General features: G+C 34.1%; 1 pseudogene; it reads left to right on the top strand.

Moving 5' to 3' along the window:
- The first annotated feature begins 17,969 nt into the window (after window positions 1–17,969).
- Window positions 17,970–22,304, top strand: LOC119001534 (60S ribosomal protein L7-like; annotated as a pseudogene).
- Window positions 22,305–72,089: the final 49,785 nt, after the last annotated feature.

The following is a 72,089-nucleotide window of genomic DNA, read 5'->3' as shown; positions in this document are numbered from 1 at the left end:
ATACTCAATCCCCCCTTTTTTCCATAAGCAAATTAAAAATGTCTTTTGGCAACCCACTATGAGGAAGATGTCATTGGCAATGGAAAAAATAGTATCAGAAAAATAACAGTACACTTAAATCATGTACCTGCAGTAGAAATACATGACAGAATGTTTTTTATAAAAACATTACTGTTTAGCCCTGGCTGGTGTAGCTAAGTGGACTGAGTGCTAGCTGTGAACCAAAGGGTTACTGGTTCAATTCCCAGTCAGGGCACATACCCATGTTGCAGGCCAGGTCCCTGGGGGGGGCATGTGAGAGACAACCACAGATTGATGTTTCTCTCCCTCTCTTTCTCCTTCCCTTTCCTTCTCTCTAAAAACAAATAATAAAATATTTTTAAAAAGCATTATTGTTACAGTAAATGTGATTATCATAAAAATTAAAAAATGTATAGAGGTAACTCTCCCAGCTATGTCCAAAAAGAATAAACACACACACACACACGTGTGTGTGTGTGTGTGTGTGTCTGCAGGATGGTGCATTCAAGAATAAGAGATCACAGAGCATCTGAAAAAACAGAAGCACACATATTTCAGCCCAGTCAACTGAATTTAAAATAGCCCTGATTCTGATGTTCTGATGTTCTGCTTCTGCCTAAAACACACCAACAAAGAAAGAGCCACAATAACAGAATGTCATGGTTTTTTTTTTTCATAGTAACAAGGGAAAAAAGACAACTGAACTAACTAGCCAAAAAGAGATGATTCACAGATACAGAGCAGGATGACAGCTGAGGTGGCGGGGGACTGGGAGGTAGAAGCTTAAGCAAAAAGGAAAAAGGACTCATGGACATGGACAACAGTGTGGTGATTGCGGGGGCAGATATAAGGGCACTAAATAGTCATGGGAGAAAAAGACAATAAAAAAGAAAAGAAAAACTGATCTTTTCCCATGAAACCTGCACACTGCAACATCTGAGAGGGATCAGGGCTTTGAATATTAAATTTCTTTCACAGACTTCTGGTTATAAATTTTTACCCCAAAAGACAACTCTAATTTTATGTCAAAAATTTAGGAATGAGAGGTTGTAAAGGTACTATCTCCCCCCAACCATAGTGATTACCATGTGATTTTTAAATAGATTCTCTGAATTTTATGCTTCCATGTGGCTCCCAGAACTCAGCCAATCTAACTAGTGATTTTCAGTGGAGGTCCTGGCTTCTTTGAAATCAAAATAATGTCTGACGACTCTAGGATTTTAAGGGTGTTTTCAGGAATTTTTTTTTCATCCTCAATATTTTTAGGATTTCTTCTTTCCTTAACTGCCATCACAATTCCCGTGTCCATTACAGTGGCTCCAGGTCATAGAGACAATTCTTCCTGGAAGTACCGGGAGCAAAAAAGAATGAAATTGTGGCATAACCATCCTGACACTTAGCAGGAAAGGAGTAAGAACTGTTTTTGATTCATGATGTTTTGTGGCTGGCTAGGGCAGAAGTAGAGGGCTACTTCTGCCTCATGAAAAGTGATTATGGGATTCTGATGAAGCTCATGTTCTCATTTGAATCAAATGAGGGATGTGCTGTTTTCGCAAGCCATATATATGGGTCTTGATGGGTAAGTCATTAGTGAAATTCACATACAGTAATCCAGATATAAAATAGTGTTTTCCTGACCCTTTTAACTGAAATATAGATTGGGTTGAACCTCTTATTCCATATTCCGCTTAAAGTCCTGCATATTATTTCAGTATTACGTTTCAATGGCTACTTCATCTCTGAGTGTCTAGATCTCCCTAACTTTTTACCTCCCATAGTGCTTTCTTCCCTTTATTTTGTTCCAACTCTCTGTGGAAATTAACCAATGTTCATTTTTTCCCCCAACAAAATCAATGCAAGGCATCTGAAGACTGAAGACTTTGAGATGATTTGCTTACCGTGCAGCATAAACACACACACACACACACACACAAATAAAAAAGCATATTTTAAAAGTCTTTAGTTATCAGTTAAAGGCTATAATCAACCACACCTCTGAAGTGTCTTACACTAGCTGGAGTGCTAGATTTCCCCTTTCCTATTTAATACCCTTCCAATATCCCTTTATAGATAGTTTATCTTTCCAGAGTGCATATTTTTGTATCTGATGCTTCACTAATATCTTTATAAAATAAGTTACTAGCAAGGCTAGCTGTCAATGATGGTGGCACACCAGATCAGGCAAAGAGTTTTAAACATTATTATATCTTTAAGTCCAAAACACTTAGACAATGTTAGTGACTTTAATTGCTTTTGTATAATTTGTTCACTTTGCTATTATAAGAACTATTCATGCAAAATTTGAAGAAGGGAATGGTGTTGCTCTGAAAAAGTATAAGATTTTTTCACAGTCTGAGATTCCACATTTTCATTACTAAGTTACATGTTTCAAAAATTTTAGAACAGCAGTGGCCTCATTGTGTCCACATGAAGATGCAGAAACGAAGAGGGCTTGATCCCACTCCATTTCATCAAGGGTAAATATGCCAAAGTCTGTAAGATGCTTTAAAACATTTAGAAGACAAAGCCATGCTGATAATATCATCGAATATGTTTTCAAGGGAACTCTGAAGAGATCATTTCCTCCAGGCCTTAAAACGATGTTATTTTTCTGATGAGGTCAATTTCTGAGATGCAATAAAACCTTTCATTTTAATTCCCTTTAACCATGAGGTGAGAAAAGTTTTAACAACCTCCCATGCCACTAGGAAGGCACTAATGAATGTAATTTTTCCCCAGTGATAAGAAACAGCAGCCAACTCTGAGACAATGTGTTGCAATTTCTGCAGTTGTTAAAACACATAGGAAAGGTGGTTGTAGTTTGTAGATTACTAATGTTTTGAAATAACATTTCAAATATAGGAGAAAAAAATCCCTGTACCAAAGGCCTGGCACAAGAGAACTTTGGCTGTGGTACATATATGAAATGTGTATAAATAAAATTGACTTTGGATGGTGAGCACACGATGCAATATAAAAATGATTTATTATAGAATTGTACACTTAAAATTGTATAATCTTATTGACCAATGTAACCCCAATAAATTTAATTTAAAAAATAAATAAATCTAAGCATATTCACTGTAGGTCATGATGCAACAGTGAAAAAGGTATCAATTTACTATATTTTTTAATAAAACATCATACAGTAAAACATAAATTATCAGCATGCATCTCACACACTTATTTTCTGAAACTTTGTTTCATTTATATATGCTGTTCAATGGTTTGTCATGTCTGTTGAAAAGCCACATGAATATTTCCCTATAACAAACTACATTTCAATTAAAAAATTTTCCCTTGTGAGGTACTCCTAATTAAAAACCACTTTTCCTGTGAATCTGTAGTAAATTAAACTCATTAACATGAGTTCATATATTGTAACTGAACTCTCTGAGTATCTTAACTATTTGAGTAGCTTCTCATAAAAAAAAGTCAAAACTCACCATCACAACATATTATGTCTATCTTTGTGAGTGTGTCCATAAAGTATCAAGCCATGTAATATAAAAAATAGAGACATTTATTGAAGAAGATACAAGAACATTGTACATGGGACAATGACACCTCAGTCCCCCTCAAAGTAGGCACCTTGGGACCTCATACAGTTCTCCCAATTGCTATCAGCTGCCCCATCATATTTTCTTGAACCTCATTGACAGCCTGAAATCTCATCCCTTTCAAACCTGATTTTAGCTTTGGGAAAAACCAGAAGTCACAGGGCACCAAATCTGGGCTGTAGCAGGACTGAGTCACCTGGGTGATTTGATGTTTCACTAAAAAACTTTGCAGAAGACATGATGCATGATCAGGCATGTTGTCGTGATGAAGCTGAATCATCTGAATAGTTTCCATGGAGGAATATTCTTAACACAAAATTTCATGCAGATTCGTTGCTCTGCTCGCTGAGTCATTTTGAATGTGATCACCACACAATACACACACTCACTCAATTTTGTCTATTGCCCCCACTGACTGGTACAGTGAAGTCATCATTATTCATGCAAGTGCATTCCAGTCCACTCTCCTTGGCTGTCAGGTTACATTGATGTTATGTGAACTGTTTTCATTATGTTAACCATGCTGGATGATTCCCAGACAGACCTCATATATATATATATATATGTGTGTGTGTGTGTGTGTGTGTGTGTGTATACATATACATATATATATCACTTATTTTATATGTGTACATACCATATATGCATATTCTGCACATAGTATATATTTATAGTATATAATTATAATGTTATTTATCACATGCATATTATTATGTACATATTATACACATTAGAATGCTAAAAACAAGTAAAACAGAGATTGAAGTCATTAATAAGTGATATTCTAAAGAAACGTGGTCAGCAACGCCATGTAACTAGCCCTCTGCTGTTCAGAACTGGGACTGCAGGCCTGGAAGAGCTGGGTTACCAAATACATAAAAGAAAACTCCGTTTTAGGGTGTGTTGGGTCAAGAGATAATAGAGTAGGCTAGAAAAACATGTATAAAACAGAGCTTTTGTTGTTTGCTTACTTTTCACTTTTTTGCTTTTTGTAGCCTTATTGGGATGTATGTAACTGACATACATTAGATCGCACATTAAGGGTACCACCTGATAGACGCTGCATGTGTAAGCCATGAAACCTCAGCAGTCACGATAATGATTGCATTCATCACCTCCAAAGTTGTAATAACTGTTTAGCGTCCTCGTATACTACTTCTTTCATCTCTACACAGGTCTGTTTCTATTAGTTTATTTTTTAGTATATTATGGGTTGTGGTTTCTTCCTCTAAATATTGAGTATTATCTCATTGTATGGCAAACATAAGTTTTATCTTACTGCACCAGGGAGTGGTTTTCTATTCCCTTAAACACTCTTGAGCATCATTCTAGGAAGCAGGCACACTCCTTGGAACTAGTATGATCCTTTCGAAAAAGACTTCTTTCATTTATTAGTTGAGTCCAGAGAGGTGTTCAGTTAAGAAGAACTAATTGTCCCCAACTACTGAGATAGTACCCTTCTGAGTACTCTAACCAGTGTAGAGTTGCTGTCCACGCTGGAAATTAAAGTGTTCCCCTCCAGTGAGAAAGTTAATTTTCTTGCCCCCTGTGAGCTCTGAGGAGCATCCCTCTGGTTTTTGGTTTTGTTTGTTTATTTTTTCGGGTGCTTTACACAGTCTCAGGTTTTCTTACATTTATGTGTCAGTTACTTTTCAACCTAAAACTTGGAGAAGACTCTTAAAATCTTAGGAGCTGTTTCTTTTGGAAGCTCGTTCCTGTCAGGCACTCTGTCCTAGGAACTGGAGCAGCCTTTGCCTTCTCAGTCATCTACTTCTGTTTTCTAAACTCAGAGAGGTAGGTTGCCAGGCGTTACCTGGTTTTTCCCTGAACAGTATAGATTGGAAAAATCTCTCCAAACCACAATTCAAACCATAGCTCCCACTGAGTCTGTTTCCCCTCTCACAGAAATCACTGCCCTGATGTCCAATTAATGAAAAGTGTTGTTTTACGCATTTCACTTAATTTATGAATTATTTTATAAAAGAGTGAAAAATCAAATATCTATTATATTCTTCTAAGCTTAAAGCAGAAACCCTCACCAATGTAAATTTTTTTTCAGAGTTCTGATTTGTTTTTCTGTAGACAGTGCAATGTACAGTCTTTCATATCTTCCTATGAAATCTTCAGTGAAATTAATCAGTTACTATAAACTGTTGGTGGCAAATTTATTTTGACAATGTATAGAAACCCTTAGTCCTATGTCAATAACTAGGAAGTGGACACAAACTTCAAATGGTGAAGAAATTTTCCTTGTTTGTATATCTCTAGAATCTACAAACTTATGTACACATAGAAAGCACATATAAAATAACTGCTGCATAATGTTATGGCTAAGAACTAAATATACCAATGTAGATATATAATCTTAAGTTATCACAATGGTATAGATTTCTAAATACAACTTGTCATTAAGATCTACAACAATGATAAATTTTAAATGATAGAATTTATTATAGAAAAAATGTATTATTAAAATTAAGGGTGTGAATGTTTTGCAGCTTCATGGAAAAAAGTTACTATTTACAAAAGGTAAAAATACACAGAATATAAAAATATTTTTGATACTATGTTAAAGTACATGTGGACATGAATAACAATTAGAAAGGAATTTAGAATAATGAAAACTACTGATTTGTCAAGGTGCATAGATGGTGAACAATTCTTTATACTCAAATAGGTATTAGAGACTCAGCTGCTATTTAAAAAGGCAGTGTGCACTTCAAATTGTTATATATTATATACACTATAATTTTATAGAGCTAGGTTGAATTTGGATCTTTTTTCCAAATATAGAAAATTAGTTTTCACTCCTGAAAGTCTCTTTCAAATTCATTGCTTACATATGAAACTAAATATTAATTTTCAAGGCTATATAAAACTATTCATATTAGTAACTCAAGGGTGTTTTAATTTACATACATGCTGGTGGCATAAGCTACACTGTAATAAATTGCTACTATGTTGTATGGTTAGATTTTGAAGGCTTTGAAATCCTTCCTTTACGCTCCTATTTCATCATGTACACTGACAGTAGCTTCAGAATTGCTTAAGTGTAGAAACCAAATGAGACCAGAAAAGCCCCCCATTACTCACACGAATGGGCTGCTGAAGTGACAGAATTAGGACTCATTTAAATATAACGCGCACCTGGTTTCCAGTGAAGGAAGTGTGAGCCTTCCTGACAACAGGACATTACCATTACCTAAGGGAGGAGTGAGCTCTAGGTCACCAAGCTAGATCTTGAAAAAGAAAGCGCACTTATTTGAGGAACAAATAGCTAAACGGGCAAACAGAAACACAAACACACATATATCCACACACATTTGCACCACTATTCCAACTTACAATATACACACATACGCACATAACACATAGGTTTCCAAGAGCAAAATAAAACCCCTAATGGCTAACCTAATCTCCTAAGGATCTAAAATGCAAATCAATTTGCAAATGACTAATTTATGAGATAAATATATCATTTCTGCATATAACTTCTAAACCAGAAAATAAAGCAAACGATAACATAATGAAGAAATTCCTAAATCACACACATATACACACATGCCCACACATTTAAAACAAAGGGAAGATGGCATAGCCTAAGAGATTAAAATAAATATCTTTCCAATTAAAATCACACATGGTAATATAATAAAGTCTAGTAATAGTGAGCACAATCCAGCTAAAGAAATATTACACAATTCAGCATAGTATATTTGATTAAGAAAACTCATTTATGTGGATACTTAATGTCTATAAAACATATAAATATCTTAATGTTAAATATATATGTTCTCTCCTTTGCTTTAAATAACATCCACATGACCCCTGTTTCTTTTGTAACATTGAAACACTCTGGCCTTCTATTCCTATTAAAATTCTTTTTTTTGAACTTACTCCACAATATATACATATATTTCTGTCAGTATCCTTAAGTTGTAAAAGATTGAGTAAAGTTAGATTTCTGAGAAACCAACAAGGACATATTATTATAGTTTTACCTTTATCATGTAGTGTAGTTTCCTAGAAATACTATAGTTAATGTTGAACTCTAAGTGCATGTGGCAAGTAAATATGAACTTGAGAGGTCTTTTCATGAATATTTATTGTGTTTTAAGGAGAATCCTCATTCTTGCTTTTATAGAAGGATTTAAGTAAGAATTGGTAAAATTGCATAACACAAATAGAGGTGTACAGGGACATAGAATTGCTAAGTGCGACCTTTGGTCTATCCTCACAATGTAGGCAAAGCTGTTCTTCAGGATGCCCCTTAGTGATGACTAATTCCATCAATTAATATTTTGAACGCCTATTAAATTCTAAGAATTCTTCTTGTGTGCACATGACCAGTGTCTTCTGTGGAAAAATAAGAATGTCTCTAAGGTAATTACATTGGATCTATTTGCTTTTCATTCAGAACACAAATGCAAAACAGGCAATGTTATTTTATATCTTGACCATCTGTAGGCTGCTTTTCATTTTAGAATTTTAAAGAAATTAATTTAGTTATTAGGTGCTTACTACAGAAAACTGATAGCTGTGTGGTCTTGCATAAATTAGTGAAACTTTTCTTCTTTTTATATAACTTCATAGAGATATTAAGAAAAATAGCCCTGGCTGTTGTAGCTCAGTGGATTGAGTGCAGGCCTGAGAACCATAGGATCGTGGTTCGATTCCCAGTCAGGGCACATGCCTGGGTTGCAGGCCAGTTCCCAGCAGGGGTCACATGAGAGGCAACCATACATTGATGTTTCTCTCCCTCTCTCGTTCCCTTCCCCTCTAAATATAAATAAATACAATCTTAAAAAAATAGTAGGTGTTCTTAGGAGTCTCCTATTTACCTCTGGTTCCCATTGTTTAAAAAATAAAAAATAAATAAAAAATAAATACATTAATATATATAAGTACATACTTCTATATTTATATAGTTATAATATAAATAAGTATATAAATACAATATTATATGTAAGTAAATATATGTACATGCACATAAAAGCTCTTAATAAATTATAGTTGTTATTTTTTCTCATTGTCAGGATCCAGTGGAATTATAGATGTGTAAACTAGCTATTAATATACAAAGGGGAATCCCCCAATGAGTCTGGAATTGTCTTCTGCAGGGCAGGCCCTTTATAGTATAGGCTTCCCCCTCTAGGGGAGTGTCCCAGAAACCCACTGTATCAGTGTATCACCTGGCACTGTTGTGAATTTTTGTAGGCTGCATTCAGCTGCAGTGAATTTTTTTGAAGACTCTTTCCACATGTTTGCCCATATCATGATGGGTGACTTACAAACGCACCTGCCTATACCACACTGAGTGTTCAGCAGTTTTTGATCAAGGACAGCATGACCCCTGTGTACTACCCTCTTTATTCACCCAATCTTACCCTGGGTGACATTTTTTTGTTTCCCCAGATAAAAAAGAATTCCTCAAGAGAAAACATTTTGCCCATGTGAAAGAGGTGAAACAAAAAATGGCAGAAGCACTAACAGGCATCAAAATCAATGAGTTCTGTGTTTTGTGCAGCGGGGAAAACTGTCTCTATAGGGTATTGCATCAAATGCAGAGTACTTTGAAGGTGACTGAAGTTTAAACATGTAAGAATAAATACACAATTTCCATAAATAAATGCCATTTTGGGGTCCCCCCACTCACTAATAAGTGTTTCAGAAAAGTCGTACACAGAGCTGTGGGAGCAATGACAGTGATGTGCAATAGAAACTAAGTGGATGGGTGGATGGCAAGCAGTAGGGTTGAGAAGCTTCCTGGAGAAAAAGATTTAACAGATAAACATTAAAGACAACGAGGAGTTAGTAAAGGAGATGGAGGTAGAGAGGGAGAAAAAGGTGGATCAGAAAAACCTTTTTCTTCAAAAGGAAGTGGAAGAAAGGGTATGACCAAGTCTCTTACGTGAGCTATGGTATATAGTATATACAAGAGAAGTGAATTAAAAGTTGAGTATGGTTGGAAAACACTGTGTACAACAGAGAAAGGGGAAGGTACAGAAAACAAATAAAGCTCTATCCTGAATTCCTTTGGGATTTGCATAACTTGAAAATCAGCACACTAGGGATACTTGAATTATTTACATTGGTTATTTTGTCAGTCACAGGCTTTAGAATCCATGCTTTCTCTAGTGGCATTGTCCTTAAGTTGAAATGAGACTTACATGATAATTCTGTAGCCCAAAACTATTCTTTCCAACCCTAACTGTACCGCAGAACTCCTAAAGTATACAAAACACCTAAATGTGTTAGTCCAGTCTTTATCTTTCCAAAATTCGGATAAAAGTTTGTCAGGACTTCACTAAATCACTAATATTGATATCTGAGGAATTATAATAACAGTGCTGGAAGAATGAAAAATGGTAAGTACTTTTAGTTTCAAAGAAAAAAACCCAAATATCAGATTTAGTCTTCAAGTCAATCCCAATAGAGCTGTTTAAGGTATACTAAATGACTCTCTAGAAAAATATTCACTGAGAATTTACACAGGTAAAAATAATATGTTTCTAAAGATAGAACTTATTGATTTCTTAATTAAGGTTAAGAGATAGTAAGACAATGAAAGCACAGTGAGTTGTATGTATGTGATATTTATAATGGTGTATTTGTAATTCAGGTGTTTAATAAAGTCTTACAAAAACATAACTGCTAGGCACATGATGGCTATTAAAAAATTTAGATCAATAATTTTCAGGAGGGCACTATCTAAAAGTTTCTATATTATGTGCAATTTCAAATTACAAAGAAGTTTCTCACAGCATTTGTATTTCCTTACCCTAGTTCTTCTCAATTTTTGTTACCTATGACCTGAACTAAAGTTTGGAAAGTATAGTAATCATATATGTAATTGTATTTTGACAGAAATACTTGTCTTAAAAAACAAAGTGCATTAAAATTAAATGATGAAGTCAGGATTCAATCAAATTTGCTAGTGTGAAAAAAGAGGTTGATACCAATAAAAATACATGTGAAATAGACCAATATAATATTCCACATTCAATTGAATAAATTAAGTGCATAAAGGAATTGCAAATTAGCAATTGTGCTTGTGAGCAGAAATGGAAATTGAAGTTGGGATTATTAAATCCTCAAGTTGACTATGTATTATAACAAAAACAGGTCTTCCATGCTAAATTAGTATTTAGAAGAAGGGCCATGATAATTTTATAATGACACTAATAATGCCTCACAATTTCATAAGTGCTATAGTAAAATTAACCTATGTAATCTTCATGACAACTTTATGAGGTATTATTATCTTCATTTTACAGATGAGAAAACAGGCACAGAGAAATTAGATAACAGCCCAAAGTCACACAGTTAATACTCAACAGGCAATTTGACTCTTAAGCAGGACACAACATTTTTAAAAGGTAAAAGTAACATTTAGGAATTACCTTTTATGGTTATAATATTATATGAGGAATTAAGACTTGAAATGGAGACAAAAGATTGTAAAACAAATTATTGAAGTTCATAATGTACTTCAAACTTTGAATAGCTTTCTTGGGAAAGAGGCTGGACTTCTTTCTATGGCTCCAAGGAAAAGCAAGGACACAAAAGACAATATATTTTTAACATAAATTGAAAACAAACTTTATAATGTACCAGCTGATGAGTTTTAATTAATGATGGATAAAACTGCAGAATTGCAAAGGTCAAGGGATGAAGTATAGATAATGGTTTCTTCAATAATAGCAAAAATATTTTGTACTGTATTTAATGTTTGTGAACATCTGTAATTGCCTTCCTTTACCTCTAAATGGGCAATGATGCAGTGGCCATCCATTATGGATTTAAAAGCTTATTACCAACATGCAATGCATTTCAAAAGAGACACTTATGTGCTCAAAAAGCCAATTAGGATGCTCTAAATGTAACATTTGCATATATCTACATCTAATTTTACTAGACATACTTTCAATTCCACTAATGAAGATAAAAAAGCTATACTCTTTTTTTCCCTTTAAAAAAATTACAGGGCAGAACAATTTTTATTTTATTCCATATCTCTTGTTATTGAGTTAACATCAAATCATTTCCCCTAAACAAACAAAACAATTTTATTTATTCTCTGTACTTTCCTCCCATATTCTGTGCTTAGCAACACATTAGGATGCCTATTTGGCTCTAAATATATGAATAATTATCTATCCACCTTCCATTCATATTTAACTGATTTTGTCATAATGTAGACATTAACAAACACACAAGTTCATCTCAGTATTTTTTTATGTTCTAAATACTTACCATATTTTTTGGACTATAAGACATACCTAGGTTTTAGAAAAAATAGGAAAAAATTTTAAGCAAAATGTGTGGTAAATTATTTAATAAATAACATACTACTTCACCAATGTAAATGTAAAAAGAACTCAACAGCAGCATTAACAACCATTACTCCTCCCAAATTTGGGGGAAGGGAAAGTGCATCTTATAGTCTGAAAATATGGTATATGGATTCTCTCTTTTTGTTTCTGTTAGCTTTTATTTAAATATATCTTAACTTGTTTTTATTTTAGCAGCATTATTCTAGTAGGTAATTTATATAACTTATGGCATGCCATAAAGGTCTTGAGCTTGTTTTTCAGCCTAAGGACATAGTATATTCAAATAAATGAAAATCTACTCAAATGCTCATATAAACAAACTGAACTCTCTTCAAATATAAACTGAAACATATCTCTCTTCATATAACCCAAATTCAGTTGGGCCATCTTGAAACAAGTTTCTATCTATCGGTTTTTAATAAAATAAACAAATATTTAATATTCAAATTGGACTCTGGGGGCATTAAAGAAAATATTTTGTGTGTGTGTGTATATATATATATATATATATATATATATATATATATATATATATATCCTCACTGGGAAACATAAAGGGGATTTATATAATATACCAAACAAAAATTTCAAACACATGAAATTTAGATACATTTCTTCTTCCCTAAGCTTTTCACTTATAACAAGAAAAAAAAAATCTCCCATTCCTCACCTACTTTCTTCAGTGTATTCCCTTTATGGGCATGTTGCTCACCACTTAAAGTCCTCTTTTCCTTGCCGTACTGTTTACCCACACTATAATGAATCTATATCTCTATCCTCACTCACCTTCCCCCCATCCCATTCCTTGGCAAACTCTGATTGATAAAGTTCTTTACCTTAACCTCTCTTTAGGTATTTTCAAGTTACCACTAAAAATTTGTCTGTTTTTATATTTTGAAAATAGCTATGATATTAATATAAGTTAGTGAAACACAAGTCAGTACTCATCAAACCCATACTGGCTGATGTTAATGAGTATAAGGCTTATTTTATAACAAGTCAGGATACCAAAAGAATTGGTAATTATATGAAACAATAAAAAGGGCTCTCTTTTAAAAACCTAATCTAACTGTAAGAAACATTTCTTGTGTCAATAAATTCTTCATTTTCCCACAGGATCATAACAGATAATACTGTGACTAGCTACCAAGTTCCGTCATTTGTTTGTTTACAGACTTATTTCTTTTGTCTAGCCCTTTTGATTCATGGATGATCTTCTTACCTCATCACTGCACCCCCAAAAAAATTTAAGCAGAGGGTATGTTTCAATGAAGAGCCATAAAATCATAAACCCATAATAACCTTGGACAAAACTGTGCTCCTCATATGTTTTATACTAGAGGGACTAAAGATATGGTCCAAGCAGTATGGAGAGAACATATGTATTATATTACAGACATAATATATTCATGGATAGAAAGATACTATTTATTTTGATTAGATCAAATCACTTTGAAGGACCAGTTCTGCTATAAATTATTCAAAAATTGTATCTTCCCTCCATACATCTCTACACCTCCCTACGTAGAGTCTCCCTAAACCCTGCATAAAGATAGAGAACAAAATTGATTCAAAGTGCTCCAAAGTGCCCTGGCTGGTGTAGCTCAGTGGATTGAGCATGGGCCTGCGAACCAGAGGATCAAGGTTCAATTCCCAGTCAGGGCACATACCTGGGTTGCAGGCCAGTTCCCGGCAGGGGACACACGATACATCGTGTGTCCTCGGCAGAGGCAACCATACATTGATATTTCTCTCCCTCTCTCCTTCCCTTCCCCTCTAAAGATAAATAAATAAAATATTTAAAAAAAAGAAAGTGCTCCAAAGTAACCCACAGAGAAAGACAAATACCTTTTGATTTCACCTATATGTGGAATTTGAAGAAAAAAATAAATGAACAAAATAGGAACAGACTTACAGAAACACAGAATAAACTACCAGCTGTCAGAATGGAGGGGAGTTGGGGTTGGTGGTGAAAAGGGTGAAGAGATTAAGCAGAACAGACTGGTAGTCACAGAACTGTCACGGAAATGTAGATTACAGCATGGGGAACATAGCCAATAATACCATGAAAACTACATATGGGGCCAAGTGAGTACTTGAACCATTGGAGAGACCACTCTGCAAAGTACATGATTTTCTAATAACTCTGCTGTACATGCAATACAGAATAATTTTGAATGTAAGAAACTAATACAGGATGATTTTAAATGTAAAATGTAACTGAAAGACATTTTAAAAGACAATAGTGGGAATGCCAAATACTCACAGGTTCATGGAAAGCTAAAAGTTTAGGAAGTGGAGAAGAAGAGCCTAGAAAGTGGGATTAAAGGAGAAATATGAGAGGGATTGAAAGGGAAGCTCTTGGAACATGCCTAGAGTCTGTTGCTGTTAAGGGGCTTTTACCAATATATTACCTCAATATTAGGTTGAACCACATAAAATTGCAGGTATTAGACAATATTTTGACCTACAAAACTGATTACATATGTTTCAATTAATTGGTTGATCTTTAATATTAGATTTGTATAATTAATCTCATGCTTTTACTAAATTCTGGTACCTACATACAGCTTCTGAGACTTAATGACCTTTTAAGAAATTGAAAGGAGGGCTTCCAATAAATGGGAATGGAAGCTTAATACACAAATTCATATGTATGTGTGTGCACATGTGTGCATATATTTAATGTGTGGTAGATCTCACACGCATAATAATAGTATACTTACATTTTAAAAGCAACAAAATGAACACACTTTTACCATCTCACAAGAAACAGAAGATGTTTTTTAAATATTAATTAAAGGTTGACTCTAGATGGTGTTGAGCCTCAGGAGCATCTGATTTAAAATAACATAAAACAAAACTCCATCTGTGGTTTAAGGAAACAACCTATTTTAAATTCTCTGTGAAATTTCTTTTCATCCTCAGTGTGACAGGTGGAAAGCAGCGATTTGGAAGAATATATTTTTGTCTTATGCTCACACACAACGCTCTATGCGTTCTTTTAAAAAGAGTGGAGGCTTGGAGAAATGCTTTTGTCTAGCTCTTGTTGATGGAAGGCATGACGGGGGTGTGCCAGGGGAGGGCCTTTGCTCTCCAGGACTCTAAGGAGATGCAAGGTTGCTTTCTGCCAAGGCAGTTAAACAACAGGCAAAACTTAAGATATGTAGGTGCCACACAGGAGCAAAAATACTTCCAAAAATTCATCAAGCACCCGTTATTGAGAAAAATAATTTGAAATATGGTTTGTAAAATATAATTTTAGAAGAAAATATGAGAGGTAATATATTATTTATATCTAGTTTAATACTTCTCTTTATTGCATTTTCTCACGAGATTAAACCCTGAATATTCAAAATAAATCTGGATGGGAATTGCGTAGAAGGAGAATCAGTTTTTCTATGTCATTGTTGGGGTGATAAATTATAAATCATATTGGATAACTTTTTAAAACAATTAACCTACACAAAATAATATTTATGAGCACATAGAGTTATTTTAGTTGTTCTCTATAACACCCATGTGAAAGAGGTGCTGTGAACATGTTCACTATATAGGTAAACAAACTGGAAAACTTAGACCAAGTCATATGAATAAGAACTAGTGTAACAGAGTTTCTATCCTAAGCAGCAGCACTCTGGAGTTTTGCTTATAAACACTACTTTAGAATATCTTCTTGTAATATTTTGATGTGCCTGTATTATCTATAATGCATTTTTCTCGGACATGTATAAATATATGTTGAATTCAAAGAGTAAAACATGTTCCTCAAAACACACAGCAATAAATTATAATTTCCCTAGAAATATTGAAATATTTAATTCTCTCTCTCCTTCTCTCTCTCTCTCTCTATATATATATATATAATTAGTTGTTTACCCTATTACATCCATATGTATATATATATATGTATACATAAAATATGTATAAAATATGTATATGGATGTATATATATATATAGATGTAATAGGGTAAACAACTAATTGTAATATTTTCAAAAATTACATATATATATATATAGGCATGGATGTAATAGGGTAAACAAGTAATTAGAATATTCTCAAAAATTTACCACCCTCCCAGAAGAGCAGAATGTGTTTGAATACTAGTCATTATAGTGTTTGTTTATTCTTGCAAACAGATCAGTTTTCAGTTTTTTGAATCTGCATGAGTACAACGTGTTCCTGATTATATTATCTCTATATAGCCCATACAGTGATTCATATTTCATTATTTTTGAAAGATTGTTTTTGTTTATTGTGCTTCTTTCATTCATGCATGATTTGGAAGTTTTTAACTACATGGAAAAATTCAATGTACAGAAACATTAAAAATATTGAAAGATTTAAAGTACAGAAATACTTAAAACACAAAAGGAAGCAATTTGTGAGCATGTTGTCTACACATTTTGTGCCTTGTGCATCAGTTCCTACTTGACTTTTCCCCAGAACAAGGATTTCTGCTTAGTATCCATGTATGTTGGGACAGGCAGTTACCACATCTAGTTCCAGCATAAAATGAAAAATGATATTCATCTAGTCAGTACATGTAATTCATCACAGTGACTGTCCTCAGTGGGAATGTGACCCCACTCAGTCCAATGAGAGTGTACTTTTAGCTTTTTTTTGCTGGCAAGTTGGGGGTATGTGTAGTCTTTCTTGATGTGCTGATAATACTCCTGAAACCAACACTGATGTTATTCTACCAGCAAGAAGACAGCCTGAAGTCAATGTGAGTCCCCAGAAAAGGGATAGCCAACAAAAGTGCAAATAATTAGAGTCAGAGCCCTAATCGAGAAATTTTGGAAATATACCCAAATTCTGGATTTTTACAATTGGTAGATCAATGTATTTTGTTAATTGTTTAAACCTATTTGCTAGGCATTATATTATTTTCAACCAAAAGCATGACACACGTCAAAATAAACTTCAAGAGCATTGAAGATTTAATATTTGAAAGGTACTGAAGTGAGACTGGCCTCATCTAAAGATAAAACAATTCCAATATTCATATTCAATGCAAGAAATAACTTTACCAATACATGTTTTAAGATTTTATTGATTTATTTTTAGAGAGAGGGAAGAATAGAGAAAGAGAGAGTAAAATCAATGTGAGAGAGAAACATCGACTAGTTGCTTCTCCAACACACAACTCAGGCATGTGTGCTGACTGGGAATCGAACTGTCGGCCTTTCATTTTGTGGGATGACTCCCAACCAACTGAACCACACAGGTCAGAGCACAGCAACACATTTTTACATTTATAATCTTTTCCAGCTTTATTGTGATATAGTCAGCATATATTATCGTGTAATATTAATGTGTACAATGTGATCGTTGGATATACATATATAATTCAAAATAATTGCCACAATAAGGTCATTAATAATACATTTTAAAAGGCCAGTTTAACGTTCTTACTATCCAAGAATAGCAACCTTGAAATAATGTCCAAAATAGATGAAACATTAGTCTATTAAAAAAATGGAGTGTCCATTACACACAAAATACTATGCTAGAATGGTAAAATAGCCATAAAGATAATTGAAACACAAAACCTCTAATTACATTAATTACATCATCTCTTTAATGAAAAACACTGATATTTTTTTTAATATCAGTGTTTTTAAACACTGATATTTCTCACAGACATAAATTCTGAAGATTGGAATTTCTTCCCATCTCCTTTTCTTTCTTCCTTCCACAATTCAAAAATACTGAATATTTTCTATTCATGAAAGAATATACCATTGGCTGAGAAAGCTGTAATAAATAAATGTATTCATTTTTAGGAAAGGAACATGATGACCAAGAATTAGGGAGGTGAACACAGAAAGAAAATATGAGTATGGGTTTGGTTTTGTTTTCTTTTTGATTATGATAAATTAAAATACAACTTCTTCATGTAGAAAGTGAATTTCCCCTTTAAGTTAAAGCTGATTCAAGAAGCAATTAAATTACTGTAACTTAGAAAAGAAGGTGGACTTCAAACCATTATCATATACATATCAATTTTATTGTTATGAGATTTTGTTGCCATATTCTTTAACAAAATGTTGCAGGTATGAAGCTATTAGTATAGTTGAAGGGAAAGGTTAAACAAAACACTCAAAATATCTGACAGTTACACTCCTATATAAATAAGCTAGAATTTATTGCAGTTGGAAAAAGTAGGTTAAAAATGAGTTTTAATGAAGTCAAATTATAAAATTCAATTTAAATGATAGTCATGAGGTTTCAAAATAACACAATATTTTAAAATAGAAAATCTAACTTTTCTGAAAATAAAACTCATCCACATTTCACCTTCTCATCCACAACAAAGATATAACTCATTGCTGTCTAGATTTTCATGGGAAAACTGTATTTAAAAACTGATATACACCTGAACATATTCCTACCTTGTTAGATAATGAACAGGGAGCAACTTAACTATCAATTTGCAATAGCCTACATCATGGGTTCCCAACACTGGGGCCACAGACCGGTACTGGTCCATGGCCTATTAGGAACTTGACATTAATCATATTATCATATATGATTATATATTAATCATATATAATTGTTTCATTGTATGTTACAAGGTAATGATAATAGAAATAAAGTGCACAATAAATGTAATATGCTTGAATCACACTGAAATCGCCCCTGCCCTGGTCTGCAGAAAAATTACCTTCCACAAAACCAGTCCCTGATGCCAAAAAGGTTGGGGACCACTGGTCTTTGTCACAACAAGGCAGGTTTAATCAGAAGTGTCTCACTGACCTACAGTGGCCGAAGCATGGGAGTTTGGTAAAGGTTGGATACACACTCGCAACGGTTTGTAAGTATTCTAAGCACTACATAAATACTGTGACAAACACATAATTGAAATTCAATAATGAGCTACTCAGTGATTGATCATGTAACTCTGTTTACAGGGTCCTTATGTTTGTAAGATTTGCCAGGAGAAAGGTTGAGACATTTTGTTTTAGAGCTTTGTTTCTTCAAATGATGCCTGTGTGTGTGTTAGTGGTGGTGTTTTCTTGTTGTTATTTTTAAAGAAAAACCTCACAGTATAGTTCACACTTGTTTACATTATTTTCTTAATTGGGTAAAATATTCCCTACAATGTAGTACAACTCCCCTGAAATCCAATTCTAAGTGACTTCCAGCAGTGCACAGCTAGATACGTTTTTTCTCATAGCATATGGTACACCTTGTCTAACAATCATTTGTTTGTTTGTTTGTTTATTTTAATCCTCACCCCAGACATGTTTACTGATTTTAGAGAAAGAGGAAGGGGGAGGAGAGAGGGAGGAAGATAAACATCTATCTAAGGGAGAAATATTGATTTGTTGCATCTCATATGTACCTTGACCAGGAACTGAACTTGAACCTGTACCTAGGCATGTGCTCTGTCAGGGGATCAAACCTGCAGCCTTTTGGTTTACAGGACAATACTCCAACCAACTGAGCCACACTGGCCAGGGCTCAACATGTTCCTTTTATTGTACCATTTACATGTGTGTATGCAAGGGGAGTAGAGTTTGAATGAACTCTTCCAAGTATAGAATTTTTTCATTTACTTTTATTGTATATTTTCCATTACTGTTTATTCCCTATATAACTCCCAGTCACTGCACTGATATCCATGTCCTTGAGGGTTTTTTTTTCCTTTTTGCTCAATCCCTCCACTTGCTAATTCCTACCCCCCCAGATCTGTCAGTCTGCACTCTATCTTACCAGTCTGTCTCTATTTTGCTTGTTAGTTCATTCAGTTGGTTCCTTAGATTCCCCAGATGAGTGAAATCATATGATATTTGAGTTTTTTCTGACTGGCTTATTTCACTTAGCATAATGTTCTCCAGGTCCATCCATTCTGCTGCAAACAGTAAAATTTTCTTTTTTTGTGGCCAAGTAGTATTCCATTGTGTAAATGCCCCATAGTTGTTTTATCTACTCATCTACTGAAGGACACTTGGGTTACTTCCATATTGGCAATTGCAAATAATGCTGCAATGAACATAGAGGTGCTTATGTTCTCTCAATTTAGTGTTTTGGATTTCTTCAGATAAATTCCCAGAAGTGGAATCACTGGCTCATAGGGAGATCCATTTTTAATTTTGTGAAGTATCTTTGTACTGCCTCCATAATGGCTGCACCCATCTGCTTTCCCACCCACAGTGCAAAAGGTTCCCCCTTTTTCCACATTCTCGCCAGCACTTGTTGTTTGTTGATTTGTTGATGATGGCCATTCTGACCTGTGTGAGGTAATATCTCATTATCATTTAATTTGCATTTCTCTGATTCATGACACTGAGCACATTTTCATATGTTAATTGGTCATCTGTATGTCCTCTTTGGAGAAGTGCTATTCAGGCCCTATGTTCACTTTTTATGCATTTTTTTGTTGTTGTTGAGTTTTATAAGTTTTTTATAAATTTTGGATATTAACCCCTTATCAGATGTATCAGCAAGTATGTTCTCCCATTCTGTGAGTTGTCTTTTTACTTTGTTGATGGTTTCCTTTGCTGTGCAAACACTTCTTAGTTACCTAGAAATAAATATCACCAAGGGTGTAAATGACCTGTATGTGGAAAGTTCTAAGACTTTCCTAAGAAAGAAACTGAGGAATATATAAGTAAATGGAAGCACATACTCTTGTTCATGGATAGGAAGAAATAATAACATCATTAAGATCTCCACACTACCCAAAGCAATCTATAGATTCAGTGCAATCCTATAAGATACCAATGACATACTTCAGAGAACTAAACTGACTATTTCAAGAATTTATATGGAACCACAAAAGGCCCTAAATAGCAACAACAATCTTGAGAAAGAAAAACAAAGTCGGAGAAACCATGCTACCTAATGTCAAGCCATACTAATCAAATCAGCATTGTACTGGCATAAAAACAGACACATAGATCAGCAGAAGAGAATAGAGAGTCCAAAAATAAACCCACACTTGTATCATCAATTAATATTTGACAGAAGAAGTAAGCAAATATAATGGGCTAAAGATTGTTGATTCAGTAAATGGTTTTTGGAAAAGTTAAATAAATATATGCAAAAACAATGAAACTATGTCACCTTCATCTGTCACACACAAGAATAAATTCAAAATGGATTAAAGATTTAAATGTTAGATCCCAAACCATAAAAATTCTGGAAGAAAACATAGGCAGTAAAATATCTGATATTGCTCATAGCAGTAGTTTTTCCTGATATGTCCTCAGGCAAGGGAAAAAATAAACAAATGGGATTACACCAGGTATATACTTTTAAATCACTTGCTTGTTTTCTATCTTTTATCTTGTCCTTCTACTTTGCAATGCTTAGTAACTCCAAATTTTCTGCCTCTTAGTTTCTGTAGGTTAAGGCAGCCCTCTTAACACGTTGCACTTTAGGCTGTGACTTTCTTCATTTTAATTATTCATTTATAACTACCCTACCCTACATCTTTGAAAGTAGATTAGTTTAAAAAATTTTACTTTTAATTATTTTTCCAATTCAAAAAGAAGTTTAAGAGGCTGCTATTATTACATGTGGAAATTATTTATTTGAGAATAAATATGTGTGCACACACACTGTGTGAACAGATCCTAACCATGTATGGAGAATATAGTTATTTAAAATAACGCTGGTGCTCTTTTCCAACCGAAATCATGGGAGGAGGTTGCAAAACAAAATGATAAGAAGATTCCCGCTGTGCCAGAAACCCTTAAGAAAACACAAAGGGATTTCCCAGAGCTGAAGATCAAGTGCCTGAGAAAGAAGTTTGCAAAAAAGATGCTTGGAAAAGCAAGGAGGAAGCGTATCTATGAAAAAGCTAAGCACTATTACAAGGAATATAGATGGAAGTACAGAACAGAGTTGAATGGCTAGGATGGCAAGAAAAGCTGGCAACTTCTGTGTACTTGTGGAACCCCAAATTGGCATTTGTCTTCAGAATCAGCAGTATCAATGGCGTGAGTGGAAAGGTCCAAAAGGAGCTGCAGCTTCTTTGCCTTCACCAGATCAATGACATCTTTGTTAAGCTCAACAAGGCTTTGATTAACATGCTGGGGATTGTGGAACCATAATATTTGCAGGTGGGAACCCAAACCTGAAGTCAGTAAATGCATTGATCTACAAGAATGGTTATAGCAAAATCAACAAAAAAATGAACAGCCCTGAGAGATAACACACTGATTGCTCAATCTCTTGGTAAATATGGCATCATCTACATGAAGTGTCTGATCCATGAGATCGATACTATTGGAAAACACTTCAAAGAAGTGAACAACTTCCTGCAGCCCTTCAAATGAGCTTCTCCACCAAGTGGAGTAAAGGAAAAGACCACCCATTTTCTAGAAGGTGGAGATGCTGGGAACAGGGAAAACCAGCTCAACAGGTTTTAGAAGTATGAACTAAGGTATCTACCATGGTTATTTTTGTAATCTTTCCAGTTAATAGATATCAACTGCTTTAATATTGAAAATATATATATCTATATAATAACACTTGTATATCAGCTTGTAGTGGAGTGTGCAATCAGGATATAGCACATCAAAGGGTAGATTTGGAGAAAAATGGTGAGAAATGGATCAGGTAAGAGAATGATTAATTTTCCGGGGGGGAAGGCACGTATCGGAAGGTATCAAAAGTCCTTTGGGAAATGCAGATGTTTCAAGAGATGAGAGTAAATAAAAATCCAACCTAAAAATGCATAGCAATAAATTGATGTGGTAGAGACATCAATGTGATCAAAATTCAAGATTCCATGTTAACAGTAATTTAATATAAGCCAAGTTTTACTCTTTATTATATGAATTATACAACTGAAAACTCACTGGAATCCCAACACAGAGATATATTTATATCTCTGTTATCTTTAAAAAGAAGCAGAGTTAGACCTGGCTGATGTGGCTCAGTTTATTGGGTGCTGTTCCACCTAGTAAAAGGTCACTGGTTCAATTACTACTCAAGGCACATGCCTGGGTTTCAGGTTTGGTCTCCAGTTGGGGCATGTGCCAGAGGCAACTGAGCAATGTTTCTCTCTCACATCAGTGTTCCTCTCCATCTCTCTATCCCTCCCTTACCTTTCGCTAAAAATAAAATCTTTCAAAAAATAAAAAGATGCTGAGTTTAAAAAGTTAACTAAGTTTTCCACAAGATATAATTAAGAAGGGTGATTCGTATAATCTTCTTCAAAGATCCATATATAATTATATATGATTTCCTGACAGTCTTAATAGGATATTAATAAAAGTTTTATCAAATGCTTTTCTCTTTCATATAAACTGGCCTACAGCAATTGAAAACAACAAAAAACTTTTAGAAAGTTTTTAGGCATTTAATTTGAAATGAGAGAAAGACAAATATGTAACCTATGTACTTTTATTGGAACTTTATTAAGAAAATTGTTTTATTAACGGCTCTAATAAATGATGCAACATATATGTCTAACTTTATTTATTTTTATTTTTATTTTAAGTATATTTTATTGATTGTGGCATTAGAGTTGTCCCATCTTTTTCTCCCTTTTCTCCCTCTCCACCCTGAGCCCCTCTCCTTCCAGCATCCCCCCAACCCTTTCGATCATGTCCATGGTTGGTCATATAAGTTATTTGGCTTCTCTGTTTCCTATACTGTTCTTAACCTCCCCCTGTCTATTTTGTCCCTACTATATATACTTTATTCCCTATACCTTTTTCCTCATTCTCTCCCTCTCCCTCCCCACTGATAACCTTCCATGTGCTCTCCATTTCTGTAATTCTGTACTAGTTGTTTGCTTAGTTTTTGTTTTTGCATTTTAGATTCAGTTGTGGATAACTGTGAGTTTGTTGTCATTTTACTGCTCATAGTTTTGATCTTTTTCTTCTGAGATAAGTCCCTTTAACTTTTATAATAATAAGGGCTTGGTGATGATGAACTCCTTTAACTTGACCTTATCTGGGAAGCACTTTATCTGCCCTTCTATTCTAAGTGATAGCTTTGCTGGATACAGTACCTTGGATGTAGGCCCTTGCCTTTCATGAGCTTGAATATTTCTTTCTAGCCCCTTTTTGCTTGCAAGGTTTTGTGAAATTTCCTTCTTATAGGATTTTTCTCATAGTCTAATAGTCTTATGGGAACTTCTTTGTGAGTACCTATCTCCTTTCCACTTGCTGTTTTTAAGATTCTCTCATTATCTTTAATCTTGTGTAATTTAATTTTGGTGTGTCTTGGTGTGTTTCTTCTTGGATCAAACTTCTTTGGAACTCTCTGAGCATCCTGGACTTGCATGTGCATTTCCTTCACCAGATTGGGGAACTTTTCCTTCACTAATTTTTCAAATAATTTTTCAATTTCTTGCTATTCCTCTTCTCCTTCTGGCACCCCTATCATTCAGATGTTGGAATGTTTAAAATTGACCCAGTGGTTCCTTAACCTCTCCTCATTTTTTGGAATTCTTGTTTCTTCATTCTGTTTCAGTCGAATGTTTATTTCTTCCTTTCGTTTCACATCATTGACTTCAGTTCTGGTTTTCTTCCCTTCACTGCTGATTCCCTGTATATTTCCATTTATTTCAATTTATATAGCCTTCTTTTTTTTCTTTATTTTCAACCATACTCAACCATTTCTGTGAGCATCCTGGTTACCAGTATTTTGAACTCTGCATCTGATATGTTGGCTATTTCTTCATTGCTTAGTTTTCTTTCTGGAATTTTGATCTGTTTTCATTTTGGGCCCTATTTCTTTGTCTCAGCCGTGCACCTGTTATGTAGTAAGGGGTGACACCTTAGGTATTCTCCAGGGTGAAGAAACCCACTTCTCTGGGTTGTGGAGCTGTATGTGGGGGAGGGGTCAGAGAGGAAACACAACATGGTTTGCTCAGCTCCAGCCCCTCTTTCTGTCATTTCCCTTCTACCCACACGCTGATTGTGCCCTTTCAGGTGCTGATTCCCAAGTGGGTGGATTTGTGGACATTCTAGGATCCCACGGGCCTCTCCAGTGGACTCTCCTGTGAGACTGGGAGTGTCTCCCACCACCGCAGCCCCCATGGGTTTTTACATCCAAAGGTTTTGAGGCTTTATTCCCCTCACTGGAACCCTAGGCTGTGTGGTTTGTCTAGCTCCCCAGGGGTCCTCCTGGCTTATCCACATGCAGACGTGGGACCACTTGGTCTTCCAGCTGCCTCCTGGCCACCTGTCCTCTCTGCCCCAGCTTCTCACATCTCGAGCCCTTCTAGCAGTCTGAATGACTGTGTCTTCTTTAAATCCTTGGTTGTTGGACTTCCACACAGTTCAATTTTCTGGCAGTTCTGTTTTTTGTTTTTTAATTGGTTGTTTTCCTTCTTTTGCTTGTGCAAGGAAGTGAAGCATATCTATATAGGTAAGCATATAGGTAGATGTTTCCGTCTTGGCCAGAACTCCTGTAACTTCATTTATATCAACATTTCCTAAAATGTTTTTAGTGAGAAGTACTTTTTTTCCATGACATAAGAGATATAAAAATATACCTGAATCTAGAAAATGCCCCTAAACTATTTTACAATTTATCTGATGATTAGTAAGATGATTTGACATATGGACTCCAAAGTAGGAGTCCTACTATGTTTACCTATTAATAATTCTCAACTTGAAAATATAAAGCAAAAATAAATTAATATAATCAAAATAAGTTACTTATTTTCAGTTTTTAATTTCCACCTAGTGTTATTTGTGCAAAGATGTTTTTAAAATTAGGTGATGTATGTTAAGTATTTAGAAAAACCACCATCACTAATTAGAAATTTTGAAATGATAAAGAAGTCATTTACACTCCAGTCTGGTACTATTTTATTCAGTTGTTCAAGGTTTCTGGCAAAATACAAATCTCTCTTCAGTCTTTTACTGTTACACTGGGTTGGTCTCCAGTCAGGTGAATGACAGATGATTAAATCTGAATGTTAAGGATAAAAGGGAAAATTCCCTAGGGATAGCAGAATTGTTTCAGTTCTTTTATGGTAATTTAAGAAAGAACATTAGGTGGTTCTAGTTACCTTCTCTAAACTATTATAGCAATTCAAAGCTTCCTGAATAAAACTCAACAATAAAAGTATCCCTAGCAATAATCATTTGTGAAACAAATCTTCACACTATTCTGCTTAAGTTTCTATTTCTTGCTTTGAAGCCCTATTTTCACTTATTTTGCATTTCAAATACTACAGAACATGATTTGAAAAGACACTATGTACCAAATGCATGCTCAGCGTGGATGCTTATTTGTGAATATACTGTATAATACATTTGGTTGTCCATTCTCTTTCTAAAAGTGCTAATTCATTGCATAAAAACACATCAACAAATAGGTGTAATTTGTCTTCAACAACTTTGACTTAATGTAACAATGATAACTGGATTCACATAAATATATTATTATACTCATTGAATAGGTAGGTGTCATTATGTAAGGAAAAGTTCTTTTCTCTACCTTAGACCTAGAGATTGTTGCAAAAAGAAAAAAGGCCGATATGTTGACATATAACCAAATATTTTAGTTTAATGGGTAATACACAAGTAAACTGATATAAAAAATTGAAATTAAAGATGTTCTTGGCCTTGCAACCACTTACTTATTTCATACTTACATGGTCACAGGCCTAATAAAAGGATGGCAGATCAGAAGATGTATTTTCTGCTTTCCTGTCCTGTGTGTTTTATCACAATGGTACTAACATCTTACATGTATCAGGCTTTTTCATTTAAAAAAAGTGTATTTGTGACATATATATTGGCCTTCCTAACATAGCTATTATGGATAAATGAGGGATGTCAGTGGAGGAGGCCTGCCTAAAATCACATCGCTTATTTAGCAGTGGAGCTGAGAATAAACTGATGTTTCAAGTTGGAAGTGAATGTTCTCCCGGAAGACAGAAGTCACGGATGGCCAGTATGCCCCCTATGGGGTAGTGCTGAAGCTTCAGCCCACCCTAGCTCAGGTACGAATGAGCAAATTATGTAAGAGTAGAAGGGTTCCTGTTCGCAGAGGAACCCTGTGCCTGTTTCACAACTGGTGAATAGAGTGTCAATTCAGGGACTGAAAACTGGAAAATACCTACAAAAATTTTCCCTGGAATTTCTTCTGTGCCTTGCTGTGGCACATACAAAATGACTTCAAAAAGAATCTCCTTACAATCTAAGAGTAAGAACACTATCATGGAAAATGGCCTCCACTGTAAACAAGGTATTGTAATCACATGAACAAATAAACTAATGATGGGATGCTTATCTTCTGAAAAGTGGAAATAAAATAGTTGATCCATTATTAATAGAAACATAGCTCGAAATGCTGTGGCCCTGTGTGAATTGCTATGACATCTGTGTCTCAAGGGAACAAAAAAAAAAAGATGAGAATAATAAGAGAATACAAAAGTAAAGATAAGAGATTTTAGGAGAGAACTTTGATGGATTTCAATATTCAAGGTAGTATAAAAATTTTTTTTTATTGGTAACAGAGAAAGAAAACCAGGGATATGTGGTGTTAGAAAAACCAGTACATGACAGTGTTTAGAGAAGGAAAAGTGTGACCAATTCTGCTGAGAGTTCTGGGAAGAAGTTGGAGGAGTGTCTGTTGTATTTGAGAATATGAACACAATTGGAATAGTCGCACTGACACCAGATCTGAGTGGCTGAAGAATGAACTAGAAGTAACCAAGTATTGACAGGCAATACACACACACACATCTGAAGTGTTTTGCAGTGAAAGGGAAAGAAGAAAGGCTACAGCCTCTTAAAGTGCCAGGTACAAGACGATGCTTGAACACAGTTAGAAAAAGTCCAGTAACAGAGATAGATTAGCAATATACAAATAAAATAATCTATATTAAAATACATAAATAAAATAATTGACTAAGATAAATTTTACTTAATGTCATGAAAATATCAATCATCACTCATTCAAAAAAATTTAAAAGTCAGAACTTGTAACTTATAGCTAAGAAATGTTTTCTATAACTATTCTGAAAATAACTGTTTTTTCCAATCGTTTCCCATTTTAAATACAACTGGCCTCTTGTAAATAATTTTACTGTTATTTAAATACAAATTCACATAAGAGAAACAAAATTGCATACTGAAATGTCAAAAATATTATAGAAAATCTCTAAGAAAATCCTCAGAAGTAGTCTTTTCAAAATTTAAAATCATGTAGCTTAAAAACTGTTTTCTTTTTACTTATAAGAATATTTATTAGCTCAACCTAACTTCATCCATCCCCTTGTCATTCCTAATTAATGAGGAAGTAGGCCCAACAGATTTCATTTTCACAAAGGCAAATTCATAAAAGCAAGCATGGGTCTTTAAATTGTGATGCTGGGGCATGGACTTCACTGTCAAAAATGGCATCCTAGAGTCTACAAACATTTTCTGATACAAAGATTCCTTAAAAAGGACTGTTTTTTTTTTCATAATACAAAAATATTAGAAAAAATTACATAGAAAGCATAAAGCATAACATTTTTGTAGTTTATGAATACAGTAATATTAGTAGAGATCTCTACATGAATTCTTATAAACATTCCTTTCCCTACTTTCAAATTTGAAAAATCTAAAATATAATTTATTTGAGTACAAGTATTATTACAACTGACATTTAAAAGATTATTATCATTACCAGACAATCTTAATATAAAGTATGTATAAAATATATGCACACATATATGGTTACGTGCATGTAAAACATGTAAACATATACAACTATATATATACAAATATATACATATATTTCACACAAATCTATAAACATACATATAGCTTTCTTGAGAATAGGACCATTATCACTATAAGTAAATTTTTAATAGCCTTTTATTTGGTATGCATATTTTAAGCAGACAATAATCTAAACTACAACCAGTAAGTTTTTAGTATTTTTGGCTCTTCTATTGCCTTTTTCACCTCTATTTTGGGGATTAAATTTCCATAGATTATATATAATAACTGATATGTCAATGCATTGAAGTATAAATTACTCATTTAGAATAAAAGACTAATTTTGTAAATTATATTCAAGTTCATACCCTTTTTCATAGAACTAAAAAAAATTAAGGTTGGGTGTTTTTTTATGATATCTATCAAAAGGTGTAAGATATATAGGTAGCTATAGTTTTTATGGTATATTATATTAGGAAAGGGGATTAGACATTATTTTTATTTTGGAGAGGATAACTTCTTCATGAAGCTTTTAGAGTTTTTGATCTCACATATTGTACATTTGCCATGGCTTAGGAGGCATCATTTGGCCTATAAAAATCTTCTAATGCTCTGTTAGCTAAATTTGTATCAGTTGTAATTTTCATTATCCCTACATGTCAGGGACACAAGTGTCAAAGTTGGAGTATAGAAATAGGTCCAAGTGTTTATAACAGAACTAAAATATTCATTAGCAGTGTTCTATCAGGATAAGTGGTAAAGTTTAAATTCTTGTCCCCACCCAATGAACACATTGATGTCTCCACATTATAAAACCTTTTGGAATCATAAAAATACTGGAATATTTGATTTCATAACAGGGCAGTGGGGAAGATAGTGTTGAAACCATTTTACTTCATTCATAATAATGAATGCAGCTTCTTGGTAGAACCATATTTGTCTGACACTCCAAATTGCCCATTATTATATGAGCATCACTAACTGTGATCATATAAATATGATCCCTCCACAGGGATCATATTTATACAGACATTCTCTTCCATAGTAGATCAGCACATGTTCTTTCCAAAGTAGTGAACTATTTCAATGCAGAATAAGATAAATTTGAACTATTTTAGCAGAAGGTGAAACATCCTAGCAACTTTTTGAATCCTCACATTTGTATTTATTAAGGTATTCATTCTGAGATCCATTTAGTATCTCCTTAGATACACATTCCTCATTGATGGATCCCTGGACCCAGGTTGTTTTCTAAGGGGCTTATCTCTAATTAGTTCCTGGATTTACTTTTTCCCAGTTACGCAGTTGCTCCAACAGCATTTTAAATCTCTACTTTGACTCCCAAGTGTTTTCTCTTTTATTTATTTTCAATTCTGCTCCTTGTTTATTCATTATTAATAGCCATTGTCACTAATGTCCACTTAATTCTCCTTTCCTACTGAATAATCATAACAGCATTTTAAAGTCATATAATATGAAAACTTAGTGAGAAAATAGATTCTAATTCAATCAGAAAGAAAAATAAGATTTTTAACACAATTTGAAAATCTAGCTTGATTTGTCATGTTGTAAAGAAGAAATATTGGTAACTAGAGTAGAACTACCTGGTTCTTTTCATATTTCATTGTTCTCCTTATCTAGATTTGTTTATCAATGTGTATTTTAACCTAATACTTTATCTACTGAACTTATAGACATTAAGTGACCTCTCCAATGTCATAAAATTCTTTAGAGTAGCACCTCATTGACATCAAAATACAATGCTTTTCTGGTGAAAGATTCTGTAAAGAAATTTTGGTAAGAAAAAAAAGAGAGGATTAGAAATCTCCATGTGTACTATAGAAAATTTATTAGAGAAAAATATATGAACTTATACCTCCATAGATACAATTTCAAGCCATCCAAATCAACCACCAAAACTTTTTTAATCTAAAAAGCCAAAAGCTTTAATTAGGTAATGCTTATTATATTTGTTAGGTATGACATAATTTGGAATGTTTAGGAAAAACAAGGTGAACTCAAAAGCAAAAAGGTAGAATAAGCACATACTGGATTAAGAGGCAGAGGCAGACATTAGTACAGGGAGGGGGCATTAAACTATTTACCATCATATCTCTTATGGAGAAACCGAGTTACATTTCTTAATACAGAAGAATGCCATCCAGTGAAAGTAGAAAAAATAACAGAATTAGAAAATTGCATTTTAAAGCTCCTGAGGGAATGTTTTGATTGAGGCAAGAATAATCAGTGGATACTAAAAATCAAGTTCTGAAAGAAAGAAAATAAATGGTCNTTAGGAGGCATCATTTGGCCTATAAAAATCTTCTAATGCTCTGTTAGCTAAATTTGTATCAGTTGTAATTTTCATTATCCCTACATGTCAGGGACACAAGTGTCAAAGTTGGAGTATAGAAATAGGTCCAAGTGTTTATAACAGAACTAAAATATTCATTAGCAGTGTTCTATCAGGATAAGTGGTAAAGTTTAAATTCTTGTCCCCACCCAATGAACACATTGATGTCTCCACATTATAAAACCTTTTGGAATCATAAAAATACTGGAATATTTGATTTCATAACAGGGCAGTGGGGAAGATAGTGTTGAAACCATTTTACTTCATTCATAATAATGAATGCAGCTTCTTGGTAGAACCATATTTGTCTGACACTCCAAATTGCCCATTATTATATGAGCATCACTAACTGATCCACAGGGATCATATTTATACAGACATTCTCTTCCATAGTAGATCATCACATGTTCTTTCCAAAGTAGTGAACTATTTCAATGCAGAATAAGATACATTTGAACTATTTTAGCAGAAGGTGAAACATCCTAGCAACTTTTTGAATCCTCACATTTGTATTTATTAAGGTATTCATTCTGAGATCCATTTAGTATCTCCTTAGATACACATTCCTCATTGATGGATCCCTGGACCCAGGTTGTTTTCTAAGGGGCTTATCTCTAATTAGTTCCTGGATTTACTTTTTCCCAGTTACACAGTTGCTCCAACAGCATTTTAAATCTCTACTTTGACTCCCAAGTGTTTTCTCTTTTATTTATTTTCAATTCTGCTCCTTGTTTATTCATTATTAATAGCCATTGTCACTAATGTCCACTTAATTCTCCTTTCCTACTGAATAATCATAACAGCATTTTAAAGTCATATAATATGAAAACTTAGTGAGAAAATAGATTATAATTCAATCAGAAAAAAAATAAGATTTTTAACACAATTTGAAAATCTAGCTTGATTTGTCATGTTGTAAAGAAGAAATATTGGTAACTAGAGTAGAACTACCTGGTTCTTTTCATATTTCATTGTTCTCCTTATCTAGATTTGTTTATCAATGTGTATTTTAACCTAATACTTTATCTACTGAACTTATAGACATTAAGTGACCTCTCCAATGTCATAAAATTCTTTAGAGTAGCACCTCATTGACATCAAAATACAATGCTTTTCTGGTGAAAGATTCTGTAAAGAAATTTTGGTAAGAAAAAAAAGAGAGGATTAGAAATCTCCATGTGTACTATAGAAAATTTATTAGAGAAAAATATATGAACTTATACCTCCATAGATACAATTTCAAGCCATCCAAATCAACCACCAAACTTTTTTTAATCTAAAAAGCCAAAAGCTTTAATTAGGTAATGCTTATTATATTTGTTAGGTATGACATAATTTGGAATGTTTAGGAAAAACAAGGTGAACTCAAAAGCAAAAAGGTAGAATAAGCACATACTGGATTAAGAGGCAGAGGCAGACATTAGTACAGGGAGGGGGCATTAAACTATTTACCATCATATCTCTTATGGAGAAACCGAGTTACATTTCTTAATACAGAAGAATGCCATCCAGTGAAAGTAGAAAAAATAACAGAATTAGAAAATTGCATTTTAAAGCTCCTGAGGGAATGTTTTGATTGAGGCAAGAATAATCAGTGGATACTAAAAATCAAGTTCTGAAAGAAAGAAAATAAATGGTCCCCTAGGTGCCCATGCAAGGTACCCCCTGTGTTGTAACCTGACTATAAAGAAGAAACATAGTTTTAGAAAGGAGTAACTTGGTGGTTACTCATTTCAATCGCATTCTCAAAAATAGCATCATTGTAGAACAGTTTTGATTTGAGGTAATGTCATATATAGTGTCATTAAACTGATACACTATTCTTGTCAAAATTATTTACATGAATTTAATAGTATAAGTAGGAGTCTGCAGAGTTTTAACCTAAAGAGCAGGTAGCAGATATTTTAGGCTTCTGGGCCATAATTAATTTATATTGCATATTATATGACTTGTTTATTTATTTATTTATTTATTTTAATAACTTTTAAAATATAAAACTCATGCTTAGCTAAAATGCTATAAGAAAACAAACACAGTCCTAATTTGGCACACAAGTCATAGTTTAGTAGCCTAAAATCTAAAAGAACAAGTTGAGCAACCTAGGTGCCCATCAGTAAATGAACAGATCAAAAAACTATGGCACATTTACACAATGGAATTCTATGCAGCAGAAAAAAAGGAGCTCCTACCTTTTGCAATGGCATGGATGGAACTAGAAACCATTATGCTAAGTGAAATAAGCCAGGCGGTGAAAGACAAATACCATATGATCTCACCTTTAACAGGAACCTAAACAACAAAACAAACAAACAGGCAAAATGTAACCAAAGGCACTGAAATAGAGACCAGGCTGACAGTGTCCAAAGGGGACGAGGGTGGAATTTCAGGGGAAAAGGGGAAGGGTTTACAGGAACAAGCATAAAAGACACATGGACAAAAACTAGGGGAGGGTGAAAATGAGAGGGAGGGCTGGATGGGTGGGCTGGGATGGGAGTAAAAGACAGAAAACTGTACTTGAACAACAATTAAAATAAAATTAAAATAAAAGAACAAGTTGAAAAATTCTACACACACACACACAAATGTAAAATATGGGAGGGTCTAAATGACAATTGGACTTCCCTCTTGAAAAAAACAAATGACATAAAAATATAAATGGGGGAGAGGGCAAAGGTTGTTCAAATATAAAAGGGACTAAAGAGATAAAATTATGTATCATACATGACCTTGTTAATATACATGAGATTGAATCATGCCTCAAAAATATTTTTTAAACTATAAAAGATAGTTTAGGACACTTTGGGCTGATTCTAATGTAAGTATCTCCATTTCTAAAATTCCGTGTATTTAAAGTTATAACTACTTTTCAAGATTCCTTAATATTAGCAAAACACATTATTACCTGAAGAAATGCTCGCCATAAATTAAAAAATCTAAGTCTCGTGACTCTGAGTAATTATAAACTTCTAAAGAACTAAGTCTGCAAATCTAGACTACTTAGGTCAATATTCTACTTGAGGAACCAGACAATTTTGCATGGATATTCCACTGATACCTTTATGAATTGCCTTGCAGATAAATGTTTTAGAAACATTTGCAGCCTTCTTCTGATGTTTAAGTCCATAGCAGAAGCCAGTAACAGGCTTAGTAATAGAACTACTACAGAGGTAAGATTTGGGGACAGAATCTTCAGATCGACTGGATCATTTCCTGTGGAGTCACAAGGGTATACTGGCTCACTCTTCCCTTCAACTGTATATTATTAGTATAATACAGTTTTGGATGATTTGCACTTTTGCTCAATATACAGTGTTTCTCTGCCATTATAGCCTAAAAGCAATCTATCTTGGTCTTGGTAAGGGTAGGATTACATTATTTAGTTATTATGAATTAGCCTTGCTAGCTTCAGCAACTATAGTATGAAAGAGTAACTATTCCAGACCCAAGTCACTGCACAATGCCATCTGACATCTCACCTAGGAACAAGTAAGCCAATGGCAAGAAAGGATGAAGGCCTCCTATTAACCTCCCCCAGATACCAAACCTGAAGAAACACCTTTCATTTTCTCATTGTGCTGTGATGAGTCAAGTAGTTTCTGAAAAAGTGTAAGTAGTTAGAATTAATAAATATTGAAATGATTAAATATCATGAGTTCTCAGATTTACTGATGCCCTTTCCTTGATCTTGATTAAAAGTCTCTCATGATTCATTCTGATAGCAGAAAGGGGATCTGTGAAGGATATCAACCTTACCTCTTTCACAGTGTCTCTACCTGAAAGGAAAAGAACAATGACCTCCCAGGGCCATCTGAATCCACACAGGGCCACACGCACAGCAAAACCTCCCTTTAGTCTGAGATGGGGTTTCACGAATTTCCAGTCATCCCTGAGCACTTTTTAATATGGAATCGTCTTAAATAAAGTGTATCTCATGTTGTAAAGACAAATATTGTTAATCTTTTACTTTGTTTTAATTGCACATACAGACCTCTGTGTCTAAATGCCCTTACATATGTATATGGTGGAAATGGAAATTTATTGTCACAACAGATCTGGTGATTCTAATACTTAATAAGACTAGATCATTTCTCTACTTTTCACTATGCTAGAAGAGGGGAGAGATTTAGTAAAATCCATCTACAAATAAAAGTTGACGTTTATGAAACATTTAAATCACAACAGCTGTGAAATTCGAGAAAATTTCACAGAAGCCATATCCTCTTTCATTTATTGGGATAATAAACAAAATCAATAATAACTATTATCAAAGTTGATTTTATGGAGCATAATTTATATTTTTGTATATCTTTGTATATTTTTGTATTTATTTTATATTAACACTTAGTTTGTTATACCGTTCTTCATATTATTTTTAGAATCCTTGTTACCTATGTATCCTAGGTTTAAAGACTAAAAGAAATATCTATAGTACTATTAAATAGGGAAAAAACCTAGTTTAAGCTTGTGATTTAAAATTGAAGAGTGAAACCAATTTCTTGATTAACAACCAATGTTTCTCACTTTGCTTACAACAAAAATGATTAATTGTCTTCTAATTGGTAAATCAATACCTTGCCTAATTGCATCTGTTTCTCAGAACCATATACCTCTAGTTCATTAACTCTTTTAAATAACAGCCTGCCTTGAAAAATTGCACAACATGTGGATGTGGTGTTTCTTTTAAAGTCTTGATAAATCTTCTGTTATCTGTGTGTTGCTCAGTTCTTACTTAGTCTTCATTAACAACAATAAAAATACAAAGTTTTAAGTATCTTGACACATTTCATATAAATAATATGAGAAAAAATGAGAAGATTTTGCACTCGTTCAAAACCTTACAATAGTGATAAGGTTAAAATAGGGGTCACTCAGTGATTGTGGAAACCTATCATGAGCTATGCAATCTAAAAGACTGTATAACCTGAGGTAAAAAATCATGAAGGGTAAAAGTATAAATGAACACCCATGAAGTCTGCCAGTATGCAAAGAGATGAGAAGGCTAGTTTTCATTCACTTCAGAAACATTTATGGAAGCCTAACTGTGTGACTGGCTTACATAAGTAGGAAGGACAGGAAAAGCCCCAGGCTCATGGGAATTACTTTCTAGTGATTTAAACAATATAGAAGCACATCAATAAATTAACAAAATTTCATTTAGAGTAAGTGCTATAAAGATAACAAAGAGTCACCTAGGGTAGGAGACACAATACAAAGTTGGCTCTCAGTCACTGTCTCACTGAGGAAGCGGTCTGTTAACTGAGTCAGACTTGAATAATGAGGAATCTGCTACATCGTTCAGGTGGAGGGGATAGCAGGCACAAAGGCCGAACACAGAAACTGTCTTAGTGCAAATAAGTACAGAAGGAGGAGAACCTTGCTGGCTTATGACAAATGCAAGAAAGAGGACTAATAATTATCTTATCAATATTACATTATCAAACCTAAAATATTGTAAGTGTAGTAGTTAAAACTTCACTTTTCTTTAATTAAGTGAAATTAAATGTGACTCCTTATCCTCCATGTTATTTGGCTGGTAGAAAATTCAATCTGTCATTATTGAGGTGGGTATTGTATTCAGTGAGGTTCCTAAATAAATTGCATCCCAGTGATTCTCACTGGGTTGCACAGATAATACATCTTGTGCATAAGCCAGCTGAGGTCTAGTGAGTTGGTTCCTTCTCATATACAGGGCATGGGTCTCCTTCATGTGGGGAAACACAGTGTCTGGGTTACAAGCTCCCCTGATATTTTGCAGCCATTTTTGTTGACCCCAGCCCTAGGTACCCTAAACTCTGTGGAGCTCAGCAAAAGAATGAAGTCTATCACCATCCATGTCAAAAATATCAGACTTTCCTCTTCCTTCTAGATGTCTGAGCTCTTCTTCTGTTTCAGGATTTTCCCTACAGGGCTTGCCTTAATCTCATTTCTTCCATTGCAAACACATAGAGATACAAAACCTTAAAAAGAAACAAAAAGCAAAGAAAGAAAAGGCAATGTCTTCAGTCCTAAATAATATTCTTCTCTTTTTTATTAAATTTACTAGGGTGACATTGGTTAATAAAATTATGTAGGTTTCAGGTATACGATTCTATAATATATCATCTGTGCATTGTATTGTACACTTACCACCCCAAGTCAAGTCTCCTTCCATCACCATTTATTCCCCCTTTACTTTCTCCTACATCCCCCCAGTCCCCTTCCCTCTGGCAATCACCATATTGTTGTCATGGACACCATACTGTGTCCATGAGTCTTTTTTTTTCTTTGCTTAATCCCTTCACCCTTCTCATCCAACCCCTAATCTCCTTCCTTCTGACACTGTCAGTCTGTTCTATGTATCCATGAGTCTGTCTCCACTTTGTTTGTTAGTTTATTTTGTTCATTAGATTCCACATAGATGTGAAGTCATGTGGAACTTGTGTTTTTCTGAATGACCTATTTCACTTAGCATAATACTCTCCAGGTCCATCCACATTGTTGTAAAAAATAAGATTTCATTTTTTTCACCGCCGAGTAGTATTCCATTGTATAAATATACCACACCTTTTTTATCCACTCATCTACTGATGGGCACTTGGGCTGCTTCCAAATCTTGGCTATTATACCTGGTGCTGCGATGAACAAAGAGGGGTACATATTCTTTTGAATTCATGGTTTTGGTTTCTTATCTTGAAGCACAAAAGGCATAAAGCCTACACAATTTTTGCTTTGTAGGCACTCAACTACTGAAACACGTCAGCCAGGGCTCAAGTCTACACAATTTTTGAAAGAGAAAAAATAAAGAGAAAGAGGAGGGAAAGAAAACAGGATAGCAAACAGAAATAAATATCTCAACAGAGTTCCAAACACACACATATCACGTATCTTCCATACACACATATTTTAGGGAACTAAAATATGATTAATTTAGGAGACAGAGAAAGATGCAAGGCTAGATATACTTTAAAATGTTCAGTTTATTAGGGTATGAAAAGTAGATTATATATTACTAGAAAAAGTGGAATTAAGTTTTCAGACAAGAAGATACATTGTACAAATAATCAATACTCTTATTTCTGAAATTGAGTTAGTATATAAACTTAAAACTGCTTAAAATTCTGATATTCAATCATAGAATATTTTTAATGATGAATATGGTTAAACATAGAGATTAGTTAATAGTTGTAATAGTGAATCATTGTTCTTGACATATACAAAACTAAGTTCTAACTGTGGTGATTTCGGTGCTCTCAATTCCTGATTCAACAATTTACATATAGAGAATTTAAGTTTATTTGCTTTAAGAGTTTAAATACTCCAAATAATGAATGCATGATTTAAAATGGAAGGATTCCTTCCCTCTCAAATTTTAGATTAAAATAAAACAAACCCAATATTTGGAAAGCAACAAGAAAGAATTAGAGTCACATTAGTAGAGACAGACTATGACCTCAAGAAGTACAGATGAGTCATAATGTTTGGTCTGTTTGCAAGAAGGGGCTGGAAAGAAGTATTCCAAATCATGAAATCCAAAGACCTAGATCCAAGGTTGCTCTATCCAGCAAAGCTTTCATTTAGAATGGAAGGCCAGATAAAGTGCTTCTCAGATAAGATCAAATTCAAGGAGTTCATCATCACCAAGCCCTTATTATATGAAATGCTAAAGGGACTTATCTAAGAAAAAGAAGATAAAAAATATGAACAGTGAAAGGACAGCAAACTCACAGTTATTAACAACCACACCTAAAACAAAAGCAAACTAAGAGGACATCTAGATCGGGAGGGGAAACATAGAAATGGAGATCACATGGAGGGTTAGCAACAGGGGAGTGGGAGGAGGAGAAATGGGGGAGAAGGTACAGAGAATAAGTAGCATAGAGAGTAGGTAGAAAATAGACAGGGGAGAGAGAGGAATACTGTGGGAAATACAGAATCTAAAGAACTTGAGACACATGGACATAAACTAAAGGGGGGATTGGTGCGGGAGGGTAGGGCAGAGTGGAGGGGAGTGATGGGGAGGAATGGGACAACTAATGGCATCATCAATAAAATATATTTTTAAAAAATGAACTTTCGTAAAAAAAGGAGTACAGATGAGAAAAGACAGGATAATATAATTTGAAATACAATGAAAAGTTATAGATATCAAGATAATAATACTGAATGTGGAATGGAAAATCATATTACGGACTAACTCAGAATACGTGTCATGATTAAAGTTTTAGCCATTGTGTATGATAACCACAAAAACAGATGTGACACTCAAAACTAAGGTAAGAAATCAATGTTGGACACTTCCAGGACATCCAAACAGTACTAAATCATTACTGACAACAGAAAAAGCCTATTACAAATTGCCTCTTGAAAAACCATTTTTTTCCTTTGACACAAAGTATATTTTGGAAACTGGTTTGTTAATACCTCCTTCTTCCTTGTATAAGTCTTAGTGTTCATGAAAGTTACTCTGCGTTGTACAGTTACTTTTCATCTAAAAAATATTCAACTTAATATTTGTTAACTAGTCTATCCCTTACATCATTACTCATACCTGTAAACTATGCTAATGATTGAAAATTCTATGATGTTAAAATATTATGCAGGTTCATTAAATAACTGAGTCATACACACTTCAAATATATAATATTGCAATATAATATTTTACATGTTCAGAATTAGGAAAATTGTTATAACTGAATTTTTGAAACTATAGAATTCCTTTTTTAATGATAAAGACTTGTTTCATAAGGTACTGTCAACATGTAATTTAGCTATCCAAGTATTATTAACATATATTTTTCCTCTCTGGAGCCAAATATTTAATTTTTTTCTACTTGGTGATTGCATTTCTTCAGTTCCAAAGTAGTTGGTAGATTATTACACCCAATGTAAACACTTCTCACCAAAGTCAATAACCTCTGCATTTCTAAATCCAATGGTGTTTTTAAGTATGTCATATTGAGCTTCTTTTAAGGTTTATCAAAACCAAGCACCTATTCCTCTCTAAAACATTTCTCTTTGCTTCCATTAAATCCTGTCTTTTAAAAAATTCCACTCAAATTTCTAGCTCTTTTGGGAACTAAGTCATGCTACCAGTCATTAAAATGTTTATCTATCTCAAGAAACAGGCCAAGATCTATTCCATAGAAAAATTTATGTGCAATGTTAATATTTACATAGATATCTTTTCAATACATAGATCTAGTCTAGACTTTTAAACTGAGGTCCAAAATAACCAACTGCCCATTTAGCACCCATCTCTTTGCATGTGTCAAAATGTCTTCAAACTCAATGTATACTAAATTAAACACCTAATATATCTCCTTCCACAATTCAATCATCCCCAAGTATTCTCTAACTTGATATACAGGGACACAACGACTTTATATTTGCCAAGATGAAAACATAGGAATCACATATGATGATTTCCTCTTTTTTAAATCCTCACCTGAAGATGTGTTCATTGATTTTAGAGAGAGAGAAAGGAGGGGACAGAGAGAGACAGATAGACAGACAGACAGACATTGATGTGAGAAAGACCATCAATTGACTGCTTCCCATAGTATCCCAAACTGGGACAGAACCTGCAACCTTCAGGTGTGTAGGACAATGCTCAAGCCAACTTACTTGACTTCCAAACTGTATCTCACAAGTACGTCCATGTAGACTCTATCTAGATTTTTTTTTCTGGCTGTGGCCTTTCACGTGGGCAGTGAAACTGCACCTTAATGGACCAATCTTCATCCGCTATTGGTCTTTTCAAAGAGTCTGCACATGGTACCTAGAAAACATTCTGAAAATGCAAGGTTGTACTTGCCATGCCAATTTTTCTTGCAAAAAAATAAATTCTTATCAGGATCTGAAGCTTCTACAAGAATCAGTTCCTGATTACCACAACGAACATTTTGAACCTCCTTTCCTATCAGTCTCCATGTTCCCACCACTGCTGCTATGTTTCTTCTCACATTGGACACTTGCATAAATCTTTCTTCTAACTTAGAACATGTCAGTGACTTTGCCCTGCTCCCTCCAACTACAGTCCTGATCACCTGACCTCAGCTCAGTGAACCCACCTATAAAGTCAACAATCTTCATAGCATGCTTTCATATATATTCATATTTTCACATAAAAATTTATCATATATAATTAAATACATGGTGATTACTAACATCTGTATTCCTCACTAAAGTTCAAAGTTCATGAGTTGCAGGTTCATGTTTGTTGACTATTGTATTCATATCAAATATCAGAGTACTTGGCTTGCTCAAAGTTGGTGTGCAAAATTTTAAATCAATACATATATGAAGAAATGAGCAGATAATGAAAGAACACCAAATTTCAATGCTACAACAATGTTGGAACTATTCATTATATTACTAAACTTTTGGCCATTTTAATCTCATTGAATTTTCTATCCTCTAAGAATTTGATCTTACCACCTAATTTTCTTTCAGATTTTAGTACTCACTAAGCTACTATTACATGAAGATAAATTGAACAGTTTATAATGCAAAATTGCTTATAGCAAAATACAAAAGTAAAAAGGAATTGGATATCACCCATTAAAATATATTTACCCTATTTGAATAAATGAAAATGTAAGTCTGTGTATTAATAGTTGATTGAAAAACTTGTAATGAGTATTAAATAAGCCATAGAGATCTGATGCACAGTTAAATGAATATAGAAAATAATATCATGCTATAATGATGCAATGTGATAAATACTGCATCAATGGCCATCATATCACAATCTATAAATGTATCAAAGAAAACACTGCACACTTTAAATTTAAAAAATGTAGCATGTCAAATTTTTATTTTTCTAAAGTTGATTGAATATTACTAGCTCTTTCAAAGTGGGAAAAAACAGCTTGAGGTAACATTTCATTTGATTATGAAGTGTAACTTTAACAAGGACTTGTGCTACAAATGTTCGAACAAACAAACAAACAAAAAAACACTTGTCTATAATGCAAAAACAATAAGTAAGGTGAAGCACTTAAACTTATTTTCTCTTCTTTGATAACATTGTCCCCATTCTTACAATGTTCACACTTATTGTCTAGGGGCCTCACGTTCCATCTCTATGACAAAATAAATATTGCAGATAATGAGTTCGGCTCTTATTTGAAAAAATATAAAGAGATTATACATATAAACAAAATCATGTATCTGCTCTTTAATACATTATTAGTGACCAAACTTTTCTGCAGTAATAAAAATGAGATTACCAAAAAAAGAAGGAATTCATTTTTGATATGTGATATTTTCCTACCACTATAACTACAAAATTTGTAGTTCTGTACTTTGGAATTCATTCAATAACAACAGAATCCTCGTACCCATTAAAACGAAAAAAAAAATATGTCTTATCAAAACACTCTGATTAGATACAAACAAAGACATATGGTATTTTACTATGTATAACAATTATATAACTTAAGAATATTTTAAAATTGAAAGAGACTTCCAGGGATCAGATAATATAATTTTTCTATTATAAGAAATAATTAAAACTCTTATGTTTCCATGTCCTTAGTTGTACATTGCGAGCACTAAATTTTCTGAAATTAATATTGTCTATATATTCTAACTTGGCCAATGGCCTTCATGAAGAGTATATCCTTTGTCTTTGTTTTTATTTTATTTCATTTTTAATCCTTTTTGTTGTATTTTTTCATTACCATTTAGTCCCCTATGCTCCCCTACCCCCCACAATCAACACACAGTTGTCCATGTCCACGAGTCCTTTTTCTTTCTTGCTCAGTACCTCCCCCCCGACACCTCTCCTTTGCTGTCATCCTACTATTTCTCTCTCTCTTTTGCTTGTTTGTCTTTTTCCTACCATGGGGCTTACTCTACCTCAGTGCTCCACTAGACATATTTACATTATTAATTTATTATAGAGACCTGGTAAACACATGTATGTTAATGAAATATAATCAACAGACTTCTCTCAGTAGCGTATTTGGGAGGTAGGTTTGAGTACTGAGTGTTGTTTGATATACTCAGGAAGTCTGGTCAAAGGCAAGGAAAGATGGAGCCAAATGCTGGATATTTGGCAACATGACGTCCTATAGTCAACCAGCACTGATGAAGGAAGTATTTCTTGAGGTTCTGGCAGAAAACAGTTGTGCCCTAAAACTGGGTAATTTGAGCAAAGTTGAATAAGGATAGTACTTAGAAGATGTGGGCAGAGAAGAAGAAACCACAGGGGAAGGTGCTGTGCCCTGAAGCTAGTAACAGTGACCCAGTTCCTTCCAAGTGCAGCAGGTGTGCTTGGTGTCTGATTTTATGTCACCTTAGCCTACTTCTGATTTCATACCAGGTATATCGGACAATGCCATTTCAACCACAAATGATGGACATTTGTGCACAATGCTAGCCATTATTATTTTGGCTTTGAGGGTTTTTCCAAAGTCATAAGAGACCTACATTGGTAAAAATGCATGGCAGGAGTTAACATTGTAAGAATACTAGACTTGGGGTGGGATTTAAGCATCAATATTCAATTTCTCCATCCTGGAAAATTCTGCAAAGTTTTAACGAGCTCAATAATACCTTTTTAATTGATTTTTCCTCCAGTCTTCTCCTGATGACTCCTGATTAAATGACCTATATCTAAGTTCCTAATTCATGTTTTTATGGCAGAAACCAAATTTAGGTAAACTTCTGCACCCTAAAATATAGGGAGAGGAGGCGTAAGAACTCACAAAGAAATAACTAAATGTAAAAAGCTATTCTACAGAAACTCTCATATTTAATCAAAGGACATATGTGCCTACATCTACCACCAAGAGGAAAAATGTAAATAGACATCTCAACTTTACTTTTTTCCTTCTCTCAAGACTGCTCACTAGTGTCTTCCATTAGTTGACTCAAGTGAATTCCAAAAGGTAAGAGAACTCATTTATAGTAGTTTCTATAAGTCAGCCACAGAGAAAAGGAGCAAATGAAATAGCTTCAGCAGAAATGGGAACCTGTATTCTACACCAAAATTTTGTCTCTTTCTAGTCCTCCCTATAGTTCCATTTTCGCTCCTAACATAGTTTAATTTAGATGAGGACACTAATGGGAATGTAGTACATGTCTAAAAAGCAATTTAGAAAAAAATAACATAACAACATTTGCATCTATGTACACTTAACATCTTTTTCCTATGTTTTATGGATGGACTAAATTCAATATTCTTATGAGACTACAGAAGAGAAGATTACTAAAATAACAATTGGAAACTTTTTTTTATAAAAATTACATTTTTGCCTAGCAAAAATATGTGGATGTTTATATACATATATGGAAATCATATGCATAATTGAATAAATGTGTTCAACAGCTGGCCATTCTCTGCTGTGGCCAAAAGAAGTTTTTCAATAGTGTTTCTGGGGCATTCAATAATCAATAAATAAGTATTCAGTGGCTACAACATGTAGCATGACACTGGGGGAAGAGTATAAAAAATATAGAAATAATTAAAAGTTATAGCAGAATAGTGTTCCCTGAAGGTCTATTAGGGGTGAATACCAATCAACTGTCTATATGCCAATAGTTCAGTGGTCTCATAGAGGAGGAATAAGATGTTATAGCAACTATCAAACTTTAACTGTCAGTCTGTGGTGAGCTGACATTCTTTACTTTGAAATAACTGGTATTTAGGGTTATATGTAATACACCTCTTAATAGATAAAAATAAAAGTAAATAAACATCAAAGGGAGTATCAATGTAGTAATTTTTTTGTATTCTCAAGGTGGTAGTACAAAGTAAAAACTTGGAACTGGTGACTTAAAGTGAATCTGAGGTGAAAGGAAATTCATTTTGAATAGTAAAGGATAAAAGCTTAAGTGATTGGGTTCTAATGCACCCAAGAAAGACAGATGAGAGGGGGAGTTGATGGCATAGAACACTTCATAGAAAAATGTGGGGGAGGGAAGATGTTTTCATTAATCCATTAAGCTATGGAGGTTTGGGGACCAGGGGTAATATACAATTACTTTGGCAGTGTACTACAAATTGAAAAGATCTATGTGTGAAAGCTAACCTGTGATAAACAGGAAACTATTGCGGTATTTCATGGGTAAGAAAATAAATGTGCTGGAATAAGGATGAGATGGGTAAAAAAGAAAGTAGCATGATTTCAGTTCTACCTTTAAAGAAACGAAATAATTACTATCTCTAAAGAATTTAGACTGGAACCTTGGCTTGTGTGGTTCAGTGGATTGAGTGCGAGCCTGTGAACCAAAGGGTCACCAGTGTGATTCCCAGTCTAGGGCACATTCCTGAAATGTCAGTTAGGTCCTTGGTAGGGGACACATGAGAGGCAATCACATATTGAAGTTTCTCTCCCTCTCTTTCTTCCTCCCTCCCTATTTATCCAAAAATAAAATAAATGAAATCTTTTTTTTTAAATAAAGGATTTAGACTCGGAAGTTTTTTATTTTATTTATTTTTAATCACTTCTTGTTGTTATTCTATTACAGTTGTCCCAATTTTTCTCCCTTTGCCCTCTTTCATCCATCCCACACCTCCACTCCCACAGTCAATCCCCAGGCCATTGTCCATATCCGTGGGTCATTCATACATGTTCTTTGGTGCCTTCCCCTTCTTTCTTTCCACCATTATTCCTCTCCCCATTTGGTCACTGTCAGCCTTAAGTAAATGAGTAGATAAAAAAAAAAACTGTGCTACATTTATTTAGACTTGGGAATTAAGTACTCTTTTGAAAATAGCAATAAGTGTAAAATAAAAATTAATAATTTGTTTTTCAAGAGCACTCAGGACATTTTATGGACAGTGATGTTAGATTTTGTGGAATACTCAAATTATTTTAAATCAGTGATCAAATATAGACTTAGTGTTGGGAACACTGTGATTTCTCTAAGTGTATTTTAGAACAAAAAGGATGGCATAACTTAACATAATTTTCCTAACTCAGCAGTAACATGTTACCAAGCATTATAACAAAAAATGCAGTGTTATCAATTCACGAGCTTCCATAAGTAATTTTATTCTCTTAATTAAAACATACATATTTCATAAGTCTTTATCATTCTACAAGAAATGTTCTAAATCTTCCTTTTATTACAAGATTATGTTATCTGTTACTAACATAGAATCATGCCATTTTAAATTTATACATAACCTAAGGGGCAATTCCATTTTATTATAGACTAACAGAGTTTCATTTAGGTTAAATTACAGAAATATATTAATGCAAACACCTCTAGTCCCAGATTTCAAATTGTTTACACAAAATTCACAGCTTGATATTTAATGATCACTTCAAATACAGCACAAAAACAGAACTCATATATATGTATATATATTTTTGCAAACTGTCTGGGTCTTAGACAGTCACAAATGATAGTATGGTGATTATCAGGGTCTTAGGAGCTAAGTCTTGCAGTTTGCATGGCTTGTGAATGAGACACTGACAGTCCTTTTCTCCTTATTGTTTTCAGGTTGGTCTGCCTGGCAAACAGCCTTGGGACAATAGTCAGACATGATTATTTTCCAGTAGATTAATGATCTCTCTCTGGAACAAAAAACAGGCTCGCCTACTTGTCAGTAACACAACGTTTGTGTTCCCTAAGCTAAGTGTTTCTCTCCTGTAATATAACCCACTATGCGTGCAGGTGTCCTCTGTTCCTCTTCATGTCAACCTTTGGAAATTGAGTGTTGGGAGACGAGCAGAGTTCTAATGCGGTTACTAGTGAAAGGCAGCCCGTCGCCTCTGACCCTGGAATCTTGTGTCTGTCACCAGCATCCATGAAACTGCGGCTGACTAACCTGTTAGCTTGGAAGCAGGGTGACCCCTCAGATTCTTAAAACTTCTTGGCACATATCCTCACTTTTCTAAATGAATTCTGTCATATGTTTTTAAACTAAACTTCTCTGCAATATCATGTTGAAGTGAAAGAATTCTTGCTCTGATATTCAATGCAATGTTAATATAATAGATATTACGAACAAAAATAACTGTAAGATGAACATCGAATGCATAGCTGGAAGAAATGTCAGAGAACCTCCTCTATTATTCTTGGACCCCCAGGCAAATTAAGATTACATAAAGAAGCAACAAAAAAAGCAAGGTGGGAGACTTGTGGGGAATTTCCTTAGAGAATGCCATGCTTCGAATCAGAGAAAGGGTAGTGCGTTGTTAACTTGTAATCCAAACCTGGTGTAAATACATATTTTTTAACTTTCTTGGGAATATTTTCAGAAGGTATTTGGCATCTGTGTAAGTCTGAAATCAGTTGGCAAACTAGCTAACGGCCCTTTTAGAAGAGGCAGGCAAGTACTGTATCAGAGGAGTTGCAAGACAATCCCATACTTCTCACCAGTCAAATGACGTGTTTGAGAGAGAAAACAAGACTGAATATATTTCAATTAAATATTTCCTGACAACACCTTCTGGGTAGGTAAAGGGCTGCAACAATGAGAATCTGTGTGGGACAGGTCACAAATGAACCAAACCTGAGGGTGAGATCTGCTCGTGTGAAAGAAATGAGACACTGGCAATAGAATGACTACAGCTATAGAAGCTCTTGTGCTGAGAGTCTCTAACTAATGAACAAAAATGTCCCACAATAGAAAGAATTAATATAAACTTTCTTGAGACCCAAGAGCATAAAGATTTCAATAAGGAAAAAAAATGTTCTTTCATTTTGTTTACGTGGTATAACACATTTACTGATTTGCAAATATTGCACCCAACTTGCACCTCTGGAATAAGTCCCACTTGATCATGGTGTAAATTTTTTTTAAAGGAGGCTTAATTTATTTATTTTTTCAAGAAAAGGGAAGGGAGGGAGAAGTCAAGGAAGACAACCATTGGCATGAGAGATGAATGTCAATCAGTTTCCTCTTGAACTTGCCCCTACCAGGGGCCAATGGGCAGTCCAGGAATGTGCCCTGACCAGAATTAAACCAGCAACCTTTTGCTTGTGGAAGGATGCCCAACCAACTCAGCCACACTGGCCAGGGCACCATCTTTGTAATGGGTCTGGTTGCTAATATTTTGTTGAGAATTTTTGCATCTATGTTCATCAGGGATATTGACGAATAAGTTTTCTTTTTCTTTGCAATGTCTTTACCTGGTTTTGAAATTAGGATAATACTGGTTTTGTAAAATGAGCTTAGAATTCTTCTCCCAAATCCACTTTTTAACAGTTTAATGATAGGTATTAGTTTTGTTTGAATGTTTGGCACAATTCTCCTGTGAAGCCATCCAGTCAAGGACTTTTGCTTGCTGGGAGATTTTGATTACTGATTTGAATTCATTAATTATAATTGGTTTATTCAGATTTTCTGGTTATTCTTGACTTGGTTTTGGAAGATTTTGTATTTTTTAGAAATTTATCTATTTTGCCTAGATTGTACAATTCATTGGCACATAGTTTTTCATAGTATTTTCCTATAATCCTTTTATATTTCTGTAATGTCAGTTGTCACTTCTTTTCATTTCTGATTTTTATTTATTTGGGTCCTCTCTCTTTTTTTCTTGATGAATCTGGTTAAAAGCTTGCCCATCTTGTTTATCTTTCAAAGAAAAAGCCCCTCCTTTCATTGATATTTTGTATTGATATTTTAATCTCTATGTCATTTATTTCCACTCTAATCTTTATATTTCCCTCCTTTTACTCACTTTGGGCTTTGTTTGTTGCTTTTTTTTTTTAGTTATTTGAGGTATAAGATAAGATAGTTTATTTGAGGTTTTTTGTGTGTTTGTTTGTTTTTGCTTCTTGAGGTAGGCTTATAATTGCTATGAAATTCCTTCTTAAGACTGCTTTTTCTGTGTCCCATAGATTATGGGTTGTTTTGCATTCATTTTTATTTCTATCAAGGTAAATTTAATTTCTTCCTTCATCTTATTGTTGGCCCATTCATTGTTGGTAAGGTATTCTTCGTGTTTGTGTGGTTTTCTATTTTTTTCTTGTAATTGACTTCTAGTTTCAAACCAATGTGGTCAAAGAAGATGCTTGACATGACTTTAATCTTCTTGAATTTATTGACTTGTTTTATGTCATAATATGTAGTCTCTCCTAGAGAATATCCCGCGTTAACTTGGAAAGAATGTATGTCATGTTGCTGTGGGGCAAAATGCTCTGAAGATATCAATTAAATCCATCTGATCTAGTGAGTCATTTATGACCACTGTTTCCTTGTTGATTTTTCATCTGGAACGCATATCCATTGATGTGAATGGGGTCTTAACATACCTGACTATGACTGCAGTACTGTTGATATCTCCCTTTATGCCCATCAAGATTTTTTCTATATTTAGTTGCTCCTACGTTGGGTACATACATGAAGGGATTAAGCAAAAAAAACAAAACAAAACAAAACCTCATAGGCACAAATGATAGTGTGGTGATTATCAGAAAGAAAGAGGGTGGGGCAGGGACAGGAGGAAAAGTGGGGATAAATGGTGACAGAAGATTAGATTTTGGTGGTGAACATACAATACACAGATTATGAGATTGTGTATTATGGGATTGTGCACTTGGGACCTATAAAATTCCATTAAGCAATGTAACTCCAATAAATTCAACTTTAAAAAGTTCCTAATCTCTTTTTCTTTTTTTCTCCCTTTATCTAGCCCTAAAGAGATGGAGTTTCAATTATTTTTGTTGTGAGGCAAGCAAGAAAGACAATAACAAGGTTAAAACATACTTTTTAACTTCATGTCTCTCTTTTAGATAGCTTACAATTTAGTAATGGAGGAAGCAGAAGGAGAGAAATTTAATGTTAAGTTAGATTTGATATTTTAAAGTTATGACACAGTACTAGACATTATTTTCAAATACAATTATGTTCATAACTAAAAATAGCAGTTTATTACTTGGTGGCTTTAATAAAATTAATGGATTAGCCATTGTGGTTTAAGAATATCAAAAGTTCATATTCTAATGAACAAATTTTAGAAGTTATGATGGTAAGTTAAAATTGTATATTGACATGTCACCAATATTGTTCAATAGTACGCAGTACCTTATATGACCAGGTGACACCAACAATATCCAACTTCCATTTGTACCTTTATCCAGCCAGGCATTAATGACTTCCTCCCTCTCTCCTCTTCCTTGCTCTTTTTCTATAATATTCTGGTCTACATAATATTATAGTATTTAATTAATTTGAATAAAATTTTCATTCAAGAACTTTTTTACCATGCAAAATGCTCCTGAAAATGACCTAGGAAAACAAGATAATAAATAGCTCCTCTCTTCGAAGAGCTGCTGAGGGGATCTGGGCACATAATAAAAGTTAATTTAAATATTCAGTTTAGTAACTGCTAAAATGAGACAAATATTTAGTAGTGAGAATGAACAGACGGAAGAGTTGATTTCAACTGAAAGATAGGTGCTAATTTTTCAGGTGAGCTTTGAAAGCATTAGTCATACTTTAGATAAGGTCAGTGTAATAGGAGAGAAAAGGACAAGAAAGAGAAAGGGAAGCACAGATACAAGGCTGAAGGAGATATTTGAGTCTACACTGCTTATATGTATATTTTTTACTTTATCCTTGTATAATTCCAACAACTTTTTAATTGGCCAATTTTTATATCAAAGCTCCTGTATTTATCTTAATCTGTTTATACTATTTCATCAAACTCATCTTCCTAAACTATTTCTTTATGGATCCTCCTCAAACCTTAAAATGGTTCTCCTTAAATGTCAAACATTTTATACTTTTTATAGGGATATTTATAACCCTGCAAAATTGTTTTCCTCCCTACCTGTCTAACATTAGTTCCTATTAATTTCCAACACACTGTCACTGAATAAGACAAATAAGTTTCAAAGGTGTAGTGGAAATAAGAAAGGAATGAAGGGATAAGCCAAAATGATGAAATACAGGATGTTACATAGATTTCTTTCTAACCCTCCTTCAGATTGTGTCCTTTTTACAAGGTTTTCTAAGTGGAACAATCCTTGATTATCCCTGAAAGAAGTGTTTTTGCCCTTAAAATATTGGCAAATATGATATAACATTTTAAAAGTATATTAAATTATTTTTCAAAATAATAACAGTCCACTGGGCCAAACCAGCCTAAATTATTTTTCAAAATCATAACAAAGTGTCCTGCTTATTGACAAGTGTGTTGGTTCCCTGGGTATGTTCAATTTGTCAAAATGTAATAATCAATGTGAATCTGCATGCTTTTCTGTAAGTATATGGAACATATATAATACTTTTTAAAAATTACCATTACTTATAAAGAAAAGTATATTTACAAGCAACAAATAGGTGTAGTTCTTCTAATCGTTATTTTCTAATAACGAGAGGGAGAGAAACATCAGTGTGTTGTTGCCTCTCCAGAGCCCCCTGTTGGAGACCTGGCCTGCAATCCAGGCTTGTGCCCTGACTGGGAATCAAACTGGCAACCCTTTGGTTCACAGGCTAGCACTCAATATACTGAGCCACCTTAGCCAGGTCATTGTTCTTATATTACCATAAATTCATTTAAATCAAGTTCATTTAGGACATATTTTAAAATCATTAATTTAAAAATGGACTTAAGATATTTTTATTTGATGAAGTATTAATTTTTTAAAGCTTAGAGAAAATTGTTCATGCTCTTGACAATAGATTTTGTGGCTTAAAGTGAAAATTGACTGTGAGTAATGGTTATAATTTTAATCAATTATGAACAGATAACTAAGTGTATAGAACTAATTTTGTGAAGGAAGTATTCAAATCAATGAAAGTATCATGCATAAATTTCTGATTGCAGTTTAAGACCCTTTTAAAGACATTAAAATATTTTATTTTAACCAAACACTTTTGTGTTAAATACTACATTGTTACAGGTAAAGAATAAATAAATTTTATAATTACAATAAAATAAGTATAGATGATTGAAATATATTCTTGAAAGAATTCTCTGATATAAACATCTGGAATTAAAACAAAAGTAGGTAAACTGCTACCCACATCCCCCTTCAGACACACATACATAAGTGCTAAAATGAAAAGTATTCTACTATTTAGATTTCATTATTTGAATGAAAAGAGCTATTGTTAAATACAATATTCTCTGGTTATGTGCATACATGAATATACGAGTTCTATCCAGAAGGTAACCAGCCATGTAATATGAAAAATAAAGACATTTACTGAAGAAGATACAAGATGCAAGGAACAGTGTATGTAGGAAAATGATGCCTCGGTCCCCTTCAAAGTAGGCACCCGGGGACCTCATGCAATTCTCCCAATCACTATCAGCTGCCCCGTCATATTTTCCTGAATCTCACTGATGGTCTGAAATATTTTTCCTTTCAAAGGTGACTTTAGTTTGGGGAAAAGCCAGGAGTTGACGGGTGCTAAATCTGGGCTGTAGGGAGGCTGAGTCATCTGGCCAATTTGATGTTTTGCCAAAAACACTCTGCAGGAGACATGATGCATGAGTAGGCCCATTGCTCTGATGAAGCTGCCAATCACCAGTTGCCCACAGCTGTGGCCTTCTTAATCAACTGAATTGTTTCCATGGAGGAATGTTGAAGCTTAAACAAAATTTGACGCTTGCTCAGTCATTTTGAATGTGAAGGCCGCACAGTACACATGCTCTCACTCAGCAGCACCTACCACCCCCACTGACTAGTACAGTGAAGTCATCACTGTTCACACATGCACATTCCAGTCCACTTTCCTTGGCTGCCAGGTTACATCAATATCCTATAAACCCTTGTTATATTAACAATGGGTGGACTTTTTATGGACAGACTTCATAGCACAAAATATCCTGTGTGTGTATTTGTGTGTTTGTATAGTCTTCCTGATTCAAACATAAACTACAGACCCATACATTCAAATTCATAGTGGGTGTCCCCACTTACATTTCTCATAGGCACATCAAATTGGATGAGTTTAGAATTGATCTCATCACCCTCTTTCTTTTTCTATGTAACTTATCTCAAGAAACGGCATTGCCATCTATTTGGTCAACTGCTCCAGACCTCCAGAAATTATCATTATTCTCTTATATTCCTTAAAGTCACATTTAATTGCTAATACTATCGGGTCTAACTTCATAAATTCACAAATGTGCTTCCCACCTGCCATCCCCACTGCTATTGACTCTGCTTTTTTTTCAGGTTTTCATTATTTCTAATCCACTTTGCAATGACAACTTTCTGATTTGGCTGCCTGCCAACAGTCACAGCTGTTCCTCTTTGATTTGTTCTCCAGGCTATGGCAAAATCCTTTTACTTTAAAAAAAAATAAAAATACCTGCGTTTTGAAATACCTCTCTGACAGAAGAATAAAAATATCTTCCACCAGTGTCGATGGAATAGAACTAAATCCTTTAGGAGGCACATAAGCTTCCCTCTCTGTCTCCCCAAACTCTCTTGATGTGGCACTTTTCATGTTTTTCTACAGTCATACCATGTGGAACCACTACATTAGCTCCACAGTTTCATGTCTGTGTGTGTGTGTGTGTGCATGTGTGTGTGTGTGCGTGTGTTGGCATCTGATTGTTGAGGGAAAGTGACATAAATGAAGGAAGAGAGACAAAAAGATGAAGAGATAAAGAGAAGAAAAATGGACAGTCACAGAAATCAAAATGTCACTGTAGTTATATCTGGCTCATGAGATTTCTGGCAATTTTTACTTTCTTTTTTTCCATTCCCTCTTTTTCCCCAACATCCTACAAAGACCATGCTAATTTTACAATCTGACAAACAATACTTATTGATTTATTTTTATTGTTCAAGGACCATCTTAAAAGTACCCTAGTATTACATTATAAAGTTCAACTCATATATTTAAAGCCTTCCTTTAAAATCGTATGTCAAAATCAGTACTTACTATTCTGGAAATTATTGTAGTCAGCTATTTATAGAACTTCGAAGTTCTTTTTTTTTAAGATTTTATTTATTTATCTTTAGAAGGAAGGGAAGGAGAGAAGGAGAGAAATATCAGTGTATGGTTGCTTCTTTCTTGTGAGTCCCCTGCTGGGAACTGGCCTGCAACCCAGGCATGTGCCCTGACTGGGAATCGAACCGCGATCGTGTGGTTCACAGGCCTACACTCAATCCACTGAGCTATACCAGCCAGGGCAGAACTTCGAAGTTATTTTATAATCAAACATAAGTCCTCAATGAATAAACATTGATTCTTAAAGAAAATGTGTAGAATTAATTATAGCTTAATGTCACTTATGTGTCTTTACAAGTTTTAAGATATACATTTTATTTAATATCATATTATATATTATATTTTTATCAAATTTGACATCAAATATATGATTATTATCAAACTATCATGTGTAATTTTATAAAATATGATATCAAATATATGTTATAAATAGCTTATTATGACTTATTTATGCTTTTATTAAAGAGTCTCATGAATACAATAGTTTATTCAATACAATATGTTTTGATGTTTACTATATCCTAAATACGTGCTCTACAATATAAGATAGAAAGATTAACACAGTAAAGGTACAAATTTGCTGTAACAAAAATTCAGGGTCAATATCTAATTCGATTTTAGGTTTTTACTTTATTTATTTATTTATTTATTTAGCATTTTAAGTGGTCTTGTTTAGACTTTGGTACAATTTCTAAATCAAAGGTGTGTATGGGGCAAAAAATACTTTAGAAGTGACAAATCACAACACAAAGTAAAAAATAATTGAGAATTCAGTGTGAATAAAATTGGAGGGAAATGATTAAAAGTATTAAATGTCCTGGCCGGGTAGCTCAGTTGGTTAGTGCATCATCCTCACACACCAAGGTTGTGAGTTTTATTCCCAGTCAGGTCACAAAACAAGATGCAACCAATGAATAAATAAATAGTGGAACAATTAGTCCATCTCTCTCTCTTACTCTCTCTCTCTCTCTCTCTCTCAAATAATCAGTAAGTAAAATGTATATAAAAGTATTAGATAAGTTTATAATTGATGAAGATCAAATCAAAGGGGACTGTAATTTTAGATTAACATAATGGTGTTTTCACACCATTCTATAGCACAGTGCAAACCCTTTCAATAGTTTGAACACGTCCAGGACAAAATTAACGCTGTATTGCAGGAAGACAAACCCACATAAATACCTAAAATAAATGGTAGGATTATGGAGCTGACTGATAATAATTATTCTATGATAATAACATTAAATAAGAATATCAAATGCTTACATGTGTTATACTCAGTGTGCCAAAAGACATATATATATATATCTATATCTTTATCTATATACATATACACACACACTGCCTGCGACACATACACACATGTTTAATATTATATATTATATATTATTTAAAATTCCCTAAGAATTAATGTTTTCTCATTGGTTTTTCAGATAGGAATACCAACTTAGCTGGGCTAATTACAGATTCACATGGTAACTTTGTAATTCATTCAAGACACAAGAAAAAGTATGAATATGGAAATATAGTGAGGAAAGGAGTAAAAACAACAACCCAAGCAATGTAAGCCTGGGCTAGGAAAATAGCCTTAGGAATGGACAGGAAGTAATATATCATAGAGGTGATAAAACTTGGTTAAGGGTGGCTTTAAAGAGAGAGTTATTTTGCAAAGCCAAGAGAAGTTTGGGATTATTCCAAATTTTGAGAATGTATTACATGGGGCAATTAGTATACCCTTGAATAAAATGTGTGTTTGGGGAGAAAGAGAGAGAATATGAGAGAATGAGAATGAGGGAAGGATTTGATGCCTGGAATCTTAAAAGAGAGGGAATTAATAACTAGATAATATCTTTCATGTGTGTGAAAAGACAGAAAGCATAATCAATCAATTTTGTCTTTAAGTACCAAATGTGCCAAAGGTTTCACATATCCAGGTAGTAGACTTTTACAATATGAAACTTAGGAAAGTAAAACTAGGTAGAATTAGAAAGAAAGAAATGACAGTTTACTATTGCACATTTTGATTCAGGATGTAGAGGCATTGGCATGATAATTAAAACTAATGCAGCCTATCAGAGGGAGAATATAACAAAACAGCTAACTTGGGAACAGCTGCATCTGGAGAATGTAAGAGGGAGGGTGAGGAACCAGAAAGGTGAGTCATAACACCAGTCTAACGGATTAAAAGCCAAGTGGAACTATACTACTACTAATAGTGTAACTGCTCACATAGCAAGAAGACTTTTAATAGTTTTTAAATCATGGGGAAAAAATGAAGTAATGCAATAACTTAAGAGATAAAAAGTATGAGGTAGATGATTTTTCTTTTTTCAGTGTAATGTAAGCATATAGGCAAGTTTTTCTAGTTAACTGAAGAAAAAAATTGGTAATGAGCACACTTAAAATGCAAAGACAGAAATAAATGACAATTGATAGAGTAGGATCACAGAAGACAAGACAATGCATGAGATGAAAAAAGAGTCATTATGTCTTGATTTAAACATAGGATTTATTTCATTTTCTGGGACATAGATGAGTACAAATAAAGATATATTAAGGCATGAAGGACTGAGGAGAAGTTCCATTGCATGTCATCACCAAATTAGATAGAAATTCTTGGCGTGTGAAGAGAAGATTGGGTTGGATTGTCATTCAGGGCTTATGTACAAAAGAAAAGATTCATAAGATGTATAATGAGAAACGTGAAAAAGAGCCCTTAGAGACGAGATAAGCTATGTCACATAGGTGAATCTCATGATTTTTCTCCCAGGTCATTATAGATATTCAACATACATACAATATGGTAATAACAAAGTGATAGGACCCTATTTTTAGGAAAATGTATTTTAACTATAAATAGAGTATTTATTTGTTGGGTTTATAATTCTTGCTTAAATAAATTTAGTTTGCCATTTGCAAATTAATACCTTTATCATGTAAGATGAAGTAGAAGAATATCATGACAGTATTTCCATGTCACTAATTCTTCCAACAAACAATTATGGAATACATTCACTTATGTTCAACACTTTCAGTATTGGGGATAAAACAGCAGAATATCTGACATCTCACAAAGATTATAAATATCAGCTACACACTAGGCCATGAAACTGTGATCTGTACCAGATTTTACTTTAAATCTCCAATCAAAGGCCAATATTTACAAGAGTGATTGAACTCATTTATTGATTACTTACATAGGGACACATTTTCAGCTAATTGTTCCTATTCATTCTCTCATTTAATTCTCAGACTAATTGTGTGATGTAGTACTATTATTTCCCTCATTTTATACATGAGAAAACAAACTTAAAGGGGTTACTTGCTCAAGATATTACGTCTAAATCTGGTACAACCAGCTTGAACTAAGGTCTTTGTGATTCCAAGAATGGTATATTCCATCAGATCAATACTAAAGAAAATGAAAGGTAAGGAAGGCTGAGGAAAGAAAAAAAAAAGCCTTGGAAGAAAAGTAATATCTGTATTCAACTACATTTCTGAAAGTAAATATTGGGTTGGCCAAAAAGTTGGTTTAGTTTTTTCCCAGAAAATAAAATATACATTTTTTTTCATTTTCACCAAAAACTTTATTGATATGGATATTTTGAGTATGCTGGTTATCTTCCACATAGTATAACATTGATTGCTGCTGATTAATGTCTTAATTTTATTGCTATCTACTTCAGTGGGTCTACCAGACCATGGAGCAGTGTTCAGCGAGAAATCTAAAACACAAAACTTTATAAACCACATTTGACACATTTGATTAGTCATAGCACCTGCACCATACACTGCACAGATCTTTTTTTTAAATTTTTACCTTTCTCGAAAGAGTAAAGCATAATATGTGAACACGTTGCATATTTTCTTCCACCTTCCATATTAAAATGGCTATAAAAATTACTAATTTTTATTTTTTTAATGATTTTTATTTATTTATCTTTAGAGGGAAAGGGAGAGAAATATCAATGTATGGTTGCCTTTCATGTGTCCCATGCTGGGAACTGGCCTGCAACCCAGGCATGTGCCCTGACTGGGAATCGAACCACGATCCTTTGGTTCACAGGCCTGCATTCAATCCACTGAGCTATGCCAGCCAGGGCACTAATTTTGATTTTTTAATTCATGCTGATATCATAGTTGTCACAATACAATCTAACAAAATTGTTTTGAATGAAGTTAAAGAAAACTAAATGCTACTAGAGCCATCTTACCAAAAACAAACAAACAAATGTTTTGCCAATTTTTCAAAATTTATATTTTGCCAAATATAAATGAACAAGCAACATGCCCTCAGATACACAAATATTTTGCCTGAAAACAAAGTACCTAACACTTTTAGCAAGGACAAGTGTCAAGTATTTGGAAGTTCAAATATCTGTTGTGACTTTATTAAAAACTGCTATGCTTAATTTTAAATAAAAAACAAATAGTACTAAACATACAGGCTAACCAAGGTCATGACTTTCATTTGTTTTCCTGAAATTGGAATCAGCAGAGATCACACAGCCTGATGTTCATCTCCAAGTGCTGCTTATCTGAACATAAAAGAAATGAACAACTTTTGCAAATGCAACTGCATTCAGGTTTAAGAACTTCTAAAATATTTTCTTTACCTTCTTTTATCTGGTATCCTGTACTTCCTAAAACTTTTAAAGAAAACCATAATGAGATACCACTTTACACCAGTCAGAATGGCCATCAGAAACAAAGCAACAAACAATAAGTGTTGGAGAGGTTGTGGAGAAGAGGGGACCCTAGTTTGCTGTAGGTGGGATTGCAGACTGGTACAACCATTGTGGAAAACAGTATGGAATTATCTAAGAAAACTAAAAATGAATATGCCTTTTGACCCAGCAATTTCACTGCTAGGAGTATATCCTGAGAACCCTGAAACACCAATCCAAAAGAACCTATGCACCCCAATGTTCACAGCAGCACGATTTACAATAGCCAAGAGTTGGAAGCAACCTAGATGTCCATCAGTAAATGAATGGATTCAAAAACTATGGCACATTTACACAATGGAATTCTATGCAGCAGAAAGGAAGAAAGAGCTACTACCCTTTGCAACTGCATGGATGGAACTGGAAAGCATTTTGCTGAGTGAAATAAGCCAGGCGGTGAAAGACAAATACCATATGATTTCACCTTTAACAGGAAGCTAAACAACAAAACAAACAAGCAAGCAAAATATAACCAAAGACACTGAAATAGAGAACAGGGGGACAGCAACCAGAGAGGAGAGGGGAGGGAATTTCAGGGGAAAAGGGGAAGGAGTCACAGGAACAAGTATAAAGGACACATGGACAAAAACTAGGGGGGGTGGTAGAAATAGGAGGGAGGTGGGGAGAAATGGAGGGGTGGGCTGAAATAGGAGTAAAAGTAACAAAACTTTACTTGAACAATAATTAAATAAATAAATTTTAAAAAGAAGAAAATTCTACATATTAATTTGCTTCTATTTATATTTAATTTTATTTACACAACTTTCATGTCATGTTTGGCAAGATTATAAAATATGATTCAAAATCTCTTTCGACTCCTTTGTCTTTTTTTTCAGATAGTCAGTGAAATACAGTGCTTACAAGTTTTAAAGTTTCATTCAAGTATTTTTTAAAATATTTACAGCAACTGAAAAAGCAATTAAGATGGCATCATTAATATTAAACAATTATTTATTCTTGTAATAATAAGAAACTGAGATTAAATAGGGAATTTGTTTCTTTGCCCACCCTGTATTTTTAAAAATCAGTAACTGCAATTAAGAATCTGAGTCAGCCCTGGCTGGTGTAGCTCAGTGGATTGAGCGCAGGCCTGCGAACCACATGATCGAGGTCCGATTCCCAGTCAGGGACATTCCTGGGTTGCAGGCCAGTTCCCAGCAGGGGACTCACGAGAGACAACCATACGTTGATATTTCTCCCCTTCTCTCCTTCCCTTCCTCTCTAAAGATAAATAAATAAAATCTTAAAGAAAAAAAGAATCTGAGTCAGCACTCTTATTCTCCTATAGGGTTCTCCGAATAAAAATTCCAACTAGATTCTTGTCCTTGTCCCTGTCTCTAGGACAAATACATAGGAGAAGGATGTTGGGCTGTTCCTTGATGTATTTCAATTACTACAATAGTATTTGTGTGTTTATATATAAAGAGGTCAGTTTAATGTTTCTGTAAATTTAGGGTGGTGCTGGAAATCAGATTTTAATAAGTGGTACACAGTATTCTGAAGGCAAGCGTACTTGAACAACACTTCTGTACATATACTAGATCCAAAAATAATGCTTTCTGTGCTGACTACAGTGGACTAAATCAAGATAACACAACAGAGGGAAATTGAAGAGATAGATACATTTTGTTTAAAAATATTAAGAGAAGAAAACCTACTGACCTAGAAAGCACCCAATTATAGCATTATTCAATCATAAATGATAATGGCCTTTATCTCTTATTTCTATTCTCTATTCTTTTTGTGTATCAAAATCTTAAGAAAAAAAGATCAATCAGCTAAGAAAGAAATATATCATAGTCCTCAAAATTATATTTTAAAATAAACTACCATAACTTTTTTTAACATAAATCAAGGAACATGTATAAAGGACACCTGGACAAAGTCGAAGTGGGTAGGATTGAGGGTGAGAGGTGAGGATAGGCAGGGAGGGGGGATTGGTGGGGGAAAATGGTGATAACTCTACTTGAACAACAATATAACTAACTAAATAAATAAATAAACAATACTGTTTGAAATAATTCATAAGTTGCAAAAAGAAGCAATAATGGCCCCTTCTTTTTTTAAAGGGATAGATTAACTTCATTAGAAGTTAAGGTATTATAGGACACAAAATAAGACTCAACAAATTCAAGAATATTGATATTATATCAGGTATTTTCTCAGACCACAGGGGTCTGAAACTAGAAGCCAATCTCAAGGAAAAACTCAAAAACACTCACATTCAAGGAGATTGAATAGCATGCTAATAAACAATTAATGGTCAATAACGACATCAAGGAAGAAATCAAAAAGTTTCTGGAAACAAATGAAGTGAACACAGAACAACCCAAAACTTTCGGGACACAGAAAAGGCAATTCTGACATGGAAGGTCATGGAGATGCAGGCCTACCTAAAAATGACAGAAACATTCAAATAAACAACCTAACCATATATCTACAAGAACTGTAACAACAACAACAAAGCCCAGAGCGAGTAGAAGAAAGGAAGTAACCAAGATCATAGCAGAATTAAACAACATAGAGACTAAAACAACAATCCAAAGGATCTGTAAGTCCAGGAGTGGGTTCTTTGAAAAAGTAAACAAAACCCAAGCCTTTAAGCAGATTCATCAAGAATGAAACGTGACCCAAATAAACAAAGTCAGAAATGAAAGACAAGAGATTCCAACTGATACCACAGAAATACAAATAATTTTAAGAAATTGTTATGAACAAATATATGCCAAGAAATTTGAAAACCTGGGTGAAATGGACAAATTTCTAGAAAATACAGTCTCTTAAAACTAATGAAGAAGACGTAGAAAGCCTGAACAGATTGATGATAGCACAACAGCCTGGACCGGATGATTTCACAGGAGAATTCTACAAAACACTTCAGGAAGAGCTAACCCCTATTCTCCTCAGGCTATTCCAAAAAATCCAAGAAGGGGGTGGGCTCTAAAACTCTTTTTACAAAGCCAACGTCATCCTAATTTAAAAACCAGACAAAGACATAACAATGCAGGAAAACTACAGGCCAATACTGCTGATGAACGTAGGTGCTAAAATCCTCAATAAAATATTGTCAAACTACATCCAGCAACATATTAAAAAGATCATGCACCATGATCAAGTGGGATTTATCGCAGGAATGCATGAATGGTACAATATTTGCAAATCAATGCACTTGATACATCACATACACAAAAGGAAAGACAAAAATCACATGATTGTAATGATAGATGTGGAAAAAGCATTTGATAAGGTACAGTAGCTATTTATGATAAAAAACACTCAGCAAAGTGGGAGTAGAGGGTTAATACCTTGATGTAATAAAGGCCAAATAGGAGAAAACTACAGCCAATATCATACTTGATGGGCAAAAACTGAAAGCTTTCCCACTAAGATTAGGAAGAAGACCAGAATATCTGCTTTCATGACTTCTACTTAACATAGTATTAGAAGTCCTGGCCACAGTGATCAGGTGAGGGAAAAAAAAGGTATCCAAATTGGAAAGGAGGAAGTAAAACTGTCATCATTTGCAGATGACATGATAGCGTACATGGAAAACCCTATAGACTCCTTTAAAAAACCACTGGACCTAATAAACAAATCTGGCAAAACAGCAGGGTTCAAAGTCAATATTCAGAAATCGTGAGGGCATTTTTATACACCAACAATGAAATACCAGAATCAGAAATCAGGAAAAAATTTCCATTTATTATAGCAACAAGAAAAATTAAGCACCTAGGAATAAGCTTTACCAAGGAAGTAAAAGACCTGTACTCAGAAAACCACACAACACTGAAGAAAGAAATTAAGGAAGACACAGATAAATGGAAGCATATACTATGTTCATAGATGATAAGAATTAGTATCATCAAAATACCCATATTATCCAAAGCAATTTATAGATTCAATACAATCCTTATTAAAATAGTAAGGACATATATTACAGTTATAAAACAAACATTTCAAAAATTTATATGGCAGGGGAATGTGGTGGGGTGAAAATGTAGACAACTGCACTTGAACAACAATTTTAAAAAAATTATACTTGCACTACGCTGTAGTCTTGTGTGCCATAGCATTATGTCTAAAAGGAATGTGCATGCCTTAATTAAAACTAGTTTATCGATAAATAAAAATGATAACCATCAGTTGAGCCTGTTGGAAAAAAGGTGCTGATGTAGACTTGTTTGATGTAGGGTTGCCACAAACTTTCAGTTTGTAAAGAACACCGTGTTGGCAAAATGGAACAAAGCACAATAAAACACAGCACAATAAAACAAACAAACAAAAAAAGAAGTTAAAAGGACCAGATCGAATGGGTGGATTAGAACTGTAATGTTTGCAAAAAAGTTAAAGAAGATAAAATTACATGCTTGTGTATGGAAAATGAATGTTAAAACAAGATGCAAATTATATAAGCTTCCAAAACAATGCAAAAATATGCTGAATGATTGCAATTAAAGGCAGTGAGAACTGAGAAAAGTGTAACTTTACACCATACCTTTAAAAAAAGGGCAGCTTCTTTTTCAACCACATTTTATTTATTACTCAAAGTAAGCTCACTTAACATTGCCCAGTGGAAGTTGTGCAACTTAAACAAATTCATGAAGTTTTAAGAACTGTTTATATTTGCCATTTACTGTTTAAAAGTTTAAGACAGAGGCCTCATTATAAAGCCTTTCTCTCCCTCTTCCCTCCCTCATTTGTATTTTATTTAAATACTGAATTTTAAATGGGTGCATGCTGTGTATTCTCACTAATTGGGAAAACTTTTTAAAGATTTGTCCAAAAACACAGTGGATCTGTTTTATAACCCCTCCGTAAATTCAAAATCTAAGCAAACTGGATTTCATAGGCACTAAACGAGGTAGAATTTGCAGGAGAGAGAGAGGACAGAGAGAATCCCTGGCACAAAAATTGATTATTTCAAAGATCTCATTAAAGTTAGTCTTTCAGTCTTGTTAGGTGTGAGCCTTAGACCGGCATTAACATGGCTACCAAAGGATTTAGTTTCCAATTCAGGAAAGATGGAAAAGAAATTCAGGAAAGTTGGTTACCCAGAAAGAAAGGAACCATTTTTCTTCAATTATTATTTTTGGGGGGAACCAAGATATTGAACTGCTATAATGCATAAAAACGATTTGCTTTTGTTTTGTTTTGTTTTGCTCTTGTGCTGTTTGTATGTACGTGGTGTGCAGAAAAAGAGAAAGAATGACAGGTTGGTTAGTTTTGCTAAATGAGAAAGCATTTCTAACAGGGAGATCCAATGTTCCTTCGTGGAGTTAGGTAGGTAGTACATTCCCTGTCACTGACATTGTTAAAGTTACTAACTGAAGATACCGTAACTGAGTTAAGAACTTGAGAAAAGCATAGGAACCCCTTCATGTTATTTTTGGTATATTTTTTGTTTCCTCCATAAGCTATTTATGAAGCAAATATTTGCTGGCTAACCATTATATAATAAACATTAGGAAGACATTTATCTTTGGGCATAAACTCAAGTAGGCACTTGAGTTTAGACTCCAGTAGGCACTGGAGATAAAGACTGTGGGTGCATCAATTCCTATTTGCAATGTTTAGAAATTGAGAAGAGTATAAAATCAACTAGAATAAATAAAATAGCATATATGCATTTAATTTTCTAGAATGAAACAAAAAAGTTCTACAGAAAATTAAAAATTATATTTTGTGAAACATACTATGTTACTTTGGTAAAAAATACTTTTCAATACCATCTCATACTATACTTATTGAATTTCTGTATATTTATTAATGCATTTTATATGTGTGCATCTTAAGTTTAGGACCACATGTAACAATATAACTTTGAAGTTCTCAATTCAACCCAAAATAATTAAAATTATATTGGAGAGAGGGATATAAATGAAGATGCTGATAATGATAGTTGCATTGGAGGCAATCTCTAGGAGGATACAGTTGTTTTTCTTCAGGCACAAAGGCTTGCTTGTGGCAAGTTTTTTGTAAAAGCAAATGTATTTACATATCTTTACATGGAAATATAGTTATCATAAATTACAAATTATATCTAACAAAGGGAATATTAATACAATAAACATAAATGAGCATAAGATGTGTTTTGAAACCTGTCTTGATTTAAACTTAATTCAAAATATAAAGTAAAAATAAGCGGCATGCCTTATTGATATGGAAGAAAAACGATCAAATTAAGTGCTTATAGCATTCTTTCTGCACACAATTAGCAATTTATTCTTTAATTATATTATACCACATGTTATTCCACCCACAAGCACTTGCCACTTCAATAAAACTAGCTGGGTATATACTTTCTTCTCTTTCCTTTTAATGATCCATTTTCTGTCATGTCTTCCTGCCTCTTTCCTGCCCTTAGAATTCTTATTGATTAAAGGGCCAGCTCATTTTGTCCCCTCTGTAAAGACTTTGCATTGTATTTTCTCCCATCTGAAAAATACACTACAATATTTATAAACAAAGAAATATTTAAAATAAGAAAAAACTCAGTGGGTTGCCTTGTTGATGGTCTCCTTTGCCATGCAAAAACATTTTAGTTCAATGTGGCCTCATTTGTTTATTTTTTTTCTCTAGTCACCCCATGCCAGAGGAAAAGTATCAGAAAAAATAATGCTATGAACAATGTACAAGATTTTACTGTCTGTTTTCTTCTATAAATTTTATGGTTTGGGGGTCTAACATTTAAGTATTTAATTCGCTGTGAATCTATTATTCTGTGTGGCACAAGAAGGTGGTCTAGTTTCATTTTTCTCTACATATCTGTCAAATTTTCTCAACACCATTTATTGAATAAACTATCTTTATCTCATTGTATAATGGGGGGGAGCCTGAAAAAACAGAATTATTTTCTGGAGGGTGGGCTGTTTGTAGTACAGGCTTCCCCCACTAGGTGAGAGTTCTAGGAACCCATTTGTATCAGTGTACCAGCTGGTGTTGTTGTGAAAGGCTGAACTTGGAGTCAGTTAATTTTTTGGAATACTCTTTCAACATGTTTGCCCATTTTGTGTTGGGCGATTCATGAACCCATCTGCCCACACAACACTGAGTGTTCACCAGTTTTTGACCAAAACCAGTGTAACTCCTGTACCCTACCCTACCCATTCCCCCAATCTCTCCCTGAGCAACTTTCATTATTTGTTTCCCCAGAAGTAAAAAGAGTCTTCAAAAGGAAATGTTTCTCTGGTGTGGAAAAGTTGAAACAAAAAATGGCAGAAGCACTAAAAGGCATGAAAATCAATGAGTTCAAAAACTGTTTTGAGCAGTGGAAAAAATGTCTTGATAGATTTATTGCATCAAATGGAGAATACTTTGAAGGTGACTGAAGTTTAAACATGTAAGAATAAATACACATTTTATATAAATAAATGCTGTTTTCCCTTGCATCCTCCCTTTTATGTGCTTACTTCCTCTGTTAAATATTAACTGATTATTAAGAAATGGGTTTATTTCAGGGCTCTCTAGTCTGTTCCGTTGATCTATGTGTCTGTTTTTGCGCCAGCACCAGGCTGTTCTGATTATTACGGCCTTATAGTATAGTTTGATTTTAAGTAGCATGACTCCTCCAACTTTGTTCTTCTTTCTCAAGATTCCTGTTGCTATTTGAGGTCTTTTTTGGTTCTAAAATTAAAAGGAAAAATGGAAATGTGGTACTTTCTGATATTAATATTATCACATATTTAGAAAATGCCCTGCATTTTTTTTCTTGGAGTTTTCCTAATCGCAGATGTTTGAGAATGACAGTAGGCAAGTTTATTCTAGCCAGAAAAGTTCCCTTACAGTATTTGAGATAAGAATCAATCTACTTAGCCCTGGCTCATGTGGCTTTGTAGGTTAGGGCATCCTGTAGCTACCAAATCAGGGAGTAATCAATCGATGCTTCTCTCTCACGTTGATAGATGTTACTCTCGTTTTCTTCCTCCCTCTCTAAAAGTCAATGGGGACACATTTTTAAAAAATCAATCTACACAAAATTGTAAGATTCACAAACATAAACATGAGATTCTGGGAAATTCAGAGCAAAGAAAAATACGTGTATAAATATCTCCAGGCAGAATGAGCACACTGAATATTTGTGGAATGGAAACAAAAAGACCCTCTCAGCAAAACCTGAGAAAACGATGTTGCTAACGTGAGGAGTAGTCTGTGTGGGGAGGGTTTTGAAAACAGAATTAGGGCAGTATGAAATAGAGACTAGTAATAAGTAAAAATAGTGGTAGGACATGGCAACTGAAATGCAAACGGTTGTTGTAGGACACACTAGGACATAGGACACAGTGAGATCATTGCGACCTAAACTGAGAGGTTATGTAACAAAGGGGAAGGCAGTGACACACACTGTATTTCAAGAGATTTATTTTGTAAACACAGAGTAAAGCAAGCCTTTACTTATTTGTCAAAGCGTATCCCTAGTCATATGACACCGGGGCACACTGCCACGTAATAATTCCAAACGCATTAGTGCTAATGGCAGTTGTTTTGACCCAAACAAGTCAACAAGCTAACTTTTTTAATTAAGTCATTCAAAGCCATGTATCTCAAGAACTTTATGCATAAGAATTAGCTAGATGAGAAAATGAAGTCCTAGGTCACAGAGCACAGGCTAACCACGTTTTGATGTAATTGGACAAACCCTGACAGTAGCCTGCCTTCTGGTGTTTCAGTATGAATTTTCTAAATGCATTTTAATTTTTACTACTAGCCTCATTCAATTTATATGAAAATTAAATATGTTATTAGTATATATATATATGTGTGTGTGTATAGCATTGCTTGTCATTCTTGATTTTTTATCTTGCCTATGTACCTCTTTGAGAGCTCATTCATTTTCAGGACTTTGTTTATTTTCTCTTTGCAAGTGATCTGAAATACCGCATGTGTTGTTCTAACAGAGTTGTTTTTCAGAACATATATTTAGATATAAAGGTTTTTTTCCTGTAGTCTTTTTGGGGTATATTGAGGAGAATAGAATTTTGTATAGAAGTCGATATATTTTCCTCAGGTTTCCATCCAGGTTCCTGCTCTTTCATCATTAAAACCTATTTTAATATTTCTATGGGGCTTTTATGTTAGAGTTACCTGTGTTTTTTTTTTAAGAGACAAGTTGCAGGATTACATCTGGAAGCATGAATCTGTTTGTTTTCTACTATTTCACTTCTCTGTTCTCTTACTAATGTCTCAAGGGTATCCTTTGCTTACATGAAAACAGGGAAAAAAAGAAAAGAAAAGAAACCTCTTGCCTGAGCATAGGTTAAGGCATATTTGGATGGTTGCACACAGAGCCAGATGCTCTGCTATCAAAAATTCAATAGCCCTGGTGGGTGGGGGGAGGATAAAAAAGAGGTGATAAATGATGGTACTGAAATGCATTAGAAAAATACAGGGTGGAGTAAAAGTAGGTTTACAGTTGTTTGTATGGGAAATACAAACACCCTGTGTGGAGACATTACATCAAATAATGAAGGTTAAGAATGAGCATATGATATAAAGACTAGAGATAAGAGCAAGGGATTCAGAAGAAAGACCTTCCGATAACTCATCCCTGCAGGCAATCCACTATCCATGAGCTATGATACTTAAAAGTATCCCTGAACAAACAGTGTGGGACTTCAATACTTCGTGTAGAGATGGAGACATGAAAGAGAGTCTTGTCCCCTATCCCGAAGCATTCTCAGTCTTCCCAGACAAACTGTGGGGATACTACCACTAGAGTTACTAGAAACATTGTGTTCTTTCTTCCTGACATCTTTAATTTTTACCTAACTAGTCTTTAACATTTCTAGCCTGAAATAAGAGACTGTTTCAATTTGTTTTTCTTCTTTGCATAATTTTAGTAGCTCCTTTGTATTCGAAAATTTTGTACATGCATACACACATTCAAGATCTTTCAAATTGTGACTCCACTTATTTTCAAGTATTCCACAAAATGAATTTACTTATTTTAGTCTAGCAATTTATATCAAAAACCTACTATCTCCAAACTCTTCATATTATATCAATTTACAGAAATGCCTACCACCACTTCCTCTAAAATTGAAGACATTCTGAAAAGCTCTATTCCTATGAGATCTGCACTCAAAGATTCTCTTCCCTATAACTGCCTTTTATAATTTAGAACATAATTATGCACTCTCTAACACTTGCTATTCTTCACATAGATGATTCTTGTGAAGACGATCATACAGGATCCTTCCAGCTACAAGATTTGCTAGTATAAACTTTCCGACATGTTACCATCTCCTCATTAAACAAATATTGCTTGAGGACCTGCCGTGTACCAGGTATGCAGTTCCAATATATAGGGAGCAACACAGTAACAGTGCCTGCCTGCCTTGGACTTGTCCTCCAGTGGTAACCGTGGGCAGTATTGCTCCTCGCACCCAACCAGTGTCAGAATGATGAGCTTTGCTAGAAACAATAAATTTTTCTTTAAATAGGTTCACCTACATTCATTTACAAACACTGTATTTGGCCATGTATAACGTGCACCCATATTTTCAGTCCAAACTTTCAGAAAAAAAAATCTCGCATTTTAATTTTTCGTTAAATTATTTATTTATTTATATTTAGAAAGAAAACTGATTATCATGTTCCAGGGTATTTTAGCACATGGATATCATTATTGCTTCTTTGAATGCATAAGCATAAATAAAAGAATTAAAAACATTTATATAGATATGGAATTAGTACTACTCATGTATAGTACATATTGTTATTTTTCCCTCAAATATGTGAACAAAAAGTGCATATTATACATGGAAAAATATGGTAATACTCTTTTCTAAAACACATCTTAAGTAATACATTTCTACAAATTGTCTTTGAAAGTCTTTCTACAATGCCACTCAACTATAAATCCATATGATATTTTGTTTTATTAAACTCTGACAAAAATTATTTGTATATTTAGTTTAGTCCTCTCCTCACTTTGACTACATTTCAAAGGCATTCTTGTTGCCCCACTAATCTTTACATTAATCTGTGCACCCAGCTCCACATATTATAGAACTTAGGGAACACAAGAGATATTTCACCAATGATTTTGTCCTTTATTTATATAGTTTATTCAAAAATATTTTTTCTTTTTAAAAATAATTTCTACTAAGTTCACGGGGTGACATTAATAGGATCATATAGGTTTCAAGTGTACATTTGTATGATACTAGGTCTATATATCACACTATATGCCCGCTGACTAAAGTCAAAACATCTTCTATCACCACATATTAGGCTCCCTCTATCCCCACTCCTCCACCATTGGCAACTACCACATTACTGTCTATGTCCATGAGTTTCAGTTTTATATCCCACATATGAGTGCAATCATATGGTTCTTAGCTTTTTATGACTTATTTCACTTAGCATAATATTCTCAAGGCCTACCCAGGTTCTCACAAATGGTAGTTTTTCATCTTTTGCCTGAGTAGTAGTCCATTACATACATGTGCCACATCTTCTTTATCCAAGCATTTATCAAAGGACACTACCTATTAGGGAGATGAAAATCAAAACTGTAATGAGACACCACCTCACACCTGTTAGACTGGCTATTATCAACCAGACAATAATAACAAGTGTTGGAGAGGTTGTGGAGAAAAGGCAACCCCCATTCACTGCTGGTGGGAATGTAGACTGGTCCAGCCACTGTGGAAAATGGTCTGGTGGTTCCTCCAAATATGGAAAATAGAATTACCATATGAACCATCAATCCCTTTCCTGGATATCAATGAATATTTTCTAAGAAGTGTCAAGCGTGGTTAAAAACATCTGTACTTCTTTATTGTCAATGTTCATGTTATACATAAAAACAAATCAAATAAATAATATCATATCCTAAGTATTATAATAAGGCCATAGAAATATAAGGAAGAGAAGACTTTCATTCTCTCAGAAGTCTATCAGATCCACAATCTCCTTGTGGGTAGGCAATCATGACATATCTTTTTATTTCATTAAGATAAACTCCTGGGGGGACAGAACTGCACCAAGATGGCACATCCAGATGAATGAATGATGAAAATAAAAGATGCTAATATAAAGAACAGCTGATGATAGGGCACTTTCAGTTTGCAAAAAAAGTAACCTCCATTAACTTCAGTTGAATGTGAGGACATGCTCAGAGAAACACTGGCAGTAATTCCCCTCTGTCCATCTGACGCACCCTGTAGGTCATTGTATGTTTTTGTTTTCATAGAAAAAGATAGAAAGATACATGATTACTATAAAATATTTCACTCTGGTAAGATTCATTAAAAATACACATACAACTTCCCCAGAAAAGCGACTTTTATATTGTTCCATCAGATGGTATAGTTAGTATTTTCAAAGTACTTGTATGTAAGCTTTCTTCACAAATTCTATCAGCTTCTATTTAATATCACTAAGCACAGAGAGGGATTTGCCTCAAATTATACTGCAAGAATTTTATTGTGTTCATGGAGGTGATAGTTTTCATTTTTGCTTTCAAATCATTTAAAAGAAGCAGCCTGCCCCTCTTTTGAAGGATTCATCTGCTTGTAAGGAACCCTGTGCCGAATGGGCCCAAAATAGGAGCTTCAAAGCTGCTCAGACATGTTACAAAAGAAAAGAAACACGTCAAAAATTTCACAAAACCCGCATGGACATATCTGAGTGGTGTGGTCTATGTTTTAAATAGGGAACAAAATAATACAAATCCACTCTAACTGACCTCTAAAACTCTGGGCCATAGAAATTGCAACTTTATTACATATTTTTAAGAACTCACATTAGGCCTAATCTAAAGAAGTGAATGCCGATTTTGGTAAGGGCTTAAGAAATAAGGTTATGACAAGGCAGAAAATAATCCACCTTAAATGGCCTACATCTGACACCATTTCCAGACTGCTGACTGCACTGGAGTTGCAGACTCAGCAACAGACATCGTAGTGAGTAGCTCCCCTAGTACGCACACTGAATCATTTTACCAAAGGCAGATGAGGAATTTGAAACCACTCTAGATTTGACATTTTTGGTGAAATTTCATTGAAAATGATGTGAAGATAATGATGTGAAGATAATGTGAGGAAGCAGGACATAAAGTCCTCTCTTTCTTAGGGCTTAATCACATGGCCTCAGAACCTCCCTAAAGCACCACCTCACTGTGATTTCCTGATGTCTTACATGACTAGGGTAATATAAGTTACTTCTCCATGCATTAGTAAGTTAAAGTAATGAAGTTGAAAGCAAAGAGAAATGGTTCTTTTAAGATGCCAATTTTACCTATATTTAACGTTTCTCTTGTTAGTAAAAACATGACAGCTTGCATCATTGTTTTCTCTCTCTTTTACCTTCCAGGCAAGCTCATGCTTCAGTTGAATATTTATGATTAATTAGAAATGGTTTAGTAAATTACATGAAGGGACACAATGTTATATGACAAATATTCATCAGAAGTGTCAAGTTCCATTGTCTTTATAATTAGTAAAGCCAGTGCATTGTTAGTAACATAGAAATAAGTTACAAATACAGGTAACTTATTTACAAATGTTACAAGTTACAAATGTTATTTTCTTATAAGTATATATCGAAGATTCAAACAGATGGAGTAAAAGAAAGTAGGCCAACTAAAT

Source organism: Sturnira hondurensis, unplaced genomic scaffold (genome assembly GCF_014824575.4).
Source record: "Sturnira hondurensis isolate 20B ecotype Veracruz unplaced genomic scaffold, ASM1482457v3 Scaffold0016684, whole genome shotgun sequence".
Taxonomy (NCBI): Eukaryota; Metazoa; Chordata; class Mammalia; order Chiroptera; family Phyllostomidae; genus Sturnira; species Sturnira hondurensis.
This window is presented reverse-complemented; position numbering and strand designations above follow the sequence as displayed.